The 72,089-nt window shown below is 37.1% G+C and overlaps 3 protein-coding genes, 4 non-coding genes and 3 pseudogenes across 9 annotated transcripts in view; 7 read left to right on the forward strand and 3 right to left on the reverse strand.

The window, feature by feature from the left end:
• Positions 1-1,129, forward strand: part of LOC143584822 (formin-like protein 20) — an 8,557-nt pseudogene extending 7,428 nt beyond the window's left edge. The window contains exons 14-17 of the transcript XR_013144433.1: positions 1-84; positions 175-243; positions 333-399; positions 499-1,129. The exon at positions 1-84 is cut by the window's left edge and continues 33 nt beyond it. The product of XR_013144433.1 is annotated as a formin-like protein 20 (transcript). The remainder of the gene's footprint in view (positions 85-174; positions 244-332; positions 400-498) is intronic.
• Positions 1,130-15,475: 14,346 nt separating this feature from the next.
• On the reverse strand, positions 15,476-16,873 carry LOC143584835 (putative xyloglucan 6-xylosyltransferase 3 pseudogene; annotated as a pseudogene).
• Positions 16,874-18,792: 1,919 nt separating this feature from the next.
• LOC143584836 (protein NEN2-like) lies at positions 18,793-22,667 on the reverse strand. The gene is made up of 6 exons (XM_077066786.1): positions 21,941-22,667; positions 20,787-20,944; positions 20,137-20,183; positions 19,984-20,047; positions 19,293-19,867; positions 18,793-19,219 (listed from the first exon to the last, which is right to left on the reverse strand). The coding sequence occupies exons 1-6, from the start codon at positions 22,218-22,220 to the stop codon at positions 18,979-18,981; spliced, it is 1,365 nt and encodes a 454-aa protein (XP_076922901.1). The 5' UTR covers positions 22,221-22,667; the 3' UTR covers positions 18,793-18,978.
• A 2,379-nt stretch (positions 22,668-25,046) lies between these two features.
• Positions 25,047-28,268, forward strand: LOC143584823 (galactoside 2-alpha-L-fucosyltransferase-like). 2 transcript variants are annotated; one of them, XM_077066775.1, is made up of 2 exons: positions 25,047-25,398; positions 26,500-28,268. In XM_077066775.1, the coding sequence occupies exons 1-2, from the start codon at positions 25,134-25,136 to the stop codon at positions 28,008-28,010; spliced, it is 1,776 nt and encodes a 591-aa protein (XP_076922890.1). In that variant the 5' UTR covers positions 25,047-25,133; the 3' UTR covers positions 28,011-28,268. The 2 variants fall into 2 exon arrangements, with proteins under 2 accessions (XP_076922890.1, XP_076922891.1); XM_077066776.1 differs by having other exon boundaries at positions 26,503-28,268.
• On the forward strand, positions 28,228-28,301 carry TRNAT-AGU (transfer RNA threonine (anticodon AGU)). The gene has a single exon. It is a non-coding gene; the product is annotated as a tRNA-Thr (tRNA).
• Positions 28,302-29,493: 1,192 nt separating this feature from the next.
• On the forward strand, positions 29,494-29,567 carry TRNAT-AGU (transfer RNA threonine (anticodon AGU)). The gene has a single exon. It is a non-coding gene; the product is annotated as a tRNA-Thr (tRNA).
• Positions 29,568-32,714: 3,147 nt separating this feature from the next.
• TRNAT-AGU (transfer RNA threonine (anticodon AGU)) lies at positions 32,715-32,788 on the forward strand. The gene has a single exon. It is a non-coding gene; the product is annotated as a tRNA-Thr (tRNA).
• A 1,683-nt stretch (positions 32,789-34,471) lies between these two features.
• Positions 34,472-34,545, forward strand: TRNAT-AGU (transfer RNA threonine (anticodon AGU)). Its single transcript has one exon. It is a non-coding gene; the product is annotated as a tRNA-Thr (tRNA).
• A 2,290-nt stretch (positions 34,546-36,835) lies between these two features.
• LOC143584837 (NAC domain-containing protein 79-like) lies at positions 36,836-38,477 on the reverse strand. The gene is made up of 3 exons (XM_077066787.1): positions 37,966-38,477; positions 37,580-37,857; positions 36,836-37,428 (listed from the first exon to the last, which is right to left on the reverse strand). Exons 1-3 carry the CDS (start codon positions 38,150-38,152, stop codon positions 36,961-36,963), a joined length of 933 nt encoding a protein of 310 aa, XP_076922902.1. The 5' UTR covers positions 38,153-38,477; the 3' UTR covers positions 36,836-36,960.
• Positions 38,478-45,474: 6,997 nt separating this feature from the next.
• LOC143584839 (pentatricopeptide repeat-containing protein At4g01570 pseudogene) lies at positions 45,475-48,223 on the forward strand (annotated as a pseudogene).
• The last annotated feature ends 23,866 nt before the right edge of the window (positions 48,224-72,089 follow it).

The raw sequence follows: 72,089 nt of genomic DNA on the forward strand, positions 1-72,089 counted from the left end.
GCCATTTTGAAAGGACTTGAAAAGGTTAAACAAGAACTTGAAGCATCCGCAAATGATGGCCCTGTATCTGAAGTTTTCCATAAGGTAAATTATCTCTTTCACACCAATAATGCAAATATTATTTACTTAATTTTACATTCTGCTTATTAATTCTCTTTCTTGAACTGTTTGAAGACTCTAAACAATTTCATCGGGTTTGCTGAGTCAGAAGTGACGTCTGTAAACAATTTGTACAATGTGGCGGTAAGAACCCTTTAAACTAATTTTGCAAATTGACATATTTTCAAGACACATAAAATCTAACTATCGGTTGATCTGTAAATCATTTACAGGGTAGAAACGCGGATGCCTTAGCCCTATATTTTGGTGAAGATCCTGCTCGTTGCCCTTTTGAACAAGGTTAATATATAAACTATAAAGCACCCGGTATACCTTTTTCATATGATTAAATGTTAGAAATAAAAAAAATGACACATGGATATTATATGTGTTTTGCAGTTACTCAAACCCTTTTAAACTTTGTGAGGCTTTTTCGAAAAGCTCATGAAGAAAACTTTAAACAAGCTGAATTAGAAAAAAAGAAAGCTCAAAAAGAGGTCGAAATGGAGAAAGCAAAGGGTATTAATTTAACAAAAAAAGGTGGAAAATGAGCTGAATGGAATTTATTTATTTATTCTCCATACAATCCGATCAATTGGGTACGGTCAATGCAAACCCGATGCTAGCCGCACCACAAGTGAAGTGAACCAATAGGCTGCATGCACTACCCCTCTCTGTTCTGTTGAAGTAAATACAAAGAACAAGATGTTCTGAGGGAGAGATGAAATTGATGTGACCTTTAATCCTATTATCAGTTGACCACATCAATGGCGGTTTGACCTTTGAAATAATGCGCCCAGACGTAGGGAGTGTGAACCGGTAACTATGTAGAGTACAGTGATTAGCCATGTATATATAATTTTTTAACACCATATACTAACATTGATAATTGATTTAGGATAGAAACTAACCATGAAATTTGTTGTATATAAATGTAGATTGACAATAGATAGTAGGCTTAAATTTGGTGTAATGTTGTAACAAGAGTGAGAAGAAGGTGCAAATTTAGACAATTTTTTGTTGACTTTCAAATGAGAAAACTGTTGAATGTAGTTTTTGTGTTCATGTGTTCTGTTGTGATTTATCTTGGATTTAGACATTTTTTAAGGTAGTTCTAAGTTCTAACATTGTGCATCGAATGGTCTTGAATCAAAACCTGTGTTTGTTTTTGTCTACGTAAACGAAAACACTTTTGTAAATTCGTGCCTGATAGAATATTTTTCAGAAGTTTGCCTTATTTTGATTAAAATTTAGGCCAAATGGCTAAATTTGTTGAAAACATATATAAACCGAACTGGCTAGTTTAGTTGCGTCGACTGAAACACCAATTTTCACCATTTTAAGGTTTGATGATTGGTATTGGCAGTTTGCCATTTTAGATCAAAAGAATTTTTCAAAAGTATTAATCTTTAACCAATGATAACACTTGTTAACATATATAACATATATATAATGCATTCCCTTATATTTCTAAAGTGATAATAATAATAATAATAATAATGAATGTTAAACAGCCAGTCGGTTCTAAGTTGCAAATCGTAAAACCGTTAAAACTGAATTGTAAATAGAATCGTATATACAAACAGGCCGATTTTCTTCTATTTGGATCTCTTGTCAATTTCAAAGGTTGCTAGAGAGGCCTAATTACTTTTTCTTTAAATGAAATTTAGCAAGGGGCCTGGTTAATTTTCTTAAAACTAAACTTTTTGTTACTCTAGTCATCTTGTTTTTGGTGGGGTGGGCTAGAAAACAAACCTTTTTGGTTAATATTGATTTTAGGAAAGAGTAACGTAGGAAAACAAATATCCTGAATTGAAGTTATTACACGCAAAAGGAAAACGACTTGCAACTATCAACACACACATTGTGGTCACCATGCACGTTTAATCGCTTTAATTTTTTATTTTGATTTTTATTAGCAATTGCTCACCCGTTTACTACTAGTTTGATATTAGGGCCGTCTTCAAGATTTCGAGTGCCCAAAACAAGTACAAAAAATAAACGTTATATAATTTTTTTTAAAGATCGGTAATAATTATAATAATAATAATAAACAAAATAAAGTTATTAATAACGTACACAACAACACAAATAAAACTAAAAATAAAATATTGATTTTTTTAAAAGTAATGAAGAAACGTGGATCGGCTCACTGGTAGACGATCAACTTTCCTCGGGTATGAGTATGCTATTTCACCGATGGTTCTCCGGAGTATGAGTTCTTCCACCTACAAAACGAGCAGCACCGTGAACTTACCCCTCAGAAAGGGACAGAGGGGTCCTCTTTGGGGTAACCCTCCGGTGTGAGAATAAGAGATTGTAGGAGAAGATAATAATAATATGAGAGTGAGTAAGGAATTGGAATGTATTTTCTTCCTTACCTCCCCTTGTGGAGGTGGTGTGGTATTTATAGTGTTAGGGTTTCCAATGATTGGGCTCAGATCCCATTAGGGCCTTTTTGGCCTCCTCCTGTTGCTTTGCGCCACGTGTCCTTAGGACACCTGGTGCTTTTTCATTGATTATTCTCTGACCCATGTGCAATCACGTGGTAGCACATGGGTTTTGCTGAGTTGTCCACCTTTCATTGGCTGCTGTCAACATCAGCATATTCTTATTCCTTAAAGGATACCTTCTGGAAGGTTGTCTGACGAGCACAATCAAGGTTGTCCTTATCCTGATTTGGATAAGGACGAGGTTGATTATGTGCACGTGTGATATGCGCCTATCCTGAGGATGTGCAAGGTCTTCTCTTTATTCTCACGCGCAGATGTTTCATGCGCAGATGTGATATGCGCCAGCATATGTAATATGCGCCACGCGCAGATGCGTCACGCGCAGATGTGATATGCGTGAGCATGTGATATGCGCCACGCGGAGATGCGCCACGCGCAGATGTGATATGCGTGAGCATATATGGTGCGTGAGCATATGTGATATGCGCCATGCGCATAGGTTTTGGCTTTGTGCCTTCATGATATCTTGATTTCAAGCCTCTTGTCTATATCTTGTGGGTTGACCCGCCCCGCTCGATGTTAAGGCGGGTACATACCTCTTCAATCCCCCCCAGTCTAATGTGTGTCTTGTCTCGCGCGAGCGAGGTAAGATAGATATTAGACTTAATAGTTCTATTTTAATAAGGTTTGTCTTTTCCTTTTTTATTTCTCATCGTTGCGCGAAATTCTATTCTTTTGGTTAAAATGAATCGTCCATGTACGTGGTTGGTTGGTGCTGACATGCGTCAGAGATGGAGACATGTGTCAGACTTTTCGTGTGCTCGAGGTGCTACAGTTGCCTTTCATATCCCCTCACACAGTGTCAGGAACACGTGTCGCGCTCGCGTTGGCCTGCACCTGCGAGTGCGGGCGCGTGAACTCTGATCAGTACCTGTTTCGTTCCCTTTTATGTCCCCTCACACAGTGTCAGGAACACGTGTCGTGCTCGCGTTGGCCTGCACCTGCGAGTGGGGGCGCGTGAACTCTGATCAGTACCTGTTTCTCTCTCTCCTGGGCCTATAAAAGCAAGCCTTTTGAGTTATTATTCTTCATCTTCATTGTTATTTCAGAGCTTTTTCTTTCCTTCCATTTTTATTCCGATTAAGAGCTTGTCTTTTGCTTCCAGATTTCCGTTCTTGAAGTAACCTCTGTTTGATTCACAGTTGTATGTCTGATAACCCAGACGCCACAATCTCCCCCAGCAGACGCCGTGTAAAATCATTAGTCATGTCCACTTTGAAGAAGACCGGCAAGGGAAAACGGGCTGCTGAGGCCTCGTCGGAGGAGGTGGGGAAGGGCAAGACAGTGAAGAGGTGGGATGAGATTCCCTGCAAGTTGAGACAGTCTGATTTCGACAGTCTCATCGCCTCTCAGGGTTTTCTCCCTGAGTACGGCTGTGTGCTCCCGGCGGCCGGGCAAACGGCGGCAGATCCGCCCACCGGCTATATCTCCTTACACTGCCATTTTTTCACTCACTGCAACCTTCGTCTCCCGATGACAAGGTTTATGGGTGCGCTGCTTAAATTTCATGGGATTCAAATATCCCAAGTCCATCCTTTTGGACTTGTGCGCATGACTCATTTTGAGTTCATGTGCAAAGCTCAGCGCGAGGAGCCAACCCCTCGGCGCTTTCAATTTTTTTATAAGCCAAAAATCAAAGATTCTTAGTTCTCATTCTTTCCTCGCAGTCAGAAGGTCAAGTGCTGCACTGTTTCCTTCAAGAGCCTTCATGACTGGTCTGAGAAATTTTTCTATATTAAGGCTGGTGTGATTCCCATCCGCATGACCATGCGCGCGATCACTTCTGCGCCCGCGGATGTGAATGTTCTTAAGAACCCAACTGGCGCATGGGTTAATAAGTTAACTGCTGAACCATCCCCCGCCAAGAATATTTGCGAGGAGGCGCTGGTGGGGGTTGGCATGAGCAGGAGGTGGGCCGACAGCGCGACTGAGCCTGTTATCCAAGTTGATGGATTATGTGAGTTATTAGCTCATTGCATTATTTCTGCGCGAATATAATTCGTTTTGCTGATATCATTTGTCTTGTTTTATGCAGTAAGCAAGGAGTACGTCCACGCCGCCTATGATGAGCATATGGAGGGTGGCTCTGTCGCGCTGGGCGCTGGGGAAGTTGGCTTCCCCGATCGCTTCGCTGATATGTTCATCCCTGTTGATTTGGGATTTTGCTTTGACAGCGATGCGCCTGGTAGGCCTTTATACTTATACTTATGCCTTTAGAATACCAAATTTGGTTAACAATTCTGTTGCACGTATTTTAGATGCGCTCGAGAACTATGAGCTGGAGCTCGCGGAAGAAGAGGTGGAGGAGGAAGTTGAGGTGCCACAACTCAAGCGTAAAGCTAAAGGGAAAACTGGCGCAGGGGCCAGTAAAAAACAGAAGAAAAATGATGCCCCTGTTGCTCAGGATCCTCCTACTCAGGCGAGGGGACTTAAGAAAACCAAGGGGTTTACCTCCAAGGTTTCCTTGTCTTCTTTGCCTCAAGGTGTGGGCAGTCCTCCTGTCCACACGAGGTATGGTGCCGCCACCTCCTCTCTTCGCGCGGCGGAAAAGGGAAGCGGCGCTGCGCCTGCTGTTTCCTCTTCAATAGGTATACTTTGTTTATACTTTATGGTTTTATGAGCGTGATTCCGATAGAGTTATTAATGAATCTTTGCTCACTCAAATGTTTGTAGAGCCGGCGACCTTGGTGGATCAACCTCAGCTCCTGCTCTTGCAAGCACTGAATCTCCCCTCATTGGGATTACTAAGGAGCAGGAGGCTGTTTTACGCGCTGATCTCGCGGCGTCGAGACCTCCCTCACCTTCTCCTGCGCGCACCCCTCCTCGCGAGACTGGTTTTGATTTTTCCAGGTCGCAGGAGAAAATGCCTGTTACAGAGGAAGATGAGGAGGTCCATTTAGAAGACTCCGAATGGCGGCCGCGCAAGCCCTGTAGCGCCACGAGATTTCGTGGCGCAGTCTTCTCATGGGGCTGGCGCTGACTTTTCTGCTTGCTCCCCGCAGGTATAAGTTCGTTTTGCTCCACAGCGCGGACTTCCATATTAGTGTTTAGATGACTAGAACGTTGCTTTGTGTTTGCAGGAAGCCGATCACATATACCGCCCGAGATGGAATATTACTGAGGATAGCTCATTTCAGTCCATGGGGGTGTGTGAAGACTTCTGGGCTCACTCCGTGCCTCCAGCTGAAAGGAGGTTTCAGGAGGAGCGCGCCCGCGTGGACTTGCTCAACGACCATCTTTTCGCTGGGTCAGCGTTCTTTGCTGCCTCCCAAGAGCTTCGCTATGATTATGTAAAGGTGCGTGATGCTCTTGCGGAGGCCAAGCAAGAGGCTAAGGTATCTGCTTGGAATCTTTCTGACGCTCGAGAGAGAGCTGAGAAACTCCAAGCAGAACTCAGCGAGAACCGAGCAAGTGCCAACGCTGCCTTCGTGAAGCGCGGGCATGAGCTGCAGGCTGCGCGGGAGAAGCTGCAGGCAGCAGAGGCGGACGCGGCCAAGTATGCGCGGCGATGTGCGCGACTTGGAGCTGGATGCAGAGGCGCGTGACCAAGCGCTTGTGCAGTCTATCACTGACAAATCTTCATTAGAGAGTGAGGTCGCGCGCCTGAAGAAGGAGCTTGAGGCCGCGCGGGCAGAGAAGGATGAAGCCCTGGCGACGGCAGCGTCTAGCCAAGAAGCGCTCGATGCTGCGCGAGCGGAAAGGAAAAAGGCCTTGGCGACAGCAGCGTCCGACAGAGAGGAGCTGAAACAGACCAAGGAAACTGTTGAGTTGTTAAACTCTCAGATTCCTGCTCTTGAGATGTCTGTTTCTTCCCTCGCGCAGGATCGCCAATGGCTAGTCTCACAGGGTATGACTCGTTGCGCTTATGCGATGAAATACTCAGACGAGTTTCAGACCCTTGTGATGGATTGCAACGCTGCCTCGTGCTTGGTGGGTCGAGCTGAAGGGTTTAAGGATGGCTGTGAATATAGCATGCTGAAGAAGAACCCATCCGACTACCCTTATCAGCTCGACGTTGTCTGCGCGGACATGGCCGAGGTGGGGGAGAAGTATTTGAATACTCCCATTCCCATCATTGAGCAGCATATGTAACATGCGCCACGCGCAGATGTGATATGCGTGAGCATGTGATATGCGCCACGCGCAGATGCGCTACGCGCAGATGTGATATGCGTGAGCATATATGGTGCGTGAGCATATGTGATATGCGCCATGCGCATAGGTTTTGGCTTTGTGCCTTCATGATATCTTGATTTCAAGCCTCTTGTCTATATCTTGTGGGTTGACCCGCCTCGCTCGATGTTAAGGCGGGTACATACCTCTTCAAGTAACAAGTTAACGATAACAAATAATAGAATGATTCATGACTTTATATTTATAAAAGCTTGTTTGTATTATTTATAAAAAGAAAAAAAATGGAAAGTCATTTTGAAAAACATAGGAGAAAAAGTGGACGGAAGAAAATAAAAGGTATATATAGTAAAATATTAATTTAATTATCATCACCTCTAAACCAAAAGGTCCATCCCGCTACAAGTGCAACTCTATTTTCGCCGGAATAATTTTATGCAATATTTCTTTTTCCCTTCTCTTTTTCTCATTATTTCACAACCCTTAGACAAAATTGCACTTGTTAATGTACGAAAAAAACTAATATACTTGTATATAATTTTAAAAATTTTGTGTCCATCGAAATAGTGCCCTAAACGATCGCCAAGCCTAGGATGGTGTCCAGGCCGGCCATGTTCGACAGGATCACCTTATCCGAGTTTGAATCCTCTTACTCATATTTATACACTTATAAGGATCGAACTCATGACCTCCCAAAGTCCCAATGAAAAAACACAAATTTTAATTAACTTTGATATGACCAAGGTAGTAGAGTTCATGTACACTTTAAGTTCATTTCATTTTCTATTTACTCTTTTTAAATAGATAATCTAAATACTCAAACTTCTTTTATTATCAATCATATTTAATGCTTTTTTTTAATCATCCTGACATAATATTTGTTTATACGTTTTAAGTTTATTCTCTTCTGTTGAGGTGTAAATAAGGTAAACCACTCGTGAGCTAGTGAATATCGTCTCATAAAAAGGTTGAAATAAGCCGTACTTAAGCAAGTTTGAATAAAAGGTTTACTTTCTAAGACTCTCTTTTATATCAATACACTAGTTATTATTATATATAAAGCTATAATGAAGTAACTCCAACATATGTATATATATTATACGTACAAAATTATAATTACAAAAGCATATCAATAATTGTGTACCACAATTAAATATTTGATACAATAATGGGCCGACCTCAAGCTAAAAATTTTATTAATGAGCTGAGCTCAAGCTTTGAACATAAAGTTTGAAAATAGCTCTCTTGAATTAAACGAGCCAAACTCAATTCAATGAACTAAAACCCAAACTATTAACCGCGTACAAAGTTCATTATAGTACCAATTTGTGCATGGTTTTTTGCCCACCCTTATCTAGGGATGAGCATATAGTACGGGGTACTTGTATTAAACCGGTAGAGAAACAAACATTTTGGTACCGGTATCAAGTTGTTAAGAAAATAAGAATCAGTACCATGGATACTGGTATTTACGTAATTTTTATGTACCAAGATTTTAAGAAATACGAGTTTGGTATTGGTCTGATACCGAGCTCATCCGTACCCTTATCCAAGTATTTCCTATCCACCTACCATATGATATAAATTATGATAAGCACTTAATTAATTTATGTTATGTTGTAATCTCTCAATCAAAACAAAAAACAAAAATAAAAAATAAAATAAACCAACATTGTGTGGTTGTTTACTTGTGTTTAAAATACAGGATTATACGAATAAAAGTCATAACTACTTTCTATACGAATTAATATAAAAAAATAACGACGACGACAATAATAATAATAATAATAATAATAATAATAATAATAATAATAATAATAATAATAATAATCAGGTAAACATGGTTTTTTGGATAGTGACCTAATTATTAGTGCTTGTTTTCTAAGTTACGCCCAACTAACTTTTTTACCCAATTCATTAGTCAACCGTTGAACATACCTGATTTTAATGTTGTTTTAAATTTAGGTACGAAGTTCCATTGCCAAAAAAAAAATTCACTTTAATACTTTATTCAAGTATAATATATTTCTTTTTTCTGGATTAGGCTTTTAGAAAACACTATATTTATGACAATAAAGATACGAATCAATAATTTACTACAAACCAAAAGAACCAAAAATCGAATGCACTAAAAGCTACCGAAAATAGATTATTACAAATCTAGTAAAAAAAATTAATTAGTCCTCATAGCATTGTTTTTCAAACAAAATTATATACTCATTCTGAAATGTTATTTGATATGTAAATATTAAATTATAAAATCAAAATTTTAAATTGGAATAGAAGGCAAAAGACAAAAACTTACGCTGATAATCAACAATAAAATTAAGTATTTTAAAAACTATACTCATAGATCTTGGGTACAACAAATATACACGAGTAAATAGATATAGAAGAATTGTTTCAAACATTATAAGTTATAACACCAAATTCAATCAGTCAAAATGTATTTAGTAAGCCTAACGTATTCACTTTTAAGTTACTTCTCTAAGGGACATGGTGTGACGGTAAAGGTCTATTATGAAGATTGAGGGTTCAAATCGTGCAACGTACATATAGTAGTGATGTATAGTTACTGATAACAAATATACACGAGTAGTTAGATATCGATGAATTCTTTCGAACATTATAATACCGAAATCGATGAATCGAAGTGTACATTGTATTATATTCAGTCTAGCAACTATTTACTACATGAATCTAATCCAGAGGAGAGTTCATCAACTCATTCTCACCCTGCGATTTCAATCCAATTCCAAAATCAAAAACAAAAAAAATAATAATAACAAAAAAAATAAAAATAAATCAAAACATATTTTTTTCCAAACACTTTACCAATACAACATCTTCTTTAATCCTGCATGATTCTTCATCACCAATATTATTCTGATCATAAACAATCTTACACTTCTTGAGGAACTCACACCCGATTACGACGTCAATAATGATGAGAATAGAGTACAAATAAGCAATGAATAGTCCTTCAAATACCATGCTCGAACTTGGTTTATCAACTCCGGAATTGGAAAAGGGTTTGATCACCCGGAACTGGAACAGGAATTCAATTCCGGCCAACGCAATGTTAACCAGAAGTGATATCGCTAGCGCGATTGATGTTCTCCCTCTGATCATGACACAAGCTTTGAGAAATGAGATGAACCCACCACTCATTTCCATTCCGGAGAGAATTAGAGCCAAGTTGCATGTGATCAATGCATTTGTTATAACTATGGAATACACGATTCCGCCGAATAGAGTGAAGATAATAGAGTGGATGTTGTTAATCATGTGAAGGTTTTGTAGACAGTTGAAAGCTATAAAAAGAACCCAAAAGGAAGTAGCATTTGCTGAGATTATTATTAAGGTGTTGCAAATTTGTGTTTTGAGGATGGAATTGAAGATTCCGGAGATGGATGGAATTGAATTCCGGTGGAATTGGAATTGGAATTGGATTATGGTTGCTTTAGCTAATAATAGAAAGGATAATGAAAAGGGTAGGACTAGAATGGAAGAGGAAATGGTTTGGGAGAGTTTGAGGTTGAGAATGGAAAAGAATTCCGATTCCGGGGGGAATCCGGCTGCGTCGAAGAGAGACCGGAGTCGGGTGTGGACGGAAAGGGAATCAGGGAGGAGGGAATTGGAGATGAGGATGGAAGTGGAAAATGGGAGGGCTAAAATGGCAGCAAAAGTGAAGTAATTGTAGTGATTGAGGAATGTGTGGATTGATGTTCTGATGATTGGAATGGTGGATTCCATTGGAATTGGAATTGAATTCCGGTGAGAAGATGGAAGTGAGAAAGAGTGGATTTGATGATAATATGATATGGAGGGTGTTTGGTGCATTAGATGAATGGATGGGTAACCAACTAAAAGCTAACTAACAATATACATGGAGTTGTTTAGGCTTAATTTTATCATGCTTAAATTCTAATTTTTGATATAAAATATATGATATTATTAGTTGCAATAGTTTTGAATAATAAGGGGTTTAAATCTTTAATAATAAAACAAGAGTAGGAGTATTATTATTATATTGAAAGAGATAAAAAGTTGAAATGTCATGTGGGTTGCTTGGTGATGCAAAGAGGTTGATGTGGGGCTTTTGTTATAGGTTTGGGTGGAGTAGAATGGACTCATGTTAGGGGTCTCACCTTTCAATCATTACAAGTTAAACATATGGGTGTTTATGGGTTAAGTTTCGGGTTTCTCGGTTTTAGTTAAATAAAAAACTTGACTGAGCTTAGTTCAAAGTGATCAAAAGTGAATTTGAATTCGTTTTCGGTTTTGTGCTGAAAAACCGAATTTTAACAAGATGAGTGTTCGTTGACTCTGGTTTTGGGCTAATCGGTTTGAATACATATGAATTCAGTATCTTTGGTTTGACAATGATAGGTGAGCCTAAAGAAAGGTAAATAGGTGGTTTGAGTTGAATTGGATATTGTTTATAAGATGTTAAAGTGTACATTATTGTTAAATTTTGTCAATTTGGATTGGTTTCTCTAAGCTAATAAATATCCAAATATCAAAACATGAAAATTCTGATAACAAATAAATTATAATTATAAATATTATATAATGATGAAAAGAATAAGTTTTATAAACTATGGGGGGATAAAAAGCATGAAGGTAAATTGTATTTTAGAATAAATAACTCTTCACTATAAGCATAAAACTAACAATTAATTATACCATTTTATATTTTTAGTAAGTGATTAGGAATAACTCTAGGTCAAATGGAAAAAAAAGGTTAGGCTAAATGTACCCCCCTGGTTGCTTGTCATACCCTCCCCCCCCGCGTTGGAAAAACCAACTTTCATATTAACTATTGAAATCATATGATTACCAAATTAGCACAAAAGTAAGAATTTAATATTATTTTTTTTACAAGTTGCGTTTTCTTTTTATGATTTCGAGTTTAGGGTTTTGGGTTTCGGTTTTAGGGTTTAGGGTTCGGTTTAGGGTTTCGGTTTTAGGGTTTAGGGTTCGGTTTCGGGTTTAAGGTTCGGGTTTAGGGTTTAGGGTTCGGTTTCGGGTTTAGGGTTTAGGTTTTAGGGTTTCAGGTTTCGGGTTTTGGGTTTTTGGTTTATTTTGTAAAAGATAAAGTGGTAAAATAAGGATATTATAATACATATACTATTAAAATTTAAAAAATATATTATAAATATTTATAATATTAATATTAAAAATATTAATATTAAAAAAATAAATTAATAGTAATACTTGATAGTTTTTAATTTGATATATGTAGTGGAGGTTATCAAATGAAAGTAATGTTGTAGGGACTAATATGTATATAAATAATGTTAAGAGCTAATTGTAATTTATGTAATAAGTTCATGGAAAGTATATTTAGTAAAAATGAAGTATGGGGTACGTTTAACAGCACCAAAAAAAAATTGTTTTTGTTGCTCAACTACCATGTCAAGTTTTGCATTAATTACTAATTATAAACTTAAGTAAAAACATTCAATTATTTTACTTCATGATTTCTAATTTTTCTCATGTCAAAAATATTTAACATTTACGTATTATAACATTTACTTAACGGTATTCAATAAAGAAAGTTTACCCGTATGTTGTGGTGGTGATTGTATAATTTATAAGGTTAGACTATGTGTTGGTGTGGGTTGTTTTTGTAAATCGAAACGAAAGAAAAGACTAAAAGATATAGTGGTAATCAAGAGTTACATGACGACATAGTCGAACCGAGCCCAATACAAAATACTAGGGGTGTAAACAGAGACTGTGTAAAAAGTTGTTTATGGACTTTTATGAGAAAAAAAAAAGTATGTTGTTTATTATACTATTTTCCATTTATTAAACACCCTCATTTGTGGCTCGACATCAAGCAAAGCTCGTCTCAATTCAATCTTTTAACAAGTCGATATCAAGTAGCTTACGAGTTAGGCAGGGCCAGCCCGTTAATATTACAAAGTAAGGGAAAAAAAGTATGTTGTATTATCTTCCAATTAAGTTATTTTCGTATCGTATTTTCAACACGTTCGCTTTTTGTTGGTTTCTTTTAAAAGCAAATCTAGTATTGTCATTAACCAGCCTATGTTATAATATATAGTGTCTAATTAGACATTAAACTATTTTGATTGTATATTTAACTTATTCATTTAATTAAATGTAAAAAGAATGATCTGAATAAAAATTTGAAATTTTGAACCCAGATATTTTATTCTTTTTAAAGGCCTCAGATTTTTTGTTCGCTTTATGCCACCAAAATAGTTGGGCCAACCCTGAAACTAGCTTGGCTCATTTACAACCCAAACATACACACGTCAATTCTCCAAAACTTCAAATCAAGAAAGTAATCATGTATGAGTACAAAGCAACAATTATCACATGCATATAATGACTAAAATCCAAATATAACGTAATATTACAAAACAATTTCAATCAAGGACCGGTTACAGATAGATACACCACTTGAAGACATGTTAAATTATGAAGTAATGAACCCACCCATGCTATTATAACTTTGTATAAAGGATAAAAGATTGGTATGTTAAGTAACTTCTACCGTATCTATAAGTGATGTTAAAGTCATTGATATAATTAAGTTGTATATGTTACATAAAGAGATAGGTGACAACGTAAGTGATGTATGGTTTATTATTAATTTATGACGACCAAGATATTTTACCCGTTATTTGTGATGGTTTAGAAAAAACTGCGATTTGTTATAATTTCTTGAAAGTGTTTAGAAGTAAAGTAGTTTGTCATTTACAATGTAAAATAATGGTTAGAAAGCCATTAGGTTATTTATACGAAGTATCTAAGCAATTTTGTGTTTGTTAGCCGTTAAAAAAAACAGAAATAAAGTAGTTTAAAGTTCAATCATTGCAAGTCGACTTTTACTAAAAGAAAGAATATCAACCATTTATTCAATGCGCCTTGTTTGAATATGGAGTGGGCCATTGGGATACAAGGATGTGGGCTACATTGGGCTTAATGGGCCGGATCTCATTTAGCCCCAATCTGAAGCATTAAGCTTTATTTGGATTTTGGACACCGTAATGACGCACCAAGAACGGGCGATTCATACCTTCGAATGAACCAAAGATGGCTGAAAACGAATATGTATAATATATTCAAAAATGCCTATAAGAAAATGTACAAAACCAAAGGTTGATTTTGTAATCAAATTCAACAGATGCAAATTGACACTCATAAAGTATTAGATAACATACATATTGGATATTTGATGGTCAAATACTCAAATGCTGGATGAAAAAATCAAACACTTACAAATAATAATGTAGGCTTACTAATTGGATGAATATGGATGGATTCAACATTTTCTTTGAAAGATATATTTTAAAAGGAAATTAAGAAGGTGATTGGTGTTTTTTTTAACTTAGAAAAATAATATGCATTTGTAGATAATGAATGCAATGTAACAAACATAGTATATATCAAATGTTTGTTCTTACTTTCATTGCAAGGCATGCCCTTGTTCTTCTACTTTTTACTTTCATAGTTTCGTGTCATATGTACACTCTTTTGAACCTATGCAAGGAGCATCAAATATTTACATATAATAATGTTGGTTATTTTAGTGTTATTGGATTAACTTGTCGATCGAGAAAATATAGAGATTAAACGAGTTAGGTGACACGGGAGTGCGGGCTAAATTTAATTCTAAATGTTATTTGAATTTATTATGTGGCTATACTTGGGCTTAAGTATAATAATAGGTGGCCTTCTAAATAATTATTTGGGCTTATGTGGGATAAGAGATGGAAATCGGTTTACATAAACCGATGGTTTTATTCTCTGGGATTCCCAACTTGATCGCATAGAAAGAACAGAAGAGGCGGTTACTTTCTCTTGTTCTTCATCACAATCACAGATTCTTCAAAATTCAATTCCAACTACATAAATCTCTGTCTTATCCGATAAATAATTGTGTGTAACCCGTAAATAGGTTTATCTGAAAGTGATTCACGATTCAGAGATTAATCCAGGCAATTGTTCAAGAAAGTAATATTGAAATCATGATTATAGGTTTGCATCATTGATCGAATTCATTCCCCAGGTACGCAATTATACAATAAATAATGGATAATCATGACATAATTTATGGGACTCATTATATGTATTTTTTTATCCCAAAGTGTATATAATTAGAATTTTCATTAAACTTTATTGACTCGACCAGTAAACAAATTACTCAAATTAGTTGACATATTGAAACATGATGACACAATATACCTAGAACCAACACCGAATGTGACATGTAGCACGACAAACTAACATAGCATATGCCTAAAACCGGCATGAATGCCTCAATTTCTAAAAAAGTACATAGATTTATTTATGTTGTTACTTTAATAAAGGTTGTTAAATACTTAAATTTAATAACTTATAGAAACAATAATGTCAAACAATTAAATAAAATGTGTATCGGATCGGATCTCGATCTTGTAATTATAAAAGAGATTCCCGTAATCAAAAATCATGATTTGAATCACATTATCAAAACAAAGTCAACTCGCCGCGGCATGACTCGCATCAACCCGTGACATCTTGCCCGTCAACTGTTCGATAAAATGTCTAACCGAAGACTAAGTGACCCTCTATTCACTTTTATTTTAAAACAATTTCAAAAGCTACAATATATTAAGGATTTTATAGTAGTGTAACAAAAAATTCTACAATGTTTTGAACCAAATCAAATACAGGTAACAAATTAAACTATAACTTGTTCAAAACTCAAAAACCCTTAAATATTATCACCTCTTGACAACAATGGTTGATCAGTTGCTACTTGCTAACCCGTTGAGCCGAATGCCGAATATCAAACTCGTCTACATACTGCAAGGGATTCGTGGTCTCATTCCTAATCCGTTTAATCTTCGGGCTCAAAAGTCCCCGATGCCTAAACCCGTACAACTTCAACACTTGATTATCCGCAAAATTAAACGCCCGTTCCATACTACTCAAACACCTTTGAACCGGGTAATCCCCGTAACTCCCACACGGCTTACACCCGACAAAATGCGTCACAAACGGCCATCTCTCATCACCCAAACCCGGGTGATACTTCTCCATCATTTCCTCATACCGGTCCACCAAACCCGCCCAATACCCGTGTAGAAAATAAGAGTTTTCAATAAAAACTTTCTTCATCCACTCGGGTTTCGTAATCAATAAATAGATTAAAGCCGATTGATCATCGGCTTCAAACGAAGGCCGTCCTTTCAAACTACCCGTCAAAATCTTCCCCGCTTCTTCACGAACGGGGCCTTTCGGCCCCATTGGCGCCCAATCTTCGAGTAAATCCAGCGACCATTGACAATTCCGAAACAAAAAACTCCCGGTGTTCAAAGCAATCCAAGACTTTTGATCAAACAACAAATCCGGGTACCCGTGAATAACCATATTATGATCATTATACTTCGATAACGGAAGCTCGAACACCATATCCGTAAACAATGCATCACTATCCATCCACCAAATCCACTTGACTTCCGGATGCGACAACATTAGCCTCCGAATCAAAGGCAATTTCGCCCAATAACCCGACAACTCCTTATCCAAATGAGCCATATTATACACAATCTCAATCCCATGAATCCTACAATAATCAATCTTATTCTTAATGGATTTCAACAAGTAATGATCACCAATTGCATTATCACACGGGCTCGGTGGAGACCCGGTGACAAGCATTATTCGGGCTTTCCCGTTAACCACATTTGGAAAATCTTGATTATGTTCAAGCCATAAACCCCTCTCTTGGTCCCAATTTGAGATCTTGGCACCAAGGGTATAAGTGTCATTTAAATAATACTAGTTTGGTTTAAATTTATAACATCTTCAGGATCGTCCTCAGGATCCTGATCGGATCGGATCTGGGCTAAGATCCGATTCGTTTCTTCGATAATGGCCTGGGTTTCCAGTCGGAGGACAAGGAACCGAAGCCGATAGTGCCACGGAGGACAAGGATTGTGACTAGGCCACAAAGGATGGTGATCTTGATGTTGTTTAAGGTTTTGTGGATGTGGCGTTTGCCGCGGGTGGTTTGGGTGGTTCGGGTTGTGTTGCCCATTGTTATTGTTATTGTTATGTAACCTGGGGGTTTGGAGATGAGTGTTTATGGGTGATTGGGTTCCATGATGAAGTAAGTACCACCGACTGTTATTGTTTAATGTTTGTTTATAATGTTTGGGAGTGGATGTATATAATATAGGTGAAGATTTGATTTGGTAAAAATGATAAGTTTGCAGCTTTTGGAGTGGATTTGTTTGGTACGATAAAGGCGTAAAAGTATTGTGTCATGTTTTGTTTTGTGTTTTGTTTACTTTTGTTAAAGCTAACTGGTGTTTGACTAGGACAGTTGTAAGTTGGTTTGAGGATCCATGGCCATTTTACAAGTTGTTACTTATTATTAATTTATTAATAAATAATAAACTAAGAATGTCTTTGCATAAAATTAAAACTCATATCTCCAATCTAATCTAATTTAATATAAACTAACTATACTTTTAATCCATGTTTTTAGTAAAGATAAGGTAGAATTTTTTTTAGCTAACATGATGGGGGAGACGATAAGTTTTGAGCTAACATATGGATAAGCAACGAGTTTTGAGCAAACATATGAGACCAGTGACGCAGCTTAATTGGGGCCAGGGGTGGCCCCTACCCCTCCGTTTTTTCGTTCGGTGATGTAAATTTATCATTTTCCGGTCAAAAATTTGTATACATAGTGTAAATTTGCCCGTTCCCGACTGAAATTTTGAGCCCAGCCCCTCCGTTTTTCGCTCGGTGGTGACAATTTATCCTTTTTCACTTGAAAATTTTTATAAATAGTGTAAATTTACTCGTTTCTGGCCGAAATTTTGAGTTCGGCCCCTTTGTTATTTTCGCTCAGAAGTGTAAATTTATCTTTTTTCGGTCGAAAATTTTTATACATAATGTAAATTTACTCGTTTCCGGCCGAAAGTTTGAGCCCACACCCCTCTAGTTTATGAAATTTTTTATACGTGTTGAGTCCGGCCCCCTCGACGTATATGTCCAAGCTTCGCCACTGGGTGAGACGACGGGTTTCGAGCTAACATGGTGGGAGACGGCAAATTAATAAACATGTCGTCTCGAACTCCTAACGTAGAGCCGACGACCCGTTAGTAAGGGGACAAAGAAGGAATTTGATTTTTAAGATACATAATTGGAATCTCTCTTTTAAAATGAAACATCTTAGGAATTTTCCTTTTAAACTTCTCAATTTGAGTACCAGAATTTTTTTTTCCGTTGCAATTAGATCCAACCTCTTGCTCCTTCACTCCATCTCTCTAAATTGGAAAATATATAAAAATATCATATTAATAAAGAGATATTTCATTATTGTTCCCATAACTTCATTTATAAACACGTGTTTGGCGACATGTTTAGCCTCAATGCGTTTTTCACGACCTGTTTGTCTACCAAACACGTCTTTCATGACCCTTTAGTCCCCAACGCGTCATTCACGACGTGTTTGACCTCTTAATCGTTTTTTTTGTTTTTTTTATATTACATTATTATAATTAATTTTACTCATATTTGTTTTTTTTAATAATTTTTAATATATTTTCTGCAAACCATCCCTATCTTTCACTCCTTCACTCCGTCTACTTGCTCGGGCAGTTTTATATTCGTAATTTCACCAATAGTGTGGTTTACAAGATAGGTTTACAAGATAAATAAAGGAGGTGATATAAAAAACTAAGATGTTTTTTAAAATTTTATTAAGGGTGTTTATAGGCCTCATAACTTTTATCAAGTGAAATATTTTAAGTAATTCTACTTTAGATATTTGTTGCTAATAGAGTTATGTGCATGTTATTTTCTTCTTAAGCTTATTTATGATACATCCAAACCATGACCATTCCTCATTATTATGTATAGGACACTTGACATGTGACTGAACCAAATATTGTAATCAAGAAACAGGGCACACGACTTCAAAGTTTGATGTAACAACACAACATATTATTACTTACAACAGCAAACATTCATGAAAGGTTATAAACTATAGAACCAAAAACCTGTCATATTATATATGTTTATAGTTTCAGATTGTGAAAGGTTATAAATGTATCGAAGCATATCGATTTTAATATAAATAAGAAACACAGATAAATAAGTTTTAAATCAACTGAAATTCTACATTGCACATCAACACTGTCAGTGTTAGTCATATATTAGCCATAACTAACAACTCCTTCCAACCGTCAGCTAATAATCAGCTACTATGAATAATCAACTTCTTAGCGACTAAACGGATGCCAACGTTTTGTTGATAATTGTATAACTCTAAAGAGAAGTATGCATCCACCAAGTACCCCGGACGAAACAACGAATTAACTTGTACCACATCAGCATACCGATTCGAAACAAGTTGTTCGCTGCACGGAACTGATGATAAATTCTTGTAGTAAATCTCAGTACTCCATCTGGTACTATCTTCCGCCATAGTCGGTAAACTGCACAAACCACATATTAACAAATTAGCATGTTTAAGCAGCAATACTCAAAAGTCGAAAAAAATTAACCTACTGCAATCTAATAGTAGGCGAGTTAACAAAGCCCGGGTTTCTAGTTACAACGGGTCTCCACTGAGAGTTTCCATCATCCACAAATCTTTTAGAAATATCATCACACGCATCAAGTATGCGACAAAGATTTGAAGAGCTTGCATCGACTACAAAACTTAGGCGTGGGTTTCCAACATGATCAACGAACTGTGTGCATAAATCGAACCGGATTTTCAAGCCAACGCAATGGATCTGCATAGGGGTGTTTCCGTGAAGTATTCGTATCTTGTTGGGCCCGTTAATAAACGGAGCAACGGTTACAGTTATTGAAGGCAATGAAACCGAGTCAGGGTGTATGAATTCGTTATTGTTGCTGAACGCGGTGGATAGAGTGGTGGTAGATGATTCTTGCATTATGGCTTCATTTGACTGAAGGGTTTCGGTCTCCATTTGGTCTGCAGATGGGCCCGTTTGAAACGGGCTGGGTCGAGGGTTAACAGATTCAACTTGGTTTGTAGAGTAATTTCTGTTATTATTATTAATGGTACTAGCATTCAAAGGAGGCAAATTGTTTTCGGGATTTTGTTGGCTTGATTCCTGCATGAACATTTAAAAAAAGTGTTTCAGGTCAACCCAACCCGTTGACCGAATGCTAAGACGACAATGCTTAATACTTCAAGAATGAAAAAATGAATGCTTTAATGAGAAATTACCAAGAAAAGAACCGTGGCACAACACTTGACGACTTCAAAATTCAATCGAACGTCATCTAAACTCCTGTAAGTAATTGTTGAAGAAACAGAAGTCAGTCTTAATTTTTTTTTCCTTGATTATATAAATTTTGATCTTAAAAAACGAAAAATTACCGATGACTTTGCTGTCCAAGCCCAAAATGTGCAGCTATAGTGGCCATCTGAATACATGCAATTCATTAGCATAGGAAAAGTTAAATAACTAAATAAGTCACTTGACACAGTCATATCATTATAAGGTTTTCTACAAAGCCATTAAACGATGCACATATCCGATATGTGAACAAAAATCAGATCTTGATCAAAAAGTATAAGAGCATTTCCCATGTGATAATTTCTATATATTTATTCGTGTCAAAGATATCAACCATATTTTGGACACATTTAAATGTTGTGTACTTCTAACACGACCTGTGTAACCCATTTATCTAAACGAGTCAAACAGGGTTGTAAAAGAGTTATAAACAGGTTTAATGGGTCATAAACGGTTGTAACAAATGAGTTAAATTTTACCTAATAAAACGTATACTTTAAATAATATTTTGAACTCAGGTCAACTAAAACATGACACATTTATCAAACGGGCTAGAAATGATAAAGAAAACCTGATTATTTACATGCCGTGTTAGCAACTAATGTGATATACTGATATTTGATCCTAAACAAATCTATCAACAAAACCTTTCATACATAAACATCATATATCAAGATTCTAATCATTTATGATAAAATAAAAACTACATAAAAGGAATTTGGAAATACACCTTCATGTTACCGGCACTCCTCCCGAACCTTTGAGTCAATAAAACCAATGTATCAATGGTTCCCTTCGGTACCGGAGGCGGCCTATTTATCTGCTCATAGGCCTCTTTTAACCTCACACAATCAAACCTTAGTATATTATGACCAGCCCATATTCTGCCTGCATGTCAAACAAACCATCATACATTTAGAAACCAGATTCATTGTTCACCAAAAACTAATCATTAGGCAACAACAAAAAAACATTGACATCTAATCCCAAACTATTTCAAACGGCTGTTTGGATAGGTTAGACGCCATTTCGACAAAAAAATTTCAAAGTTTGACAGACTGTTGTAAAAAATGGCCGTCAAGTCTGACAGGCAGCTCTTTAACCAAAAATTTTCAAAGTTTAATCCTATATGTTCCGATATTAATCCCCTAATAATCGTTAGTCCCCACTTCACTTATTATTTTTGGGCTAATCGGTCAATGGTCATATCCTGCCAAAATCAAGTTTAATCGGACTTAATCGGATTTTTCTAATGAGATTCTAGCCTAAATCGGCGGTTTCCGGCCAAAATCAGCGGTTTTCAGTGAGATTAAGCCAACTTCCGGGCAAAATGTGTTTGCGTATGTATAAACTGAAAATTACATATAAAAATGTATGCGTTTATATATATAAGACTAAAAATTATATATTAAATCGATTAATCACTAATCCCCACCCTACGGCCCACTGGCCAACTAGCGATTTTACAACATTGGTTCTGACCATAATTTTCAAAGTTGACTTTTTTTTTCAAAACAGCCATTGACTAATAAAATACACAAAAATGAAGATAACTTTACCATGCAAGATGTCATAAGCACCAATCATTAGGCAACTACAAAAACATGGGTCACCTATACATGTCACATCATGTGACATCTAATCCCAAACAATTTCAAACAGCTATCCTGATATGTCAAATGCCATTTTGACCAAAAAATTTCAAAGTTTGACCATCTTATTGTCATAATGGCCATCCAGATAAATTTCATATAACCGTTTTGACAAAAAAAATTTCAAAGTTTGACGGTCCAGAATGATCATTCTGACCATAAATGTTAAAAGTTTACCTTTTTTTTTCAAAACGGGCATGACCCATAAACACAAAAAAGAAGATAACTTTACCATGCAAGACGTCGTAAACCTTGTCGGCAATCTCTGCGAACGTCGGGGAGGAAACGACGTCGTTAGCAGTGATACCATTGGCGTTAACCGACGATGGTGTAATGAGGGAGAGATCAAGTGGTCTAACAAGCGTATCGTAGCTGTCAAGTTCGGTTAGCTTCTTAGGACATATTAATATGGCCCCGAATTCCAAAATGGCATACGGCTGTCCGGTTCGGGTCGGGATGGTGGTTTCTAAGTCGAAGAAAACAATCTCGGATCGGTCTACAAGGGAACCCATATTAATATTATTATTATTGCAAGTGTGTGACAAAGAGATGGTTGTGATTAATTTGGTAACTTATAAGGTGTGTTTTTGTAGTTGAATTTGAATATAAAGATAAATACAAGAGGAAGTGGAACTCATGAAGGAAAGTATAACGTGTAAATGAGAAACATCATGCAGAGATACTTTGCCTCTTGTAAGTTGGTTACTTGTGTTATAAGTTATTTCATTGTTACATTCTTACGTGAAGATGAAGATGAATGTGTATATTTATAGGCTTGCAAGACATAAAGAAACCGACCCACTATGCCCACGATGATTCGAAGTAACCACCACAGCTAAGTTATATGAAAGTTATAATTTACCAAATTTAATAACGTTTTACACATTTAAGTGTGTTAAAGTTTTGATATAGAATTTCAAAAGTCTATAACTTCCCAAATCTCATTGTTATGTATTCAATTCAAATTAAAATATCAACATACACAACTTAAAACTTCCAAATTAAAATAAAAAACATGTTTTCAAAGATTATTATTGGCTTAGTTAGTAAATATATACTAGTGAGGATAAGTGTGAGGCAAAGGGATCTACTAGGGTTCAAACAACATATGTGACATGAATTTTGTGAGAACGTCTATGAGGTCATGGCTCGATAAAAATAAGTGTATGTCACTAATAGGGTAGCACCGCGGTTATAGGGTTTGAACTCGAGCAAGATGGGTTATATGCGTATGGTAAGCCTTTCGGAGTCCCTTTGACTACCAATTGCAATCATGGGCGGATCTAGGTGCATGGGTGCGGGTTCACGGGAACCCACTGAGTTTCGGATTTTATATAGAGCGTCCATATAAAAGATGAGAGTGAACCCATATATAAATTGTGAGTGAACCCATACATTAACTAGAAAAGTGGCCTGGTGGTAAACAATAAGCCTTTCAATGTAAGAGCCCATGTTCGATTCCCTCTTAAAGCCAACCTTTATTTTTATTTTAATAACTGGTAACTTCCGGTTTTATTTTTTATTTTAGCTATATGGTTATTAAGTAATTATGTTTGTGATACACCATGTAATATCATTCAACCACAAATTGAACAATGGTTATTGTGCTTTAGTCCAGTACTCCATTTTGTTTATGTTGGTATGCTTATAAGCCATTTCTGATACAATAAAAAAGAATGAAAATTATGGAGAATTTCCCAACCCCTGGTCTCCTCTATTAGTTTCTTGGTGACAAAATGATCTGATCACGCAATCACAAATGATGTTAGTGTATATATGGTCATATATTGTACAATTCTCATATAATTGTCTCTCATGATTGATGCAGTCGATGATGCTACCATCAAACGTGTAGCATACAGATTTGTATTTGACCAATTTACACCTCTTTCGGCATGTCATTCGCAACATGGTTATAATTTATAATCTGTATATTTAAAGTTTTGTAGCCGTAGTTTTAGAATATTCATTGCTTGATTGACAAATATGAATTTTTATTGATTATCTATATGTTGTTTGTTGAAAAATTGAATATTTATTTCGAGGTATCCATGTCCACAGAATGAATCGGGCCGCCAGTCACGGCCAAGGAGGCGTTTACGTAAGCCAAATCGATTTAAGCATAAGTCCATGATCATGCTTTATAAATTGACACTGTTAGTTGTATTTTTTTCACATTTGTTAACGTCTAATCACTTTGCAAGTTTATTTGCGTGAACATGTTTGTTAAGTTTGACAATTATTAATATCAGCTTCTAATGATGATGTTTGTTTTTTATTACTGTAACGTATATTTATTATGTGATAAATCTAACCGGTGATAACCTTCGAAATGACCCGTACCTTCAAATGGACTCGAACCGTCAACTGACCCAAACAGTGAACCCATTGAAAAAAAATCTTGGATCCGCCACTGATTGCAACGAAGTCTTTAAAAAAACATGCCAAATAACATTTTTTTATTAATTTACTTTTTAATTATTTAAAGACTATTATTCAAAAAAAAATGTTTAGAGAAGTTAGAGACGACACCATGAATTTAGGGAATGAAAAGGGAAGATGATTTCACGTTGATTTGGAATCGGGTTTCCTCTGTCCAAAACGGAGGACCATCAAGGTTTGGACCAGATCCGACCTGAAAACAAATCACAACGTTTATAAAAACTGAACCCCATACCATTCCTAATGTTCGGATTCAGACGAATTGAGTATTACCAATTAGCCAGGTTAACCATTAAATTATGAAGATGAAAGTAGCTATCACACGGGCTTGAAGTAATCATTTTTCTAACACACATCTAGAGATGCACAAACCGAGTATTTTCATAAACCGGAACCGGGTTAGGGTATAGTCAGGTATTTGACCTGGTTTTCCGGGTTTTTTCGGGCATGGTCGGGTTTTGACCGGGTATTTTTGGTTTCGGCGAGCCTGGGTCGATTCCGGTTCTGGGAAGAAATCATAGTACTTCTGGTCATACCCACAAGTCGGAGACGAGTAAAAACTTGTTCCGAGTCAGATCTGGAATCGGATATTTTGTGCACCTCTACACACATCACTTGTTAAAATTATTATTTGGGATTTTGGGCCTTCTATGTTGTTCTTTCTTGGGCTAAATCGAAACCTTAAATACCCAACTTTTAAAAACCAAAAAAAATCATCCAACGTTGTTTGGAACCAATCACGCACAACGTGTCACATTGCCACCGACACCAATAATAACAGTCACCGTCAACCACATAATTACAACCCACCACAAAACAAAACAAAAAAAATAAAAAATTAGCCGCAATCAATTCAACATTCAACCCATTAATAACCCATCAAAGAATCACACACACACACACACCTTTTTACACACACAGACACCAATTCACAACCATTGCTATACAAAAAGTCAACACCTTTGACCTGGGCTTTGTTTCTTATGGTAGTAGACATGAGAAGATTAAACAAGAATTCAAATGATCTACCCAAGTATTCGGATCTTGGTGACCCAGATGTAACCCGGGACCAACCCACAAGATTTGGGTTAAACCCATTGAAGTTAATTGGGGGTTTTGTTGTTTGCTTGATGGGGTTTTCTGCTTTGTTCTCAATTTCTGTTATTTTTAAAGATTTTAGTGGAAATAATAATAATAATATTTGGACTGTTGCTGATGCTAGGGTTCTTGATGTTGCTCATCCCAGAGGTATATTGATGCTGTTTATTTATTATTGTTTTGCATTACATTGTGTTAATATTTGTTATCTATAAATAGTTAAACTGAAATGGTCAAATCTAGTGTAATATGCAAGCTGTAAATATATAGCATATACCATTTCCACTTTTCCAGATCTGTAAAGTTATTTCGGCCTTAACTATATATCTATAAAGGTTCATATGGTAAAGTTTTATGGATCTGAAGTAATGTGCATGTTGCAAAAAGAGTTATGTTCTAAGCAGTTAATGCGAAAAAATATTCTGAGATATCGGTTATCGCAGTGAGATATCGGTGGGATATTGGTAATTTTAACATCATGTAAAATTCATATATATATAGCAATCTAACACTAATAATTCAGTATAGTCTCATATCATCAACAAATTAACCTCTTGCAAATTGCAAAACACTAACAATCGTAGCAAGTAAGAATTGAGTAAGACTTAAAACATTAACATTGAACACTAAAAGTTGATAATTAAGACTTAAAACATTGATATCGGGAATATCGGTGACATATTGGTCAAATATTAGTCCAATATCGGTCAATATCGTTGATATTATCGGTACCGATATTCTGAACTGATATTCTGATTTATATATCGCCAAGGGACCAATAACCGATATATCTATCACTGATATATCGGTGATATCGACTGCATAGGTTCTGTTATTGCCCTAAACTGAAACTGAAACCGAAGTCATCAGTTATCTTTTTTTTAAGCAGTTGGTTTTCAGTTATTTGGTTCGGTTTATTCGATTAGTTTGTTGGTTTTCAGTTTGGTTTGGTTAATCGCCAAAACCAAACTTGGGCTAAAATTTTTGCTTATTAATACATAAAATACATGAGACGGAGGTATAAAAGCTAGAAATATATGAAAATATGAATGGTTCGGTTTGGTTAATCTCGGTTAACTGAGGGTACAAAATAAACCGATAACCGGTTTTTGGTTAATTTGGTTTTTGGTTGATTTCGATTCAGTTTCGTTGGTTTTTGGTTTGGTCTCGGTTAATGTTTTGGTTACTGCTCACCCCTCATGTATGTTAGAAACTCAGTTATTTGATTATTTACTTCACTTATTTGTGTAGTAGATTTAGTACAAGAAGACGAACCGTTGGCGGAATTTGTAAATCACCAGAAGAAGCTACATTCATCAAATTTTGAGCACGAAGACAAGCTACTTAACGGGCTTCTGTCGGGTCAATTTGATGAAGATTCTTGCCTCAGTAGACACCAACTAGCGTCGTACCGTAAAGAATCACCATACAAACCGTCTTCATATCTTATTTCCAAATTACGAAGATACGAAGCCCTTCACAAACGTTGCGGACCCCACACAGAATCCTACAAGCGACATGTAACAAACCTAAGGAACGGTGAAACGAACCAAGAAACCACAGACTGTAACTATTTGGTTTGGGTGTCGTATAGCGGGCTCGGGAACAGAATCTTGACTTTGGGGTCGGCTTTTCTTTACGCCCTGTTAACGGATCGTGTGTTACTTGTTGACCGTGGAGTTGACCTTGATGATCTGTTCTGTGAACCGTTTCCCGAAGCCTCCTGGTTACTTCCGCTCGATTTCCCGATTATCGATCAATTCAAGAGCTTGAATCAGAACTCTCCCGAGTGTTTCGGTAACATGTTAAAGACTTCAAACACTTCGTTATCATCATACGTGTATCTTCATCTGGTTCATGATTATAACGATCATGATAAGTTATTCTTTTGTGATCAAGATCAAAGCCTTCTTCAAAACGCGACATGGGTAATCATGAAATCCGATAATTACTTCGTCCCGTCACTTTTCTTGATGCCGTCTTTCGAACAAGAGCTACATAATCTTTTCCCGGAAAAAGAAACGGTTTTTCACTTTATCGGGAGATATTTATTCTTCCCCACGAATCCCGTTTGGGGACTTATAACGCGGTACTATGATTCTTATTTAGCACACGCAGACGAAAGAATCGGGATCCAGGTCCGTGTTTTCGACACACGGCCCGGCCCGTTTCAGTACATTCTAGATCAAATACTCGCGTGTTCATTAGACAACAACGTTCTTCCAAATATCAACCAAAACGAGTCTTTTATCACCTCACCCGGAACCCAAAAGTCAAAAGCGGTTCTGTTGACTTCTTTAAGCTCCGGGTATTTCGAAAAAATAAGAGACATGTACTGGGAATACCCGACGGAAACGGGTGAAGTTATCGAAGTTTTTCAACCGAGTCACGAAGGGTATCAACAAACCGAGAAGAAGATGCATCACCGAAAAGCATGGGCGGAAATGTACTTGCTAAGTTTGACCGATAAATTAATCACGAGCTCGTGGTCAACTTTCGGGTACGTGGCTCAAAGTCTTGGAGGGTTGAACCCGTGGATATTGTACAAGCCCGAGAATGAAACGACCCCGAATCTGGCTTGTACTCGGGCCATGTCGATCGAGCCGTGTTTCCACGCTCCTCCGTTTTTTGACTGTAAAAAGAGGACCGGGACGGATACTGGTTTGGTAGTTCCGCATGTTCGGCATTGTGAAGATATGAGTTGGGGTTTGAAGTTAGTTAATCCAGCAGTTGTGACAGCACAGATTAGTGCCACTTTATAAATTTTGTTGAGTTAAATCTTTATTTGATGTATGTTGTAGTGGTTTGCTACCTTATTGATATGTAATGTTTTTTGGAATCATTGGTATAACTGTAAACATGTTTCGACTTTTGTAGGGGTGTTTTAGGCACAATATGCAATGAAATTGTACTGTACTTTTGTGAGCTCAGTGGGTTCGTAAGTAAATGAGAAAAAAATGTACGATTTTACAACAAATAGCTTTCATAGCTCAGTTGGTTAGAGCACCCGTTTAGTAAGCGGGAGGTCTTGAGTTCGACTCTCAATGAAAGCATACTTTTTATTTTTATAATTTTGGAGATTTATTCTAATATAACACTTGTGTTAAACAACTTGTAGATTCATTTAGTATAGTTTAGAAGATTTGAAGTTTGGAATTAAACATGAACTTGTAGACATATTTCCTCATTGAGTATTCGGGTTGCTTGATCATGGTGCACATGGCCTCAACCGTCTTCTTTAACAATAGAGTCACATTAATTTGGCGTTCGTTATTTCAACTTGATCTTAATGAGAAAAAGTAGCGTATATATTTAGTTATTCGCTGCTTGATAGGATAAGTAAATAATAGCAACCGTTTATATTGTTAGTTGATGAGGTTAAGGTCGTGTCCTACTTGTCGACTTTAGAATAGACCTAGATGATCATTGATCAATTCATCGTTTGAATCAGAAATCTCTCAAGTTTTCTAAGTAACATACTAAAGATTTTAAACAATTTTTCAATATCTATATCTTCATGATAATAAAGAGCTTTTCTTTTGTGATAAAGATCAAAGCTTTCTTCAAAACATTTCATGGGCAAGCAATCGTGAAATGTGCTAATTAATCGATCCCATCACTTTTCTTGATGCCACGATTGGAACAAGGACTAAATTCCTTCCTTCCCATCAGGTTTTCACATTTTAGGCAGGAATCTATTCTTCCTCATGAATCCCATTTCTGGTTGTGTAATGAGGCTAGAGGTACTATAATTCTTATCTGGCATTGTTGACTTGATAAAGTCAAATTACTACTTTACCCTTTTTATATTTATTCTGTTAATAGTTTGTTAGGTAGTTAACCAGTTAGTTAGTTCTTGTTTGTATATAATTTGGGCTTGTATCATTTGGGGATAATCAATCAAAGTATTTCGTTTTATCAATCTTTACATGGTATCAAAGTATGTAACAATAGATATTAAGGAAATGGTTTGTGACACCCGGGTTGGAATGTTTATGGTATATTCAAGAACAAATTACTCGTTTTCCAACAATATTTCTTTTCTTTGAACTACTGTTGATGAATGTTTTAGTAGTTATGAAATGCATACATTCACAGTTTGGTTCCACTGATATGTGATGTTGGAATAATGTAATCTGTTTTTGTGGTGTGGTGCACCATTGCAACCTGATCCACTTGATGTGGTGGGAAATGAGAGTTTGAACAAAAAGGGGATATAAATTTATAGGTTATGTATGCTAACTTGCTTTCATAGCTCAGTTGGTTAGAGCACCCGTTTAGTAAGCGGGAGGTCTTGAGTTCGACTCTCAATGAAAGCAATTGATTTTTCATTTCGGGTTTTAATGGAATGCAGACTCATGCTTAAATGCATTTTGTGAAAATCAAGGTCCGCCTTTTAAGGTGTATTTTAGAATTTAGTGTGAAATTGATGTTTCTTGACAAACACAATTAAAATATTGTTGGTTAATATTTTTTTCCTTAGCTCTTATTATAAGGGTATCTAATGTATTTTTGGTGCATCTTTTAAAGTTTAGTTTTTCACTTCATAAAGATATCATGTGACAAAGCACACAAGGGTGATGTGCTTAACATTTACACTAGCTTTGTGAATGCTTAGATTAGCTAGATTTATGTGTGAACTTGGTTTTGTGCTGATGTTATTGAAATGTGTTGCTAGATGGAAATAACACATGTTGTGTGACTCGATAATTGATCAAGTGATGCAATCTGCTAAGTTTTTTTTAGGAATTTAGTCTATAAGAAGAATTGTATGGGTCTTGGTACCTAACCACTTGGTGTAGGCTAATATGCATTGCTTCAAACACGTCGAAGCTTTGCGGTGGATTATCGTAGAGTTATGGCCCTTGCGAAGATTGTTTTCTGTTATATTGTTGTCAGACATCACATTTTGCTAATTCAGGTAACAATATGTTGATTCACACTTCACTATAAGACTATATAGTGACTAAAAAAATACATTATTGTATCTAAAACAAATAGTTTTTTTTTCTATTTATAAAAGAATTAACTTTATAATTACTTTAAAAGAATATTAATTTAATAATGAACTTTTCTTTTTTTCTTTTCAAATATGTTAACGTATAAATGAAATTAATGTGCTAAACGTGAGAATCAAGTAGAGTAATTATATATACAAGTATTAACGTGCTAAACGTGAGAATCAAGTAGAGTATAATTTAGCACGTTAATTTCATTTATACGTTAACCTTCCATATATATATATATATTTATCAACCGTAGAAATATTTAATAGTTAAAATGTATTTTATATCCAATGAGTTTTTAGCTATTGAAGGGGAAGTGGAGATGTAGATGGAGGCTGTGAGTTCTTAAGTTTGAATCAATTTCAAACGGGTTTTATCAAAGTGGGCCTTTAAACGACATGTTTCTTTGTTACAGAAGACGTTGAGCTTGAGCACATCAATGTATATATAGAGTCGCTTTTTACAATTGGGTATAGCTGGGCTTTTTGTTCTTTGGTGGTAAAAAGAAAAAGAATAACTTAATTTGGGGGTTAATTTGAATGAATTAAGAACCCTAAATTCCAAAACTACAAGTCACCGACGATCTTTGATCAGTGAAATCCTTCGTTCGATGTTCCCAAGACGACGTTTAATCTGGAGATCAACACGCTAGATTTTCCCTTCCAAAGGTATACCTTTATATTTATAATCAATTAATTACAAGCTACTTACTTTTACATTACATTACATTCTGTATTAGTATTATAGTTTCTTCAAACTGAAATGATCAGATGCAGTAACTTTAAAAGAATAGAGATTATTAATTAGTACACTTTGAATTAGATCATGAACTTTCACACATATTGATTGTTAGGTTAGATAGATAGTCACACATACATAGATAAGCTATTATCATTATGAGTCTTGACAAAAAAACATCTGCAAGCTATAGATCATCATCATACAACTATTAGTTATTTCAACATAATCACATTAAACCGGATTCAGATGCCATGTATCACAATAGATATCATGTAAGACTTATGGATTGTTGATTTTAAAGAAAGAACTTGACAAAGTCATGATGTAATTGATGCGGAAGCGTAACAATTTCATCTAGTTGTTTAACATTAGAATCACATTGATTATCTGCTGTCTGTTATACCTGATTTTGATGATAGAAAAAGTATTGTGAATACATAGTTAGTAGTTATTTATCGCTTGATAAGAGTAGTGTGAATGCTTCAAGTTCTCTTATTTACTATTGGATCTGTAGACATGTTCTCTTATTTACTATTGGATCTGCTTCAAGTTAGTTATGCAATGGGATCATGAGCTGGGGTGAATTTGAATCTAGTTAATTCAACTGTTGACACCATAGGCTACTACACTTTTTATTCTTTGAACCTGATGCAGAGTCAAATGGCTCAAGAACAAATGCTTATATTCAAAGGCTTTCCGAACCGAATGATTTGGTCGGCAAGCTTTAAAGCTTACACGCGTTTCTGAAACATAGATCAATTAACTAAACATTAAATCCTAGGCCTCTGTTTATACTTTATACTAAATAATCCAAGAGATAAAAATAGGTAACTAAATATCCGCCAAACGATAAAAAGATAAACTTTAACTTGAATTCAAATAAATTGTTCCCAGGGGTGTAAATGACTCGAGCCGAGCTCTGCCTGTTTTGACTTACTAGAGCTCCGAGCTCGGCTCATTTCGAGCTATTTCTAAAGCTCGAGATCGGCTCTTGAGTTGTTTTTTCAAGCTCAGGCTCGGTTCGTTTATTATTTGTTTATTAGTTATATAAGTTTTTATTTTTTATATACTAAGCCTAAGCTCGTCTCGAGCTCATGTAGTGCCTTAAACGAGCCGAAGCTCGTCTCGAGCTCATGTAGTGCCTTAAACGAGCCGAAGCTCGTCTCGAGCTCATGTAGTGCCTTAAACGAGCCAAAGCTCGGCTCGAGCTTGGTTGTGTAGTGTAAAGTAAATACATAGAAGTCTAAAAGAGGAAAAACTTAAAACTACACAAGGCTCGATGAGCCTAAACGAGCTTTCCACACAAAGCTCAAGCTCAGGCTCAATAACTATACGGGCTTGGCTTGAGCTCAAAAAAGCTCGTCTTTTTTCGATCTTTTTATCGACGAGTTCGAGTAGATCGCGAGCTCGGCTCATTTGCACCCCTACTTGTTCCCCACTCAAATGATTCTTCCTCATGGGCCGACTATCGGGTCGGGTCAAATTATGGGCCGGGTGCTCCTGCATCAGAACCTTTGTAGATGAATATTTGTTTTAGTTGTTATTATTCACATACATTCAAGTTGCTTCCGTTGATATGTCATGTTTGATAATGGCTAGACTTGTAGTCGTCTTATTGTGTGGAATGCGCAATGCACCATTGCAACCTCATCCACTTTCTGTGGTGGGAAATGATTTTTTGATAAAATGAAAAGAAAATTTGGGGATGTATATCAGCTTGCTTTCATAGCTCAGTTGGTTAGAGCACCCGTTTAGTAAGCGGGAGGTCTTGAGTTCAAATCTCAATGAAAGCAACCCCTTTTTTATCTTCTTTTTCTTCAATATTTGGAACATCTCATGTAGGAAAAATCTTATATTAAAGCTAAAAGCGGTGTCAAAATACATTTTATAAATCTTTAGACTTTAGTTCATATATTTTCTTATCCATTTGTGTTGTTATGGCTAGAACTCTAGAAGTACTGTAATCATTGCGTGTGGCTATTTTAGATACCATATTCACTGCCCCCTTTATAAGACATAACTTATTAAATAGTAACATACTTTGCTTAATAAGTTATAGTTGTTGGTTAAGAGGGGTAAAGTCATGCCCTGCTTTTTGAAAGTGGAGTTGACCTGGATAATTACCTTTTGCGAGCATTTTTGGCTACATCCGCCTGAGGTATATTTATAAGTTATGCTGTTTTCATGGTTCTTGATGTTGCCTCCTGAGGTATATTTATAACTTTATTAATATTAATCAACTTTAATGCATTTTAATCACTAGCTTCTTGCTTCTAAATTATATTATGTGTTATGCAGCTTGTATAAGTGAATATAGCATGTCAGAGTTACCTAAATTTAACTATTCTAGAACTAGAATAAAGCTTTTTAGTTGCCCTTATTAATGTCAATGAAGGTTCATTCATTTTTGAGTCCGCTTCAAATTGGTTCATTCATTCACCTTTTTATTCTTTGAACATGATGCAGAACCAAATAGCAATCAAATGGCTCAATAACTAATGATTATATTCAAAGGCTTTCTGAACCGAAATATTCGGTCGGCAAGCTTAACAGCTTATGCTTATTTTTAAAACATCGATCGACTAACTAGACATTAAAACCTAGCCCTCTGGTTATACTAAATAATTCTAGAGATAAAATAGGTTGCTAAATATCCACCAAAAGATAAAAAGATAAACTTTATCTTGAATTCAAATAAGTTGTTCCCAGGGGTGTAAACGAGTCGAGCCGAGCTCTGCCTGTTTTGACTTGCAAGAGCTCGATCTCGAGCTCGGCTCATTTCGAGCTATTTCTAAAGCCCGAGATCGGCTCTTGAGTTGTTTTTTCAAGCTCGGGCTCGGTTCGTTTACTATTTGTTTATTAAGTTATATAAGTTTTTATTATTATATACTTTAAAATAAAGCAAGCCTAAGCTTGGTTTGAGTTCATGTAGTACCTTAAACAAGCTAAAGCTTGGCTCAAGCTTGGTTGTGTAGTGTAAAATAAATACATAGAAGTCTAAAAGTGGAAAAAATTAAAACTACATAAGGCTCGATGACCCTAAACGAACTTTCCACACAAAGCTCGAGCTCAGGCTCGATAACTACACGAGCTTTATCCAGCCCGAGCTCGAAAAAGCTCGGCTCGTTTTGAGCTTTTTATCAATCCGAGCTGGAGTAGCTCGGCTCATTTGCACCCCTACTTGTTCCCCACTTCACTTTTTCCTCCTCACAGGCCGTCTATAGGGTCGGGTAGAATAATGGGCCGGATGCTCCTGCATTAGAACCTTTGTAGATGAATGTTTGTTTTAGTAGTTACTAGTTATGATGTACATACATTCAAGGTGCTTCCATTGATATGTCATATTTGATAATGGCTAGACTTGTAGTTGTCTTATTGTAGGGAATACGCAATGCACCATAACCTCATCCACTTTCTGTGGTGGGAAATGATAATTTGATAAAATGAAAAGAAAATGTGGAGATGTATATCAGCTTGCTTTCATAGCTCAGATGGTTAGAGCACCCGTTTAGTAAGCGGGAGGTCTTGAGTTCGACTCTCAATGAAAGCATTAGATTTTTAGGTAGCTTTTGTATGTAGAATGGACTTTTACCATATCACAGGACAGCTGTTAGAATTCATAAGTTGACCTTTGCATGTTTTGAACTTTTGATAAAAAAATTGGTTCGATATAAAAGGAAGAAGAGAACACAAGTAGGGTGTATCTTTTTTTTTTAACTTGGTGTGTATTTTATAAGGTGCAACTTGAGAAACCAATTCAGTTGTTTAGACTTTTGGTATTTTAGTTGAATATTTTAAGGCACATCTTGTCATCTTGTATGTTGGGTGTTCTTTGAAGATGGTCTTTTAATATATATTCATTTTTACATGCATTAATTGATCTGCTTTCAACCCACCTATACTATTAACTTATTTCTTAAAAATGTTTATTTGCTATACAACATGTGTTCTCTTTTTTTCTCTTTTCACTAATGGAAGTATGGAACACAATGAACGTTTTGAGATTACATACCATGTAAGAGCATCCACAAGTCATAACAAGCACCACTTTTTGAGGTCCGGGAGAGGTGGCCCTGCAGCGGACGACATCACAAATCCCATCGTTGTGGAGTCAAGTCCGCCTTGGGCAGTTTGTTGCTGTAAACCTGCAACAAACATATGATGCGACATCCCCTCTCACATACACACACATATATATCATATATATACACAGATTTAATATTTTTAATGGGGTTTGTGGATCTTTGTTGTTGTGAAAGAAAGTGAAGTTTTTTAAAAAAAACATTGGAATGCGATGTGACGATGATATAGCGGTTTGTAATTTGTATAGGATTATTGATATAGATGCTTTAAAAATCACCTTCCCTTTAATATCATATCATTTCAAAATGAGTTATTAGACTTATATAAAATGCAACAATTATATTCATTAAAATATAAAATCGAAATTGACATCGAACTTTTAAAACAAATTTTGTATTTCATTATCATTCAGGAAATTTTTAGAAGTATTAAAGTAATATTTTTATTTCTTAATATTATCTAGTACTTAAAAGAGTTAAAAACATTCGTTTTTGTCATTTTCACCATTAATTAAAAACATTTAACAAAATGAGGGCCCTTAACAAATTATGGATGATTCCAGAAAACAAATAATATGCCAGGTAATTTAGAACCACAAAAGTTATTATTAATTTAATAAACCACAATATATGGTCTAATTTGATTTGGTGGATTGCTAAAATTGCACCAAGCATATTGTTGAGGGTATTAATCCTTTTGTATATATTTCCAAGAATTTATGCACAAAAAATATATATAATAAATAAAACTAATCTTGCATATGTCCAACCTTAATTTCAACATTCCTATATTTTTCTAAAAATGTTTAATTTAACTATAACACGTAAGTTTTAATACTAATCATACCAACTTGATTTATACATTTATGATTAGATAAACTAGGTGACATAATTGTTTTAATACGTAATTTCAAGTTCAAGTTGTTTTTTAAAGCAATACTAAAAAGAAGTTGAAGAAAAGTATCAAATTGACCGATTCAGTTACACACGTATACACTGAACACAACTAAGGTTTATTCGACCATGTACAATCTTTAACAATAACATAAACTTACGTTTATAAAAATAATACAATTTTATCAAGTTATACGTTAGTTAAGTGTAAATTCTAAGTAAAGATAAAACTAATTTTAACTTGTTACATAACCGTGATTTTAAATGCGTGTTTTAATAACCGGATATTGATGTTTTCTTGATGATAAAAAATCACAAACTCAATTTTGATGTCAATATGTAGTTTATTTCGTAGAGGATTCTTTGTTTCTATTTATGAAAACTCCATGTGACAATTTCAGAAGGTTCATTCGTCACAACACTTGAAGTAGTATCCTATCATTGAGTGCGTATCATTACTCAAAATTATTTTTTTATTCTGATTAACAATATTCATATAATGTACAAAAAGGTTAAAACCATATTAGAATAAGTTGGTCTGTGTAATGATTTCATATTACTTTCTTTTATAAAACTTTAAAAACAGAATAAATTATTAACAATAACAACCATTTCTCATTATCTATGTTGATTTATCAATTAAAACATGTTACCTAGGATTCTAGGAACTAATACTATGAAACAACATCATAATTGTCAACATAACAACACTCCTTACCAACCAATTGGATATCTCATGTCTCAAGATGCATGAATAATATCATATAATGTTGATGATTATTATAATATGACTACTTACCTCATAATTAATACAAAATTAAGTACTAATAATAATCTTATCTACAATCTCTTAATTTTTTTTTTTCTTTGTCATATCATATAAGTTTGCCTCAACTAAACAATCAATCATCATACCCTTTCAACCATTCAACATCAACCAGCAAACATACATTCATCTTCCAAACAATTCTTGTTTCCAATTATTAACTTCAATAACTCCAAAGACAATCCAAATCAATTGGTCCACTTGAAGTTGATGGAGCTTCTTGATCTTCAATTCCCCTTGTACCCTTTTCAATATTCACCCCCGTGTCCTCTGACCATGACCCAGTTAACACCTCCGTCTCCATCTTTAACCCGTGACCATACATTAAACCCCTCAACATCGCTTGATCGCACATTGGAAACCGTGAACCCGAAGGGAATTGATGCATAATTGGATCCGATTGGACGTCGAACAACATATTGGAATTGGATTCGATGGCATTGGAGAAGCAGGGCACGTGAACCGACTCGTGTATGTTTTGATTATTAATCTTGACGCCTAAACCCGTCGGAGACTCCAATGGTGGTAGAGAAGTAGCAACGCCACCTGAATCCGTCTTAATCAGCTCCGAAATGTTCACTTTCTTCCCCCCTGAAGTCTTGTAAAACACGCGAGAGATCACCCATTCATTCTGCAAATCAAATCACACATAATCAGAATCATTAATCATATACATCTAAAAAAACAGAGCAAAAACAGAGTAAAGACAGAGCAAAACAGAGGAAAACAGAGCAAAAACAGAGTAAAAACAGAGCAAAAACAGGGGAATCAAGAACAATTACCTTAGTTGATGTTGGCAAGTTTGACATAGATGATTTACCAGCTAATCTATATTCATGAATCACCCAGTTTGTCTTTTCTCCTTTTGGAGCTCTTCCCATGTAGAAAACCAATGTTTTCTTCATTCCAATCAGCAACCGTTTTCGAAAAATCTCCTTATCTTTCCCAGTAGCTTTCCAATAACCAGCCGCGGTTGCTCGGTTTGTCCTTAATCCAGTTGGGTACTTCTTGTCCCTAACACAAAAGAAATACCACTCTTTCCCTCCCAATTTTGCCATCCCTTTACAAACAAAAGTTTAAATATTATTAAGTTGTAACAAACAAATTAAATACAAAATACAAAGTTACAAACTATAAAAGTTAGAAGTTAAAAGGTTAAGGAACTCACAAGGCAATTCCCATGGTTCAGTTTTATTCATATCCACCTCACCAATTGCCTTAGCAACAAAGTTATGATCAACAACTTTTTTCAACAAATAATGAGTGATTAGTTCTTCATCGGTCGGGTGAAACCAGAACCCGGGTGGCATATCCATTTGATCATCCACTTGATCATGACTAGAGAGCTTATCCATAATAATACTTGAATCTTTAAAATCTTGAAACTGAAAAAGATGCAAACTTTATACAGAAAATGAGTTTCTAGGCCAAGATTTTATATGGGTTGAGTGAGAACATATATAGGGGTGTATTGATCTTGAAAGCTATGTGGAATCATTGAAAAAATGAGCCATGATGATATAAAGGTGAAACCAATAGATGTGTATGCTGGAAGATTGAAAGACTTATTAAGGAAAGAAAGAAACAGAATGAACAACTTATGGACATGGGACTATGGGAGGGTAGATATGACATTTTGATATATTCTTAAGTTTTATTTCAATTAATTTATTTAATTAGGTGAATGTATATATACATACTAATACTATGGCTAATAGTATTTTGAATCCAAATTACATGTATTATGTTATGACTTATGGTGAATGAACCTACAAATTTGTATATTATTAGTGCAAAAGATTATATTAAAATATTTATAATTATGTTATTCAATATTACTTTTCATGTGAAAAAAAATTGAAAAAAGAGATTTAGAGGGAAATGTATTCTACACTTCCCACATGTATCATGCCCCACATGTATTATATTCATAAACATTGCTCTAGGTATAAAATAATGTGCATTTTTAACGATAAAAGGAATTTGGTTTTCTTTTGAATTAGCTAAATATATACAATAATAATATGCATATAGATATAGATAGGAAATATAATATTATTCTTTGGTAACAGAATTTGGCGTGACACATCTGTGACTTTCATGAATAAGTCCATGCATTATTAAAACGGATAAAAAGAATGTTGGAAAATTAAATTATAGAAATGTCGTTTTCGTAATAAATATGAAATTGGGTTGATTTTTAGTTTTCATGTACTAGATTAAACTTAACTTTAAATGTAAGTTGTTATTTAAAGTGTTCATGGTGTTTTAACTTTTCTGAATATATAAAGTATAAACATACTAACTGTAATTCTTATAAATATGACTGAGAATATATACAAGAAAATACAAGATAGTTACAATGAAATGAGATGGAATATTTCTTTTAGAAGTTTCCTTGAATTACACCGATGACAAGTGGATTTAGAATTTCGATCAGGATGATACTTTTTCGGTTAAAGGGTTTTAGATTGGACTTAAACCGATGGGACTTGTTGGGACTTCTTTTTCTGAGGGAAGGAACAAATATATGCCTTGGAAGGTTACTATGTTGCTTCCGGATTGTTTTTCGAGTATACTTAAATTAAGTCGATCATTTTTACTACATGGTGGATTATCTGAAGAGCTTGAAATGATGCAATTTTCAGCTCATAATTCAACTCCAAAGTTACTTTGTTTGATTTGATTATTTTGGTTATTTGTTGTGGTTCTCGTCTCTTAATTGTATTTAAACTTCAGTTTAATTGGATCACGTGGCTTAATATGTTTCAACAGGGTGTGCTTTTTTATTAAAGATTGCCTTTATTTTTATTTTTTTTTCAAAGGAAAAAAGAAAACACACACATACAATTGCATATATCTTTATAATTTTCTGCTAATGGACTAATAGTTATGCACCAATTTTTAATAGGACAAAAAACGTTTTAAAAGAAATTGTTACGTACACTATAACATCTCTTTTAGCCTTTAACCCCCACTAATTCACCAAAAGAGATATAATTATTTGATTGCACAACTTTTTTACTTTAGGTTGTTAGGCACGGTCAAAACACACTCGTGTCAACACTATATGTCTATATGATCTTATCATGCTTTTGATTTTAATTAGATAATTTGATAACCAACTTTCTGAGGCATTATCAAAAATAGTTGTTTTAGGTTTGATTTGTAGCATGTTAAATAGTTGTTTTTAAATGTATTATTTCTATACATAACTTGAATTAGTGGTGAGAGAACTAATTAACAAAAACGAAACCGAATTAACATATAAAGGACATTGAAATATCATCCTAAACTAATAAACGGCGGTTCTATTTCTTGTTTTAACCAAATATTATAGTTTAGTTTCAGTTATACCTTGTTTCAAAACTGAATAGAATTTGACAACCGAATTATCAAACTACATAAAAATCTTTCGATTGTTTATAGGATTAATGCTTTAAACTCATTATTTTCTCTCAAAAAGTATCAAATCCATTATTTTAACAAGTTTTTTTTTAAACCCAAACATTTCAAATCCAAAGTAAAATCGAAAACAAGTATCCATACGTAAAACCTAAAACAAAAACAGGTCAGTTTCCTAAAATAAGAAAAAACAAAATCATGGTTTTAATTTAGTTCAAGTCCAAAACTCAATCAAACCTAGCCATAGAAACCGTACTCGATCCGTTACTCTATTGATGTACAGAAATTGAACACGGGTAAAATATGGGTAAAGATTTTAATGACATACATTATTTACGTGTCATCAATAACAATACTATCGACATATTTAATACAAATTTTTCATCGAAAACTATAACTTGATTTATTATAACTAACAAAATTATATGTCCTTGTAATTTTTACGTCTTATCGAGTTGGTGAGATTTATTCTAATAGATACCATTATTCTTTGTATCATCAATATAATAATGGTTGAGTCTAAGAATAAAACCCGTTGAATATATAGTCATGAAGTAATGTCGTGTTTGGTATGTTTTTACAACATGGAACAGTGTTTTACACCTAACAAATATTGATGAACTCGAACCAAAGTCAAACTTGTCACTTTTAAGTTGAATCTTAATTCATTATCCACTAATTGATAGGCTGCATCAAACATATATAATGCCTAACTAGTTTTTAGTATACTATTTTATTTTTTTAAAGTTGCACTTCTTTTTCGGTTTTTTAGTATTTTAGAACACCAAAAATTGGAATAACTACAAGGATTTTAGTTTTGATCTTACCAATATTGAATCACTAGAATCATATATGATTCCTTAACACGTTTTAATTACATAAATCTCTTAAGATTTCAACTATAAGACAGAAATGTAAGAAATGTTTGAAACTAAAATTTTGATTTGTGTTTTGAATTCAATGACTAATACACACTAATTCTAAGACTAAATCTACAATTTTGTTCATGACTTGAACCTTCAATTAAATGAGAATGAAAATCTTTGATACATACACAAATACTGTTCAACCACATGCTCGTTGATATTATAAATTAGGGTCGAGTTGGGTCCTAACAATATATGCAAATTTTTATGTGGTTATGAAAAGACAAACTTTAATAGTATGTAACTATATGTATACTAGTTTGATCCTCCTGTGTTACGAGAGTTTATTTAAAGTTTTGTTTTTAATCGTTTTGTTATTTTATGATGATTTTTTAACGTAGTTCTGGTTTAATTTAATACATATATATTAGTTTGTTATTATATTTTTTAACGTTTGGGTTTTATTAGTTGAGATGTTTAGGTTTTTTAGATTTTTAACGAATACAAGCATGTTGATTTTTTTTAAATGTACAAACATGAACACAAATATTTGTCTAATGAAAAAGGGGGCGTTGATGTAGTTGACCATGGTGGGTAGTATCGGAAGTTACCGACGAGGCGACGATGGAGATGATAAACCAGCAACGGAGAACATGCAAATAATATAAATTAAATTAGGGTTTGATGATGAAAGTGCTTATCAATAAATTAGATCTTATAACCCATTTGAGAGCTTTTAGAGTTGGTAAGACCTATAACCCGTGAAAATTATTCTTTGATGATTAAGGGGTTATTTTACAAATAAATGAGATGTTACAACCCGTTAAAGGGTTATCCGGGTTTGGTGAGACCAATGACCCGTGAAAATTATTGTTTGATTATGAAATAGCTTTACAAATAAATGAGATGTTATAATCCATTTAAAGACTATCCGGGTTTTGTTAGACCCATACACGCGAATTCGGGTCAAATGCATGAGAAACCTTCATTTATAAATTAAGCAATCTGGTGGCTCTAGAGAATGGGGGAACAACCTGAGAGCGGCACCTAGGATTTTATGATAGACAATTATATAGACAGTTAGATATTTGTGAGCAACATATTTTTTATATTTTTTTTACAATACTAATCTTATAAATAAACTAAAATGAAAAAAAAATAGAAGTTGATTAACTAGTAATGGTTTCCTTGTATCTTTGTTGTTCCCTCATGAAGTTTTCCCGTGTTTATATAACGTACAAATAACATTTATCATACAAACAGTATCAAGAGAAGAGAAAAAAATTGTGTGGTGACATTTTCGTGATTACGCTACAAACAAAAATACAAGTAAAATAACAATAAGTATGCTATACTTTACAAATATCATAATTACAATTACTATACTTAAGTATGTTGTAGAGTAATTACTATTACGCACACTACACCTCTACGTATATGTAAAGTAATTATTATGGCTCTACTAGTATTTTGCTATAGCGTGGAAAATAAAATCAGGCGCTTCGTTTTCTACAATTCAATTCGCATTCTTCTCACATAAAACTGATTTTTTATGTTGTGTAAAGATGAATATTGGTTTTAAAATATCACATGGATTAGAATTTTGTATGTTCAAACATTCTTTATTTGAATATAGTGAAATTGAATTGGCTTTATAAACTTGCTAACCACCTTTAATTACTATATATTTTGTTGGTTTCGTTAAGTTCTATTTAATTGATCAATTTCAATAATTTAGGCATAGTTAAGCAACCCCATATTTGACTATTTCAACATCTTTGCTCTTGGTTCTTTTTCACCAGACATGTAGCTTGAAAGGTGACATTTTGTATGTGCCAACCTGAAAGAACAAGTATGTAGTTGATTAGTATTTTTTGGGAAAAAAAAGTGAAGAAATTATTATCAAATTGTAGAGCTCTTAGCCATCGACCTTTGCGTACCGAAAATGCTCCACTGAGGACAATCTAGAGGGTCAATTGGTCGAGTTACAAGAAAGCTTCTCGATTGCATATATTGGTGAATCTTAAATCTGACTGCCTAGAGAGTCGTCAGACTCCAAAAAATAAGCAAATAAATTATTATCAAGTTGTAGAGCTCTTGGCCTTCGACCTTTGCGTGCCGAAAATACTCCACCGAAGACAATCTAGAGGGTCAATTGGTCGAGTTACAAGAAAGATTCTCGATTGCATATACTGGTGAACCTTAAATCTGACTGTCTAGAGAGTGATCATACTCCAAAAAATAAGCAAAGAAATTAAGTTGTAGAGCTCTTGGCCTTCGACCTTTGTGTGCCGAAAATACTCCATTGGAGAGAAACTAGAGGGTCAATTGGTCGAGTTAGAAGAAATTTTATGTATTGCATATGCCGATGAACTCGAAATCTGACTACCTAGAGAGTCATCGAGCCTGAAACTTCTTGTTGTTCCATCACTGAGTGGGTCAACTTTGTTTTTCATTTAATCAATGGGTCATACGTCAAAAAATATTCAGATTGTTCAAAAATCCGTAGTTATACATTCTACATAACCAACAATATGAAAAATGTTTACATAATTCTAAAATATCTCATTCTAATGAAACACAAACTTTAAAGATGTCCATTTTTCATCAATTTAATACCGATATCATAACAGACTTAACCCGTAATGCATCGCTGCAACACAACGAGTATACTTAAACTAGCTTGTAGTTAACTCTACTATTTTACACCTCTACACGCGAGGTAGCTTCAGGACTTGGTCACTTCACATGGCTTTCGATGTCGTGTCATCTCACCCACGTGGAATCACTTGCACCCAGGAGTACTAATCCACGTGCTCAAAATCCAATATTATTGATGTATTATTATGTATACATAAGATGATACTTTTGTTGTTAAGACTAAGATGTAAGGATTACAAATGACCACGTCAAGTTTATAAGCTCATTAAGATAGACATAAATGTTAGAAAAGTCTTGCAAATTAACAATAGTATTATTGTCATTCCTCTCATTATTTGATTACTATTTAATATAGATTGTCATAGGTCATGGCGTTTAGGTGCAACCATAAAACATGGTCAAAATCTAGTGTTTTATATTCTTAAAGCAACTTCAAACACGCTATTTAATCTTGTGGGTGAGATCCGTGGGAAGTCGCTTCCCGATATACATTTATCAACATGATAATAAACTGACAGAACTACCGATATAAGATTTAAATGACTAAAATTTTTTAGTTCGGATATGAAATTATTATTTTACAATTTGATATATGCAAGAGAAAAAGTTTTATTTAACTGACTCGTTTTCTTGTAACATTGCAACAACTAAACACATAACAAAGCACGAGCTATGTTAATAGATCATTCGACAACCAAGTGAAGTGTTGTTGAATTATGATTAAACAAATAAACCAATCTATGAAGTTGATAAATGCGCGTCGTACCAATAGATGAGCTACGATTTGATAGGAGTCCAATAATCGATGACTTACTTTTGTCACGAAAGGTTTTGTGTGATAGTGAGAACATGAGGGGTTTTTCTAGTATCGTAAAATGAAATATTGCTACTATAGATAAGCATCTTAATAACATATCAAAGAGACATAAGGAACTCTAGTCGTCATATATAAGGATCTTCAAGACCTTTTAAGCAAACATCTTTTCGAATGGTCATTATGGTTCATTAGCAATCATCAACTGAAATGCCACAACCTTTATAAACCGCGAATGCCAACGACCAACATGAACCACCTAACGCCCATGACATGTGAGCTGAAATTGGTCAAATGGAACTAGTAGTCATAACTCGTTCAAAGTATGATTCAAATTTACCATATGACATCCTAATTATTCCAATTAATATTCCCGGGTATTTTTGAACTAGCCCAATAGGTTGAAACCCAAATTATTGTAATTTTTGAATTAGCCCGATAAGTTGAAGCTCTTCAAACTTCACAATTGTACATGGGTTTTGTTAGGGGTGTACACGAGTGTGCGGTTCAGTTTGGTTATTAGTTTCAATTAAATTAACTGATCGGTCCTCGGTTAGTCGGTTTACTTTATTCGTTTATTTGTCGGTTTTCGGTTTAGTTTTGTTAATAATCAAAACCAAACTTATACTAAATATTTTGTTTAGAAATATATGAATCTGAAGCATGAATTGAAAATATAAATATATAAAATGAACAATGAAAGTTTAAAAGTTAAAAATATATGAAAATATTAATAGTTTGGGGGTTCGGTTAAATTTGGTTAACCGAGAATAAAAATAATAATAATAATAAGTTAATAACCCATTTTTGATTAATATCTGTTTGGTTTTATCGGTTTTCATTTCGGTTTCGATTTACTTTGCTGTTACCCTGTTATTGCTCACCCACCACCGACCACTTGAAATTGACGGACAGCTACTAACAAACCCTAAATCAATCTTCATTCTTCAATATTCAATAATCGCCTGTAAGTTATAAAATTGTATGATTCATTCTGGGTTTTGGATTGTGAATTGTAAATCTTACTCACAAATCTCAATTATTTGAAAGCATCGGTTAAAGTTACAATTTTTATTAATATTATTCACTCAGGCATTTCATCAAACACTTGGCAGGCATTGAACATTTGAACAATTGTAAGACACAGACCAAATGAGTTAAAGAACACCTGTGCTCTAGTAATTTGCAATGCTATATGGTAAACAAATAACAACATCCATCAACAAAACCCTTTTCAGATCACTATACATTCGACACAAAACCACGATTACTCAACCCGATACGCCAACGACAAAATTGGGTAGTTTTCTTGTAGTTGCTTCCATAGTGAAATCCTTATCCGAGCCCGGAGGCACCCGTAACCTTAACGATGAAGAAACGAGTCGGTTTCAGCTATCCGATTCGCTGGTTCTCGAAATTCTTTCACGAAACTCGCTTGACGCATCGACAAAGATTGATTTCTTTAAGTGGTGTTCGCTTCGGCGTGATTACAAACCCTCGGCTTCTGCGTACTCGCAGCTGCTCAAAACTTTATGTATTAGCCCGGTGGTGTATAAAGATTTAATCTTTTACTTTCTTTCCGCCATGAATCTCGAAGGCGTGATTCTTGATTCATCAACGTTCAAATGTTTACTAGATTCTTTCATAAAGTCCGGTAATTTCGACTCCGCGCTTGAAGTATTGGATCACGTGGAGAATATTATGGATAAGTTGAATCCGGATGTTTATAATTCGGTTCTTATTGCGCTTGTTCGTAGTAATCACTTAAATATGGCGGTGTTTACGTTCTTTAAGCTCTTGGATTCGATTACCGAGCAAGACGTTAGCTTTATCGATCTTGCTGCGTGTAACGAGTTGCTTGTCGCGTTAAGAAAGGCCGGCATGAAATCAGAATTCATAAATGTTTTCAACAAGTGTAGGGAAACGGTTAAAAGTTTCCCGGTTGATGTGTGGGGGTATAATGTGTGTATACACGCGTTTGGTAATTGGGGCGAGCTGAAAACTTCGTTGAATCTTTTTAAAGAAATGAAGGAAAAGAGTGATTCTTCGGGTCCCGATTTGTGCACTTACAACAGTTTGATTCAATCTCTTTGTTTTAACGGGAAGGTGAACGATGCGCTTATCGTTTGGGAGGAGTTGAAAAGTTCGGGTCACGAGCCGGATGATTTTACGTATCGCATAATCATACAAGGTTGTTGTAAATGTTATAGAATGAACGATGCCACCAGAATCTTTAGTGAAATGCAGCATAACGGGTTTCGCCCCGATACGATTGTGTATAATTCCGTGCTTGACGGGTTTTTGAAATCCAGAAAAGTTACGGAAGCGTGCCAACTTTTTGAGAAAATGGTTGATGACGATGTGCGGGCTTCTTGCTGCACTTATAACATATTAATCGACGGGTTGTTTAAAAACCGAAGAGGTCAAGCTGCGTACGCGTTGTTTGGAGAGTTAAAGAAGAAAGGTCGGTTTGTGGACGGGATCACTTATTCCATTGTCGTGTTTCATTTATGTAAAGATGGAATGATTGAAGAAGGTTTGGAGTTAGTCGAAGAAATGGAGTCAGGATTTGTTATCGATTTAGTTACGATAACGCATATTTTAAAAGCCGTTAACGTCGAAAGTCGAACGGATTTGACGGAGAGAATCTTGAAGCGTATTAAAAATAGTAATCTGGTTCCGTCTGTTCTCGAATGGAAGGCTAATATGGAAATGTTAACGAAAGACCCGAAAAACAGAAAGAAAGATTCCACGCCCATGTTTAAAAAAGGTGACTTTAACGAAATAATGTCGTTAATTCCTTCACATGAATCGGGCTTATCTTCGAGTAACAAACCTATAGACCCGTGGTCATCGTCGCCATACATGGATCAATTAGCCGACGAAGCAAAATCGCAGTCGGTTATTGGTTTCATCAAAGGGAAAGCGCGTTAATGAAAAAAGTGTTGATTCGTTTGATATTAATATGGTGAACACCTACTTATCGATATATCTAACGAAAGGAAAGCTAAGTTTAGCCTGCAAATTATTCGATATATTCACTGATTTAGGTATTGATCCTGTGAATTATACTTATAATTCGCTAATGAGTTCGTTAGTGAAAAAGGGTTATTTAAGCGAGGCGTATGGAGTTCTTTCCGAGGTGATATCTGCTGACGTGGCAACGTACAATGTGATATTCCAAGCGTTAGGCCAGATGGGTCGGGCCGATCTGGTCGGTGCGGTTTTGAGGAAACTAACCGAGGGGGGGGTTTCTTGATGTGGTTATGTATAATACTTTGATTAGTGTATTGGGAAAAGGTGGACGGTTTGATGAGGCGAATAGGGTGTTTGAGCAGATGAAGAAAAGTGGAATAAACCCGGATGTTGTTACTTATAATACATTACTTGAGGTTAATAGTAAAGCGGGCCGATTGAAGGAAGCCAGACGGTTTTTGAAGATGATGGTGAACGCGGGTTGTGCTCCGAATCATGTCACGGATACAATTCTCGAGTTCTTGGAGAAAGAAATTAAAAAAGAGAAAGAAAAAGAAAAAGAAAAGTGAGTACTTTTTATTAGTTTTTGGTTATTTGCATTATGCAAACATGTTTAGAAGGCCTTTAGTTGTAATAGGATGTTCTAACAACCTTATTTTGATAAGAATGATGGATCAGCAGTCAATTACAAACAATCAAAGTATAATGGTTGTATTGGTTTTTATTAATCCCAGCTATCATCTTTTGGTCATTGTTGGTCCCCGCTAATGAATTGACTGATAACCATCCCACCTTTTATTATCATATTTGTTCCCAACGGTCCTCGACTAATCGAATTCTAACGCCGTTAGTTTTAGGTTGCCGTTAGGGGTGCAAATGAGCCGAGCCTCGAGCTCGGCTTGTTTAACTTATACAAAGCTCGAGCTCGGCTCGTGAATAGATTTTTAAGCTCGGGCTCGGCTCGGGCTCAGCTCGGTTACTATTTATCAATTTTTTTTATATAAATATAATTTTTTATATATATTTTTTCTATTATAATATTTTATGAATAAATAACATACATTATTTAGTTATTTTTATTTATTTTTTCATAACATTATATATTTTAAATAATAATTCTTAAATATATATTTTTAAAAATTATATAAATGACAGGCTCGTTTAGGCTCGCGAGCCGGCTTGAGCTCGATAATTGAAGCTCGGGCTCGGGCTAGTTTATTAAACGGGCTTACTTTTAGGCTCGAGCTCGGGCCCGGGCTCGATTTAGCTCGGCTCAATCGAGCTTTTTAACCAGCCGATCTCGAGTAGCTCGCGAGCAACTCGGCTTGTTTGCATCCCTATTTGTCGTAAACATGTTTTTGCCCGGAAAACTCAACATTTTCGTCCCAAACATAGGACCTTTAGGAACCTTTTTCTAGAAAGCCCCAATTATTGAGGTTGCCGAAACCCTAGAACCATCTTCGAATCGGTTGGTGGTGGTTGGTTGGTGGTGGTGGCAGGTTCAGGTGGTTAAGATTGAGTTTTCCGGCAAAAAATGTGATTTTTCGGGCCAAAACCATCCGTCCGACTTATAAGTAACGCCGTTTGGATTCCGTTAATAGCGGACCGAAATACATTAAAAGATAGGACCGTTATCAGTCAATTCGTGAGTTGTGACCGACAACAACCAAAAAATGATAGTTGGGATTAATAAAAACCTATATAACATTTTACAAGTCCTGGATTATATTTAAATTTTAATACTTAATAAATAAAGATAAAAGAGCAATTCAGTTTGACTTTAAAGATGAAGAAGCATTTATGTTGTTGCTGTATAAAGATATAGAAAGAAAGAACATTAAGTGAATGTGTATGACTGTATGTATGTTGGACAATAATAAATGGTCCCATGATCATGGTCACATGTTGTCATTGGTTTTGTTGTGTTTCTCATGAGGTGGTGTTCTACAGTACAGTACAGTCTGCACCTCCATCAAATCTGATCTGAATCTCATGATCAAGTTTAGTTTGTCATAATGCATGAATCATGACTTGAAACTTATGTACATACATGATGTATGTATGTATGAGTGTGACATATAAATCGTAGTGAAAGCAACAAGTGTATACATGTATGACAGTATTTTACCTTTGGGTAAAGAATAGATGGATACAAAACATGGAATTTAGAGTGGACCGCTTGGTTTGTAATTGTTCATTGTGTGCTGTCCTCTAGTTTCTTGCCTCAGCCTCCATCGTTTTTAGTATATCTCCACCGTTTTTTAGCACGGTGACTTACTTGTGTGTTAGACTATTGCACTCTTTAATTTAGAGATCCATGTTGCCTCTCTCTCTGGTTATATTATGTTGTCTTAGTCGGACTCACTTTAACTTCAGAGTTTTGAGTCTCCACCGTTAAAATGAAAGTAGTTATTTAAGTACTCTAATTGTTAGCTAAAAATACAGTCTTTTTATAAAATGTAATGCCTTGTTCGTTTATAACTTGTCTTAAAAAAGTCCCCAAAAAGTATTAACTGAAAGCTCGGCTCCACCATATCAGTGTCACATCACATACTCTATTATTTATATTCCCCTTTCCTTAAGGGATGTTGCTGTCTTTAATTTCTGTAAACCTTTTTATAAATAAATAGGAAGTAATTTTTTTCTTAAATAACAAAGTAAATTTATTTAAGAATACAAAGTTTTAATTTAACAAAAAAAACATGTTATTAGTAATAAAAAATAAAAAGAAACTAGATAATACGAGTAAATGAAAAATATAACAAAAAAAAAAACATAGTGAAAGTGTGAAACAAATTTACCTCCAATGTCTTGTGATCTCCATCTTTTGTGTAGTATATCTTCATCGGTACGATTATTCATGTTCATATCCCTCAAAATACTACTACAATTCTTATTCAATTGGCATATGATGTAATCTCTTGATCCACTTTCTTGCACAAAATAACCCAGCACTCGTTTTTCAAAAACCATATGATCTTTGATAATTTCTGGTAACATGGTCTTTGGGAGCATGGATCCAAGCTATTGTCAATGCAGTCTCTTATTGATTGTTCCATGCTCTTGTGCTCTTCAAACTACTTGACTCGAGAACGAGATTGGGTGGTTTTGTGCTCTTGGCTAATGTTATGTTTGTAAGAATAAATGCGTATAAAAATAGTTTATAGGATTTGTATTTACAGGGTTTAAACTTTCCTTTAAAAGATAGAATATAGTCGTTGTCGACGGCTTGCTCGGCATAGACCCCCCCCCCCCCCTTCTTCTTGAAGCCACGAGCATGGGGCGGCATTCGTCGCTTGACTTCTTCGCCAATTTATCATCCCCTCCTCATTCTCGTGTCGACACCCTTCACCCTTAAGGTACCTAAAAATTGTATGTTAAAATCGTATAACAAGCTATCTTTTAGTAAAAGTAAAATAGGTTTATCATTTATGTCAAACATGTTTAAAATTCATTTTAAGTAAAAAAAAAACATTATAATACGTATATAATGCTTGACATATATTACAAAAATTAGAAGAAAGTAAGTAGGACATAAACGTTTTATGCATCACATTAAAATTAAAATATACTATGTCCTAATTTTCTAATTTAAATTTTATAGCGAGTGTATACCTGTTTATATATACAAGTATACATCCAATGCTACTATAGAATACATTATTAATATTAACCGCTAGAGTTGTTATAGAGATAGGAGATTCCTTAAATTCATAACATATTCCATTTCATGATGGAAAAAAATCCATTTTCTTAAATCGCTTAGAGTCTGGGAGAAGTTTTTGGATTATCCCCCCGACAGAAGACGGTTATTGAATGCTTACAAAGTCCTCATGCCCAAGATTTTCTGACCGTTATCCCGATTGATGGCTTGGGCCAAAGCATGTCTGCGGTCGAGTATAGGGCCATTCTTAAGTACCGTTTGATGGTCCCGATGTACCCTGAAGACGAAATATGTCCGATCTGCCGTAAGACTTGCCTGGATAAATTCGGAGAGCATGCGGTTCATTGCAAGGAGATGATGCCTGGGTTCAAATACCGACATGATTGGGTGCGGGACGTTCTTTGGGACATCTTAAGGCGAGCTGGGATATCAGCTAAAAAGGAAGCCCCCGTAAACTTCCTTACCACGGAAGGGAGATCCACTCTACGACCGGCAGATTTGCTCGTCTTTGGTTGGGCTGGGGGAAAACACGCTTGTGTTGACCTCACAGGGGTATCTCCTTTAGCTGGTTTGAGGGATAATGGGTTTGTAGCTGGGCAAGCAATGAAAAGGGCTAAAACGAAGAAGGTGGAGAAACATGCTAAAGCCTGCGAAGAGAACCAACATGTTTTTGTCCCTCTGGCTTTTGATACCTTTGGCTCCTTGGCACCGGAAGCTATCCGTTTCCTAACTAGGGTCCAACGGGTTGTGCATAGCAATGTGTCGACTTCAAAGGGGCGGGGGTATATCTTTAGCAGGTTAGGGTTTGCAATTCAGAAAGGGGTGGCAGCGCAGCTTGTTGCCCGCCTACCTGCTATGTTGATGTAATATCTATTTTTTAAAATTGAAAAAAAATGATTGATTTGTTAATTTATAAAAAAAAATTATACCAACTTTGATTCTGTGTAAGTGATAAATATATATTATCGAGTAGAGGATTGGAATATTCGAAAAATATGGTATTCTGGAGACGGTTTCTTCGGTTTATCTTCCCCATCACAAGGCCATAACATGGCATTGAAAATTGAAATTAGATTAAAGTGAGTGATACTGATGAAATGATCAGTTAGTAGTAGTCATCTCATGTGCCACAACCAACGAATTAAGTTTATAGGAATATATGACAACCAATTTTATATTTTATTCTTCATTTCTATTTCTTGTTTAGGTTTTGACAGAGCATATATAACAAGGTCTTTGGTCACGGACCGTTCGCTAGAGGTGTAAAAAAACAGGTTTTGTAACCGTAACAAATGAGGAACTAGTATGACAATAACCGGAACCGATTTGGAACCAGAACAGGTTTGGGAAAAAAATCTGTTTTGACTTATGTTGATTCAAACTGAAACAGTTTTGAAATAAAAAAAAATCGGTTTTGTACACCACTATTGTCGATGACATGTATGATGGTTTGCGTGATCAGGGGATGAGACAGGAAAACACGTGCTTTGTGGTCCGTGGAGATAGGGGCGTACATGCGTGGTTTGGTTTGGGTCGGTTTTTGAGATAAAATTGTACCAAAATCGGAGAAATTCAATTTCTGGATTTTAGAAAACGTTCAGATTGGGTCTTTCAGTTTTCGGATTGGGTCCGGGTTGGTTTCGATTTTTCCGGTTTTGTCATTTGAGGTTAAAAACTTTGGGGACGAAAATATTTTGGTCCAAAGTAATGAATTTAGGCCTAGATCATTTTGCTAAGTATTAAGTAATTGGTTATTGTACATTTGGGTTAAAGTATTTGAGTTGCATGGGTTTTACAAAAACATAAACAAAACCGTTGGTTTTTGTTTAGGTTCGTTTTTTTAGGTTTCAGATCGTGTTTTTTTTTTCCAGTTTCATGTGCATCCTTAAGTGGAGAGGAGAGAGCGGGATGAAGTTGGCGAGGAAAGTCTCAGGCAGCCTGACGTGGTGGTTCGAAAATATATCTCCCCCGAAATATAGATGATCTTAGACTTGATATAATGTTTTGCAACAAAAGTTTTCTACTCGCTTAGATTTGGAAAAATAAAAATAAACTTAAATAATCAGTTTACCAACACTTTTAGAACTAGTTACGAAACTAGACGCTATTTGTGTGTCAAACAAAACCAACTATATTTTCTGGTAACCATTTTAATCATCTCCAAACAACCCATTTTCATAACCCAAAACCGACACCACCACTCAACATCTCCACCGTTAGCTATCGTAGCTGAGCATCTGAAGTACCACTTAGACTACCGAAGCCGACGAACGCCGCCACCGCCGCAACACCACCAAACACTGATGTCTTTTGCAGGTAGCCACAACCCCTCCCCATACTTTCGTATACAGACCGGTTCTAGTTATGTTTTGATATGGACTTGGGAAATCACTCTATCAGTGTCGTAAAATATGTAACCGCATTTATAAACAATGGAACTCTTCCCTCATGTTTAATGATAAACAAATCTTACATAATGATATGATTAAGTTTTTTTTTTTCTGCTTATCAGTATTAACCGCACACCTCGGGTTGAACATGACTCACTAACGGTTTTCTTCGATATGTTATTTAGTTTTTAGTTTTGTTTTAAAACCAACCACTTAGATAGCCCAACTCACCTACCTCATTATTTCATGAACTAAGTAGGTTGACTATCATGTTTAGAGTTACTTTAAATATAATCAGAAGAAAGTTGGATATGAAAGACTTAATTAAAAGTAAAACTATAGAATATTTCATAAATTTTACTTCTATTTAGCTAGTGCCTCAATATTTAAAACGTTGTTTAATATTGACCATATATTTTATAAACTAAAACTTTTATGAAATCCAAAGAAATATAGATTTACAAGCTATGCATTAAATCTGCCACTTTTCTCTCGGTCACTTTTCTCTCAGTAAAGTAATAACTAACATAATTATATGTTATTATATGTACAACTATAAATGAAAAAGAAAATAAAATAAAATAGATAAAATATGAAAATAAACTTAGAGATTTTCATTCATAACATATACAGATTTACGTCCACCAAAATATGAATTTAATAGGTGGCATATAGATGCTAAAATATAAAATTAATGTGACTAATAATTAAGAGTTACAAGTCAAACCGTACATGACTAGAGTCTTAATTTTTTTTAATCATACAAAACACTAATACTTCACAAATTATAGATCTTTAAAAAAATATTAATTAATGTAAAGCTAAGTCTCATCAAACCTGAAATACTTGTAGGTCTTTACAACCCCTTAAAAGAACAAGTCTGATTCTAGTGTAAATTTTCATTTAAGGTACGGATCCTAACCCCTTCCTTATTGTTTCGTTTGTTATAAACCCTGTTGATATTATATATATATATATATATATACCTTTGGAACTCCTAGCGTTCTTTGACAACTCGATTCATTTGGCCGTCCGTTCAATTCATGTTCTAATTATGATTTGTTATATGACTTAATAGCATGCGATAGAATTATTATTATATTGTGCTCATTATTGCATGCTTCAATGATAAGGATATGATTATATATTTTCTTTGACGCTTCGAGAGCGTACTTTGGATATATTGTTGTAGTGTTGTTTCAGCTGTTATAATCTGTTACCCTGAGCATGTTCCTACTTGTGGGGGTGACCACAAGCACGACATTGCGGCATCGATGGCGTGGCACCGGCCGTGACGGTGAGCCTAAATCACGGCGTCTCCTTAGTACTTGTGAGGTACATGAGGCCATTAGAAGGCGTATGGACTGGTCCTAGGATATATGTATATGACTATGGTGGATGGTGTGTGATGCCCATGCTCCCTTGCACGTTCGGCACATAGGGTCTGCAGCTCTACGTGCATGTTTGTAAGTAATAAGTTATTCGGCTCATGGGTACATCCGTATGATACGATTTAGTTTATTGGCTTGCTTTACATTGTGTCGTATCATCTTATGTCATATTATTGTTTGATCTTGCTAGATTGTTATTATTGTTACTTGTGCCATTTTATCCGTACTGAGCATTCGGCTCATTCCGTAAATCTTTTTTTTTAGCAGGTTCACAGATTACTCTAGGCGGGGTGTGAAGAGAGATAAAAACTGAGCTCTAGGACTTTTGGTTTGACAAAGTTAGTCACTTTTGGTAGCCTATGCTAGTTTATCTAGAACTGATGTTATGTAATAAATAATTAAACCTAGGGCTCTGTAATAATGTTTGACTTATGAAATTATGTCTTATGTTTTGATATCTATGATAGTGACACGTCACCCTTCCGGGGTGAGGTGTTACAGATGGTGTCACACAAACAAACAAAGAATGCATGAATATAACATCTCTTAATATAATTGGAAAATAATTGTGTGTGGTAATGAAATAGCAGTATTATATTACTAGCTTCCTCAGAAAAAAAAAATATATTAATTATCTGTTAAAGCTTTGAAAATTTGAATCATGGAGGATGTGGAGCACCCGTGCAGCCTGCTCAAAGCCTAGAACTTTATACCCGGTTGGTCATTTACCCACTAAATTTAAAAGGCACTTTAAATTTGAAAGGTCCAATCGTCATCAAAAGCCAGCTGGGGCACTACATCACTTCCCGCACTCTTGCTGACAACGGCGCCTCGTCAACGGTTATGTACAGGCAGTTCTTCGACAAGCTAGACGACGAAGACAAGGAACGCCTGGAAACGGTCTACGCCTCGATGGAAGGGTTCGACGGCAGCACGAACACCCCCCTGGGTATCCTATCTTTCCCCATCATTCTCACGGACGGGAAACACTCCCGTACAGAAGACGTGGACTTCGTCGTGATGAGGAAGCCACACCACACATACGACAATCTCTTTGGGAGAGACGGGATGGCAAGATTCAATGCCGTGGTATCTTCAGTCCACGGCATGATGGGATGGCCAACAGCTGAGGGTGTAGCGATGATCACCGGTATTCCCCAGGTATGCATCGCATCTGTCTCATCTAAACCCAAACCAAAGATGGCTAAACCAACCATCACCGAACCAGAAAAATGGGCCCTCAATGGCAAATACCCAGACCAGGCTGTTACCATTGGCCCAACAATCACTGATCCTACGCGCACCTTACTCAAACGCTTACTACAGAAAAACGCTGACATCTTCGCGTGGACACCAGCTGACATGACTGGTGTACCTCGAAGTAAGGCAGACCATAAGCTCAAGTGTGACCCGGCTTTTACGCCAGTCATTCAAAAGCGCAGAGTAATGGGGGCGGAACAAGCTAACGCGTGTAGAACCCAAGTCAAGGAACTCCTTAACGCGGGCATCGTACGCGTTAGCAGATATCAAACATGGGTTGCAAATCCCGTTATGGTACCGAAGTCTAACAAACAATGGCGCATGTGCATAGATTTCAAAGACTTAAACAAAGCATGCCCCAAAGATTGTTATCCGTTGCCCGAAATTGATCTTAAGGTAGATTCGTTAGCACCGTTTCGCCTTAAATGCTTTCTTGATGCGTATAAGAGGTACCATCAAATCCACATGGCCATAGACGACCAGGACAAAACCGCATTTCGGACGCCCGATGGCACATTTTGTTATCAAATGATGCCATTCGGACTTAAGAATGCAGGGTCCACATACCAACGCCTGATGGACAAAGAGTTTCATGCCCAAATTGGGAGGAACTTGGAAGTCTACATGGATGATTTGGTCGTCAAAAGCCCTGAGCCAGAAGCGATGTTGAAAGACATCGAAGAAACTTTCAACACACTCAGAAAGATAAACATGAAGCTCAATCCGAGCAAGTGTTCCTTTGGGATGGAAGAATGGAAGTTCTTAGGAGTCATCGTTACTAAAGATGGCTTCAGAGCGAACCCTGAAAAGGTCGAAGCCATTATCAAAATGGAATCACCTACTACCATCAAGCAAGCTCAGACACTGAATGGACGACTAGTTGCACTTAACCGCTTTTTGGCAAACCATGCGGATAGGTCGTTCCCATTCGTGTCCACATTGAGAAACTGTTTAAAGAAAACGCACTTACGCTGGACACCAGAAGCGGAAGCAGCTTTTCAGGAAATTCGGTCACGCTTGATCGAACTCCCAATGCTCACAGCACCAGAAGCGGGGGAGGAATTAATCTTATACCTCTCCGCCACAGATAGAGCAACCGGGGCAGTCCTGCTAGTAGAGCGAAAAGGCATCCAGATGCCAATCTACTATGTTAGCCGTGTTCTAACAGACGTAGAAACCCGGTACTCTACCCTGGAAAAATTAGTCCTAGCACTTGTACAGGTTTCACGCAGGCTAAGACGATATTTCCAAGGTCACCCAATCACCGTTCTCACCAACTTCAAACTTGCAAACGTTCTGGGCAAACCCGAATTGTCGGGACGCCTAGCCAAATGGGCAATAGAATTGGGAGAATACGCGATAAAGTACAAGCCGAGACCAGCCATAAAAGGCCAGGTCTTGGCCGACTTTATTGCGGAAGTCCCCGCTTCGCGGGAGAAAGAGTGCCAGGAGGAGGCTCAACCCTCCCCAGCAAAGGACATCGATGATGTCTGGCGACTCTACACTGATGGAGCAGCCAGCAACGAGGGTTCAGGCGCAGGGTTGAAACTAACCAACCCAGCAGGCCAAGAATACACTTACGCTATTCGACTGGATTTTCCAAATACGAATAACGAAGCGGAGTATGAAGCATTCTTGGCCGGGCTGAGAATTGCACGTAAGATGGGAGTGAAGAACTTGGAAGCCCACGTGGATTCCATGTTAGTAGCCAACCAAATAAACGGGACGTACACGGCCGTGAACGACACAATGGCCATGTACCTCGCACAAGCAAAAACCCTTATGCGCAATTTTAACGATTGTAGAGTCATACACGTCAAGCGTAGCGAAAACAAATCTGCGGATGCGTTAAGCAAGCTTGCATCATTAGCCTTCACCCACTTGGGAAAGAACATCCGCATTGAACTCCTTGGAGCACCATCAGTCCCACACAAGGAAATCTGTGTCATCCAAACCGGCACAGAAACATGGATGACACCAATAATAAATTACCTTGCGGCGGGTATACTACCAGAGTCAAAAACACAGGCAAGAAAAATACGTTGTAAAGAACTGAACTATCAACTCATCGATGACATCCTTTACAGACGTAACTTTCTTGGCCCACTCCTAAGATGCGTAGACAACCAAGATGCTGGTTACCTCATAAGAGAAGTGCACGAGGGCATCTGTGGAGTACACGCAGGTCCACGCGCTGTTGTAGCTAAGCTAAACAACGCGGGATACTTTTGGCCGGGGATGCATACGGATGCGCTGGCATACATCAGAAAGTGTAGGGTTTGCCAACTCTACGCACCCAACACGCATCGCCCGAAGAATGAACTTGTTCCAGTCACCTCTTCATGGCCATTTCATAAGTGGGCCATCGATGTGACAGGCCCATTTCCCACAGCAGCAGGAAACGTTCAGTTTCTAGTGGTAGCCATCGACTACTTCACCAAGTGGATAGAAGCAAAACCCTTAGCCCAAACAACCGCAAAACATATTAAAAAATTTATTTGGGAATTTATTATTTGTCGTTTTGGACTTCCACAGACTTTGGTGAGCGATAACGGCACCAACTTTGCTGACAAGAAGCTACAAAAGTGGCTGGAAGAACTTCAAATCACCCACACCTTTACCTCAGTGGCGCACCCGCAGGGTAATGGTGAGGTGGAAAGAGCAAATAAGAGCATCGTCGACGGCATAAAGAAAAGACTCATGGAACACAGATCCGGCTGGGTGGACGAAGTTCCACACGTCCTTTGGGCAAACAGAACGCTGAAAAAGGCCAGTACGGGAGAAACCCAGTTCAGCCTCACTTATGGTACTGAAGCCATGGTCCCGGTCGAAATTGGTTTACCCTCACCAAGGGTCTTGATTCAGCCAGAAGACAATGATGCGGAAAGACGGTTAGACCTTATGTTAACCGAGGAACGCAGAGACTTAGCCGGAGCGCGTGAAGAAAACTACAAGCGACAAATGCAAAAATACTACAACACGTGGGTAAAATTCTGCAAATTCAATGTAGGAGACTACATATTGCGTAACAACGAGGCTTCGAACCAAGAGCGCCCAGGAAAGCTGGCCCCGGTCTGGGAAGGACCATACATTATCAAAGAAGTTTTGGGAAAGGGCGCATACCGGCTCGAAAGGCTCGATGGCACTCCCATCCCAAGAACATGGAATGGAGCTCAATTACGCAAATGTTACATGTAGACCAATTCCAAACTTGTAAAGAAAAGGCCTAGAGCCACTTCTAATAGAAATGATTCTCCTTTATCACATTGTGTTGATAGCCTTACCTTTATACTTATGAACTTCCCACACTGATATGCCGGTATTCACCGCATAAATATGGGAAGAAGTAAGTCGTTGCGTGTGGAAGGCGGAAAAACCCGCATAAACACAAAAAACGGAAAAAATTTCTACGGAAAAGATGAGGAAAACCTTCACGCAGGTCAGTTATAGGTGAAGTTTGGTCATCCCACTAAATGAAAGTGACGGTCTTACCCGCACAATCATGATAGAGGAAACTGAACATTAACCTATTGACAACCGCGCGTCGAAAGGTTAACTTATTCAAAACACTTAGAAAATTTCTAAGGAAAAGATGAGGAAAACCTCCACGCAGGTCAGATATAGGTAAAGTTTAGCCATCCTACTAAGTGAAAGTGACGGCCTTACCCGCACAATCACGAAAGAGGAAGCAAAACTTTAACCTATCATCTGCCACGTTGAAAGGTTAACTTATCCAAAGTACTTAAGAAATTGCTAAGTTAAACTAGAATATGCATGAGCAAAACATATAAGGTTTACAAGGCAAGGCATTAACAAAAGATTTATATTCCATAAAAATTTAAGTATTACAAGAATGGCCGGGCACATACCCGCATACAAGAATATAAATCTATACAAAAATAAAAATCTATTCCAACGGTGGAGAGGGATCTAAAGGCTCAAGCTTCAGGACCACTCCCACTTGAACCCGCACCATCAGTTGAGTGTAGCGGTTCAAGGAAAGCCTTGAGAATAGCTAGCCTATCATCAGCAGCAGTAATCTCGTTCACCTTCTCCACCACCGGATGCGGGAAAGCAGCATACTGTTGGAATATCGTATGCCCGAGACACATAATTAAGTTAATGTGGCTAGTCATGTTTGATCCAAGTCGGGTCATACCCAATAACGAGTTAGACACACACCAATTATGTATTTGTTAAGATAAGATCTATAAGACAAATACAGAACACGACACTTTCAGAAAATCGGGTTTCTGAATAATTACTTGAAAGTATTAAATAATTAATTGGTTAATTTATTTATTCAAATAATTATTATTGGAATAATTATTTAACTATGTATTCTTTTATAAAATGGTTTATAAAAGATGGGGTGTTTATATATTTTATAAAGTATAAAATATATAAAATAAAATAAAAAAAAAAAAAAAAAAAACAATATTGGGGCCGGTTTTGGGTGGGCCCCACACCCCACTAATTTGGTCAAATTATTAACATGCAAAGGGTAGAGTGTGGACTTGTATAAACTCCATACCTCTTGTATGCATGTGACTTAACAATGATCATTTTATATATATAACTTTCAAGTAATCAAAAAGAGAACACAACTCCTTTCTTTCTTTCTCTCTAGCTCACGGCCAAAAGAAGAAAGAGTTTGGGTCTCGTTTTTTTTTTTTCGTGTTCAAGCTCCCTAGCATAGCTCGGTGCGTGTTGGAGGCTCGGGGTATATTCCGTTTGAGGGTTTTCCTTTGAAAGTCTAGCATTCACATCATCATCTTCTTCAACATCCACTAAACTCTTAAAGGGTTAAGATTGTAAGTGTTTATATGCTTTGATAGTTTAGTTATTCCCGTATCATTTGATCCTTGCTTCGGGTTTCTAGTAAATAGATTATTGGTAATCTTGCAATGAATAAACTAGGTTGTTCATATGTTTAGTTTGTCTATCACGTTTCCGCATTTATTATAACTAGTTAAACGGTTAACTAAGTTTGTAATTTCCATAGAAACCCAACAAATGGCATCAAGAGCCGGGATACGGGATACTAAGCTTCGGGTTCTCGGTTTTTATTTTCCCCTTGAAAGATTTTATACAAAAATTAACATGCATGATATTTTTGTATTTAATCTTGCTATCGTTTTTGGCTAAGTTCAAAAAAAAAAAAAAAAAAATATATAAAAACCGGGCTAATGGGCCGAAGCCCATTTCGGGTGAAATTTGGGCCGAAGCCCATTTTTGTTATTGGGCCGGGCCCATAAGTTTTATTTGGGCCGAGCCCATGTAAGTCATTTGGGCCGAGCCCATGTAATTTTGTTTGGGCCGAGCCCAAGCAGTTTTTTAATTGGGCCGAGGCCCATAATCTTGTTATTGGGTCGAGCCCAAATGGGTTGGGCTAGGCCCGATAAAGGCAAGGGGTTTTGGAACGGGTTCCTATGACATATCGGGTTATGTTTGTTAGTACTAGACCGAGCCGTAGACCAAATGGATGTTTTGTTTGTGATTGATGGTTGTGATTGTAATTTATTATTCAAAGTATCGGTTTGTAATAATTAATTAGGGGCTATTTTGTAATTATTTATTCATATGGGCATGTAATAAATAGGTAATTTGTAATATCTTTATTTTATAGAAAAAATGTATTAGGACATTTAATTTTGTAAAATTAAAGAAGATTGCAAAGTTGGAAGTTTGGGCCTAATTGGGCCGGGTATGGTCATAATGGGTTTCACAAGCCCATTAAGGGATTCAAGCCCAAAAGGACCTAAGCCCACCAATTGAGCCCAAGTGGAAGCTTATGGAAGCTAAGGCCCAAGTTCAAGCCCAATGGATCACAACAAGGTTGAAGAAGATGCTCGAAGCATTTGGATGCGGGATCGAGTGGGAGCTACAACATCCATGTGTCATGTGTCCCTTAGGATTGGACCTAAGACACACACTTGTTTCGGCTAACAAGTGTGGTCTAACTTAGTGGCTCGTGTCTAGTATATATTGTGTGTATGCTTGTTGATTGATTGTTTGATTGTGTGGTTGTTAGATATTAGGATATCAACTCCGTCACATAGAATTAATTAACAAAGCATAAAACGGGTTCTAATAATTATCGGTAATTACGTGACACGTAGTTTAATAAAATGGAATTATTAACTAGCCGTCTCACGCCCATAATAAAAATGGTTTTATTATAAATTAGTTTTGAAAATGGTTTCAAAATCATGTTTCTAAATGCATGTTAGAACATGATTTAAAGTTTTATATCTAGAATTATTAAAACTAAAAATCCCTTTAAAATTAAGGATAATAAGTTAAACACCATCCTTTTGTATAACACTTAACATATTAGTAAGCTCTTAGTGGGAAAAAGGTCACCTAACCGCATAGAGTAAATTAACATGTTAAGGTAATATTGGCATATAAATGGGAAAAAGGTCACCTAACCATTTGTATGTTAATATTACAAGTTGATACAAGTAGGACGACTTAAATTAGAACCATGTGAAGAGGGTCACCCAAGCATGGGGTCTAATGGGTGTTGATGGGATAAACATGCCAACACGAAATATGATTTCGAACCGGTCCCATAAATTCTAGAAGTTGCAAAAGGGTTTGCAATTGTTATGAATAACTACCTTGATAAACCGACAAAGGGAAAAAGGTCACCTAACCGGAGTCGGGTTTATCGTTGGATTCTAGATTTTAATTATTAATTATATTTGGTATATATAAAAGGGTATTAATAATTAAAAGGTTAAAACACTAAAATGAACTTATTTAAAATTCTGCAGATGGCCACACACGTCGACGACAACATTATCCCTAACGTCCAAAACGTATCTCTCCGATCTATTCTCGCTAAAGACCGTCTTAACCACAATAACTTTTCGGATTGGTTCCGAAATTTAAGGATTGTTCTAAAACAAGAAAGATTATATCATGTTTTGGAAACACAAATCCCCGAAGAACCGGAAGAGGGAAGTGAGGTCGAATATATGAATTGGGTCAAACTCTCGGAAGATTCCATTCAAGTGTCATGCCTCATGTTGGCGACTATGGTTCCCGAAATCCAAAAGGATTTCGAAAACCATAATGCGTACGACATGATTACTCAACTTAAGGAAATGTTCCTTAAGCAATCGAGGGTTGAAAGGTTCGAAACGGTTCGAGCCTTGCATGCATGTAGAATGGATGATAATCAACCAGTTTCAACTTATGTACTTAAGATGAAAAGTTACATTGATCGCCTCGCCAAGCTCAATTGTCCCATCTCAAAAGAGTTAGCAACGGATTTGATCCTTAACTCTTTGTCGAAAAGGTTCGACACTTTCGTGTTAAATTATAACATGAACGGGTGGGACAAAACCATTGGAGAACTTCACTCAATGCTTAAAACAGCCGAGGCGAGCATGGGCAAAAGGGTTTTACCCGTGTTTGCGATCAATGAAGGTAGATCCAAGAATCGATCTCAACCCAATCTTAAGGCTAAGGTAGCAAAAAGAAAGGGTCCCCCTATGCATCTTAAGGGTAAGGGCAAATCACCGGTTATGGCAAAGAAACAAAAGGTTATGGAACCGAGGGGTCATAAGGATGATCCTTGTTTTGGTTGTGGGGAGACCGGACACTGGAAACGCAATTGCCCGGTCTACCTAAAAGAGCTAAAAGACAAGAGGAATGCGGCGCATACCTCGGGTAATGTCTTTATGATTAATGTTGAGCTAAATCTTATTTCTTCTAACACATGGGTATTGGATACCGGATGTGGAACTCATATTTGCAATTGGTTGCAGGGGTTCAAAAGGAATGAAGAATTAAAGAAGGGCGAAGTGAATCTTTTCATGGGCAACGGTGCAAGAGTACACGTGGTCGCTAGAGGAGACTTCACTTTATCACTTCCAAGTGGTTTGGAAGTTGTTTTAAAAATGTTTTGTATGCTCCTAGTTTGACTAGGAACATTATTTCTGTGCACCTTCTTAGACAATGTAACTTTGACTTTAAATTTGTAGGATCGGAAATGCATGTGTCATCTAATGGTATCTTTTATTTTAAAACTGTACCAAACAACGGTATTTATGAATTGGTTCATGATAATACCTCAAATAGCTCATTATATCAAACTTCTACTAAAAGACTCAAAAAGGGTTTGAGTGATTCCTACATTTGGCATTGTCGCCTTGGACACATAAACAAGAATCGTATAAATACTCTCCAAAAGAAAGGTCTTTTGAAAACAAACGAGTTAGGTTCGTTTGATGAGTGTGAATCTTGTATTCAAGGCAAGATGACCAAAGAGCCTTTCAAAGGTACAAATGAAAGGGCTAAGGATTTGTTAGGTATCATACATACGGATGTATGCGGACCTTTCAAGCCAACTAGTAGGAATAGTGAAAGGTACTTCATTACCTTTACTGACGATTTTAGTCGATATGGGTATGTTTATCTAATGAAACACAAACATGAAGCCTTTGAAATGTTCAAAGAATTTCAAAATGAAGTACAAAATCAGCTCAACCGAACAATCAAGGTACTCCGCTCCGATAGAGGAGGCGAATACCTAAGTGATGCTTTTCAAAGTCATCTTAGAGATTGTGGAATTATTTCACAGCTCACTCCTCCTGGAACTCCTCAACATAACGGAATATCCGAGAGGAGGAATCGAACACTGTTGGACATGGTTCGATCAATGATGGCACGAAGCTCACTACCGCCATCATTTTGGGGATATGCGCTACTCACAGCGGCTCGTATTTTGAATATGGCCCCGACCAAAAAGGTGGATCGAATACCCTATGAAGTGTGGCATGGAAAGGTTCCATCCTTTTCATATTTAAGGGTATGGGGATGCATAGTTTATGTTAAACGTGACACCCCAAATAAGCTTGAGGCTCGATCCATCAGGTGTGTCTTCATAGGATACCCAAAGGATGATATAGGATATATATTCTATGATCCTAGTGAACAAAAAGTGTTTGTTTCACGCAAAGGATACTTCTTAGAAACTAGGTTCCTTATGGAAGGACCTAGTGAAAAGAGAGTGGAACTTGAAGAGGTTCAAGAATCACTGGATGATACACAGTTGGTCGATACTAGCTTTCAACACGAGGATGTTGAAGATGATCAAATGGTTGATCATACGCACGTTGCTCGCAGATCTAGTAGGGTTAGTCAACCTCCCAAGAGATATGGATTTCTTGTGGATGATTGCTACTTGATTGATTCGGATGAACCGATCTCCTACAAAGATGCTATGTCACAACCTGATTGTGACAAATGGCTTGAAGCCATGAGCGCCGAGATGCAATCCATGCACGATAACCAAGTTTGGGAATTGGTTGATCGTCCACTTAACTCCAAACTGGTTGGATGTAAGTGGGTCTTCAAAAAGAAGACCGATATGCATGGAAATTTAGATACTTACAAAGCTCGACTTGTCGCAAAAGGTTTCACGCAAACTCAAGGGATTGATTATGATGAAACCTTCTCGCCAGTCGCGATGCTTAAGTCGATCAGGATATTGTTTGCCATTGCAGCTCATTTTGATTATGAGATATGGCAAATGGATGTCAAGACCGCTTTTCTAAATGGATATCTTGAGGAAGATGTCCATATGGTTCAGCCTGAAGGTTTTGTCGATCCATCTAATCCTGATAAAGTTTGTAAGTTAAGGAAATCAATCTACGGATTGAAACAAGCATCACGGATGTGGAATCATCGTTTTAATGAAGAAATCAAAGCGTTTGGTTTCGTCCAAAACGGTGATGAGGCATGTGTGTATAAATGGGCTAGTGGGAGTATAATCATTTTCCTTATTTTGTATGTCGATGATATACTTTTATTTGGAAATGATATACCAAGTATGGAAAACGTTAAAACGTGGTTAAGTAGTCGTTTCTCAATTAAGGATCTTGGAGAAGCGACATATATCTTGGGAATAAAAGTCTATAGGGATAGACAAAGGAAATTGATCGGACTCAATCAAAGTGCGTACATTGATAAAATCCTAAAGAGGTTTAGGATGGAAAACTCTAAGAAAGGTTTGGTGCCTATTCCTAGAGGAACCGTATTAAGCTCATCCCAAAGTCCTAGCTCTAAGGAAGAGCAGGATAGGATGAAGCATGTTCCTTATGCTTCGGCAATAGGATCTATTATGTATGCAATGATGTGCACTAGACCGGATGTCTCGTATGCTTTAAGCATAACAAGTAGATACCAGCACAACCCAGGTGACAGTCATTGGATGGCTGTCAAGAATATATTAAAATATCTTAGAAGGACTAAGGATATGTTTTTAATATATGGGTCTGGTGAGGAGGAACTCGTCGTAAAGGGTTACGTGGATGCGAGTTTCCAAACTGACCGAGATGATTCTCGGTCACAGTCGGGATATGTCTTCATTTTGAATGGAGGCGCTGTCTCTTGGAAGAGTTCGAAGCAGGATGTTGTCGCGTTATCCACTACAGAATCTGAGTACATCGCCGCTTCAATGGCAGCCCAAGAGGCTGCATGGATGAAAAAGTTCATCATGGATCTAGGGATTATCTCTTCCATTCAGGAGCCCCTAGAGATATTCTGTGACAATGAGGGTGCTATTGCACAGATCAAGGAGCCTCGTGCTCATCAGAAAACGAGGCACATTGAGCGCAGATTCAACTACATAAGGGATGAAGTTGAAAAGAGAAAGATATGTATTCATAAAGTTCATACCGATCAAAATATTGCGGACCCACTCACGAAGCTCCTCGATAGGCCAAAACATGAGGGTCATGTTTGTGCATTAGGACTTCGGTATTCTAGTGAGTGGATTTAATCTGTATTTAGTGTTTGTATAAGAACGAATGTAATGGGTATCTCATGAAATTAATTATGTTTTAATTATTCAATGAGTTATGTTCTATATTTGCATGTTTAATCCATGAATGACTTATGTTGTTCTAAACGTCCGTAGTCGATCATGCTTGTGGGAACAAGTATGAAGGTAAGACTATTATGAACCCGGATTGGTTGATATTCATGTGATGAATATAAGGCATAGGTTTGCCACCAAGGTTCATAGATATTTGTGGGATACAAATATTGGACATGATCCGCTCTCAAGGATCACTGCATGGAGTTAGTGCAACTGATCATAAGTAATCCTTGAGTAAAGGCGAGTATCATTGTGTCCTTTGACCTGAGATGCATATTGGATCTGACTTTTCATCAAGTCTGATAACTTGACTCTCTTCTTTGTTTTTCGGTAACACGATGACGTAAAAGAAAGAGCTCAGATATCATACGAGATGTCAACAAGGATGTATGCAGTCAAGATGGGATTTGTTCCTCTTATGTGTTGAGAGTTTAGATGTCTAAGGCCTGTTAAGTTAAATCAATGAGAGAATGATCAATCTGTGTCTCTTCGATTTGACAGGACATCTAGTAACAAAGGGATGTAATGAGAAGACTTACCTATATCATATCAAGTATGGACTTGAAGGGGATGATGTTATTGAATGGCACTTAGTCAAACACACTAGGGGTGGTGACCTGTTGTTAGGCGGTATTCACCATTAGCATTAACTTCCTATGAGTCTCGTGCAAGTGGGAGATTGTTGGAATATCGTATGCCCGAGACACATAATTAAGTTAATGTGGCTAGTCATGTTTGATCCAAGTCGGGTCATACCCAATAACGAGTTAGACACACACCAATTATGTATTTGTTAAGATAAGATCTATAAGACAAATACAGAACACGACACTTTCAGAAAATCGGGTTTCTGAATAATTACTTGAAAGTATTAAATAATTAATTGGTTAATTTATTTATTCAAATAATTATTATTGGAATAATTATTTAACTATGTATTCTTTTATAAAATGGTTTATAAAAGATGGGGTGTTTATATATTTTATAAAGTATAAAATATATAAAATAAAATAAAAAAAAAAAAAAAAAAACAATATTGGGGCCGGTTTTGGGTGGGCCCCACACCCCACTAATTTGGTCAAATTATTAACATGCAAAGGGTAGAGTGTGGACTTGTATAAACTCCATACCTCTTGTATGCATGTGACTTAACAATGATCATTTTATATATATAACTTTCAAGTAATCAAAAAGAGAACACAACTCCTTTCTTTCTTTCTCTCTAGCTCACGGCCAAAAGAAGAAAGAGTTTGGGTCTCGTTTTTTTTTTTTCGTGTTCAAGCTCCCTAGCATAGCTCGGTGCGTGTTGGAGGCTCGGGGTATATTCCGTTTGAGGGTTTTCCTTTGAAAGTCTAGCATTCACATCATCATCTTCTTCAACATCCACTAAACTCTTAAAGGGTTAAGATTGTAAGTGTTTATATGCTTTGATAGTTTAGTTATTCCCGTATCATTTGATCCTTGCTTCGGGTTTCTAGTAAATAGATTATTGGTAATCTTGCAATGAATAAACTAGGTTGTTCATATGTTTAGTTTGTCTATCACGTTTCCGCATTTATTATAACTAGTTAAACGGTTAACTAAGTTTGTAATTTCCATAGAAACCCAACACATACTGGTTCACTGCTTGGTCATAAGCAGCTTCAGTATCTACGTCATATAGAGGGAAGTTGGAAGGCGGGATGCCCTTCTCAACAAACCCTAGACCAATCAGGAAGCCAGCCTTTTCCCCATCCTCATGAGAAGCGTTGAGGGCTGCGCTCATGGCATCGTCATAAGATGTGTTCGTAAGAACCCGATGCACAACCTACAAAACAGAAGTATATCAAAAACTCTTCTAAGTGTAAGGAAAAGCGTAAAGAAGTTATGAAGCTGCACATACCTGCGACAACGCTTCTCGTAGAAGCCATTCCTTGGTAACCAGAGCCTCCCGGAGGGCAGCTTGAGCTTCATCACGGGCGCGTTCGGCTTCGTTTTTAGTAAGGTTGGCAAGCAACACATCTTTAGCTGCAGCCTCTTCAACGCCCTTCAGCTTACGCTCAGTGTGGTCAAGCATGCCCCTCTGGTCCAAGATCTCTTGGAGCTTCTTGGCGTCTTCCATGGCCAAGGCATCATGAGCCTGCTGGAGCCTCTCGAGTTTGGCTTTAAGTTCCTCATTCTCGGTGCGTAGAGGCTCAGCAACAGCTTCAGCCTTGGTGGCCCTCTCAGTTGCGTTCCGGGCAGTTTCCTTAGCCAACCGAAGCTGTTCGTTAACAGCTTGGGTAGCCTTGGAACGGGCCTCTAGCCGGGCCTGAACTTCAACCTCGAGGGCCTTGAAGGCCTTCTCCTTTTCCGCAGCAACGGCGGCGAGCCTCTTATTCTCCTCCCGGATAGCCCGCGCCTGAGCCACCTCCAGGCTACGCGCCGTCTTTAACTTGTCGTTTTCACGACAAAGCAGCTCGACGTGCGGCTGCATCCGGGCAAGGAGAATTCTAAGCTCATTGGTTAGCCTACCCTCCTGGTAGCTAGCCATTGCCTCCCCCAACGCACCGCTTGGGGCGGCGTGGCGCGCCCATTCGACGCAATCCGCAGCAGTCCGGAGGGTCGTTCCCCGGCGGATACTCCACCGAGGAGCGTACACCTCGTTGGAATCACGAACTGCAATAAAACAAAAAACAGTTAAGAGAAAAAAAATGATAAATGGGATATAAGGCCAAGATAACCCCACGCACCTGTAGGGTCGACAACAGTCCGATAGCCACCAAACCCATCACCTGAACCTAAGGGATATCCATCCAAAAGGTCAAGGAGACGGGAAGGAGGCAAAGATTGGCTAGACGCCACAACCCCGAACATACCTGAAGGACCGGCCGCGGTCGCCGGCGCCGGAGGAGGCATGGTGGAGGCCGCCGCGGTAGAAACCAACGGAGGTGAACTCACAACCGTGGCAGTCCCCGCGGAAGAACCCGCAGAAGAAACCACCGCCGGCTCAGTGAAGGATTCCGTGAAGATGGCACTGACAGCCGGCGGGGATGATGTTACAGTTGGAACAGTTGCCTCAACGGGATGAGCAACTGAACCAATACTGCAAACAGGCGTAGCCGCCTGGGTCATCGCCTCGGGTAGGTTGACCAAACCTACCGTCATGGGTCCAGAAACGCTCCTCCCCGCTCCACTCTGGAATGCGGTAGCATCCACGCCTACACGAAGACAAGATATATAAGTATAATGGCGGAAAGATGTGCAGTTAAAGCAAATGAAATTTATACTTACGAGTTCTCTTGAGCTTGAAGGATCGGATAGGCAGGGACGAACCCGATGGAGCCGGCCTCTTCACGCCGGTCACCGTCGTCGTACTAGGCTGCCCGGAGGTGACAGCTATCTCAACCTCCGGAACAGTGGTCTCACCACCACCAGGGTTCCCCGCCGCCTCCTCGCTTTCGGTCTCCGAGTCAGACCGGTTCCCCTGATCGGCAGTGGAGGCAACCTTCGCCTTGCCCTTCCCGCCAGCAGCCTTCTTCCTCGCGAAGAAAGGACCATCTGCGGATTCCTCATCAGAAGACAATTAGAGGAATTCCAGCAGAGGTTTGAGCATTGAGAGGGCGAGGGTTAAATAATCCCTTACCTGGCCGCGTGGCGCTCAGAATTTCTTGGTCTGGCCGGTAGGCCTCCACAAACCGATCCGCCGTTTGCTCAAGGATGGGCAACTCGTTCTCGTCAAGAGCACGAGTACCAAACCGAGCGGGACCACCACTCTCCCGCGGCTGCAGAAGAGACTGCAAGTTGTTTCCCTCTGAAAATAAAAAGAAAGAAATGGTTAGAACAAAAACCTTAAATTAGCGGATAATATGAAGCATACCGTAAGGGATAGAGTTCAAACCGTATTCGAGGACGATGGGAATCTGTGGCACCTCTGCCCCAGCAACTTTCCACACCCGGCTCATGCCGTGCATCACCATCCCAAACTCCGCAAAGCGGTAAACCGGAGTCTGGATCCGGGAGATCTTGGAAAACCATTCCGCCTCCTGGTAGTTGGAGGCGTGAAGGCTGGGGAGTGCTCTCCCGTTCTTGAATGTCATCGCAATAGGGACGACACGGGCAGAGATGTAGAAGAACTCCCGCTTCCAAGACCGAAGACTGCGCTCGGTAGCACAGATCTTCAAACCCTTGATCCGGGTGACCAAGGTGTACCAGCCTTGGATGCACCTCCAGGAGTAGAAGGTCATCAGGCGGTCGACATGGGGCTCCACACCAAGAATGAGGCACACCCATTCAAAATGGCGGATCTTGGCGATCGCCATTGGGTGTACCTCCGTCAGGTGCACACCGTGTCTCTCCAAAACACGGTATACAAACTTCGTCAATGGGAACCTGAGATTCCCATAGACGAAGAATGCAGCATATACCCATATCTTGCCTTTGGGGGCATCGTACACCGTCTGATGAGACGCAGGAAACTCAGGCTCGACAGGCTTGAGCATGAACTTCCTGACGATGTACTGATAGAGGTCGACGGGAAGAGCACACTGGCACTCGCCAGCAGTACTCTTATCGTCCTTGTCAGAAGTGGACGATGGGTTCTCGATATACACGTCGGACTCTTCGGCGGTGACTTCTGGATCATGACTAGAAGACATGTTTTAGATGTAAAGAACGATTTCACGAGAATGCTCGACGGAAAGTTAGAGTATTCGCCGGAAATCGCCTAGAAGAAGAAGAGAGAAGTGAAAGTGTGGATTAAGATGAACCCTCTCCCCCTTTATATACTCATCGCAATGAATGCGATGAATTTAACGCGGAAGAGAGAGGAAATCGCAAGTGCAATGAAACTATGACACGTGGAAAAAGCAAGCTGGCAACAACTGTTGACAGGACGCGCGCCGTAAACTTCGCACCCACGCGCCCGAAAACTCGCGCCCACGCGCCTGAAAAAGCGTCTGGAACGACCATATACTGTCACGTCGCCATAACTTCCTGCACGTTCTGAAA

This window comes from Bidens hawaiensis, unplaced genomic scaffold (genome assembly GCF_021521415.1).
Source record: "Bidens hawaiensis isolate Kalapana, Puna unplaced genomic scaffold, B.hawaiensis_p1.1 tig00033472_1, whole genome shotgun sequence".
In the NCBI taxonomy this organism is placed as follows: Eukaryota; Viridiplantae; Streptophyta; class Magnoliopsida; order Asterales; family Asteraceae; genus Bidens; species Bidens hawaiensis.

Excerpts from the sequence above, each read along its gene's own strand:
- LOC143584836 (XM_077066786.1), bottom strand. The coding sequence starts at position 22,220 with ATGGGTTCCCTTGTAGACCGATCCGAGATTGTTTTCTTCGACTTAGAA. Across the intron at positions 20,048-20,136 it reads CTTGGACAGCAAAGTCATCG|GAGTTTAGATGACGTTCGAT; the intron begins GTAATTTTTCGT and ends AATTACTTACAG. Across the intron at positions 19,868-19,983 it reads GTGCCACGGTTCTTTTCTTG|GAATCAAGCCAACAAAATCC; the intron begins GTAATTTCTCAT and ends ATGTTCATGCAG.
- LOC143584837 (XM_077066787.1), bottom strand. The coding sequence starts at position 38,152 with ATGGATAAGCTCTCTAGTCATGATCAAGTGGATGATCAAATGGATATG. Across the intron at positions 37,858-37,965 it reads TGAACCATGGGAATTGCCTT|GGATGGCAAAATTGGGAGGG; the intron begins GTGAGTTCCTTA and ends TTGTTTGTAAAG. Across the intron at positions 37,429-37,579 it reads ACTTGCCAACATCAACTAAG|AATGAATGGGTGATCTCTCG; the intron begins GTAATTGTTCTT and ends TTTGATTTGCAG.
- LOC143584823 (XM_077066775.1), top strand. The coding sequence starts at position 25,134 with ATGGTAGTAGACATGAGAAGATTAAACAAGAATTCAAATGATCTACCC. Across the intron at positions 25,399-26,499 it reads TGATGTTGCTCATCCCAGAG|TAGATTTAGTACAAGAAGAC; the intron begins GTATATTGATGC and ends TTATTTGTGTAG.